The sequence below is a fragment of the Solanum dulcamara genome, chromosome 3 (genome assembly GCF_947179165.1).
Source record: "Solanum dulcamara chromosome 3, daSolDulc1.2, whole genome shotgun sequence".
NCBI classification, from domain to species: domain Eukaryota; kingdom Viridiplantae; phylum Streptophyta; class Magnoliopsida; order Solanales; family Solanaceae; genus Solanum; species Solanum dulcamara.
Genome location: NC_077239.1, coordinates 684261 through 756349, shown reverse-complemented (window position 1 = coordinate 756349; position 72089 = coordinate 684261). Strand labels below are relative to the sequence as shown.

At 33.0% G+C, this 72089-nt stretch overlaps 6 protein-coding genes across 14 annotated transcripts in view; 3 read left to right on the top strand and 3 right to left on the bottom strand.

The window, feature by feature from the left end:
- The window catches only part of LOC129882054 (uncharacterized), a 3528-nt gene extending 1153 nt beyond the window's left edge, over window positions 1-2375 (bottom strand). The window contains exons 1-2 of the mRNA XM_055956187.1: window positions 2162-2375; window positions 112-203 (exon numbers count right to left, since the gene is read on the bottom strand). Coding sequence (XP_055812162.1) covers window positions 112-203; window positions 2162-2336 — 267 coding nt within the window. The 5' untranslated portion in view covers window positions 2337-2375. The remainder of the gene's footprint in view (window positions 1-111; window positions 204-2161) is intronic.
- Window positions 2376-11638: 9263 nt separating this feature from the next.
- On the bottom strand, window positions 11639-12893 carry LOC129881394 (zinc finger protein ZAT5-like). Its single transcript, XM_055955603.1, has one exon. The coding sequence runs from the start codon at window positions 12645-12647 to the stop codon at window positions 11727-11729; it is 921 nt and encodes a 306-aa protein (XP_055811578.1). The 5' UTR covers window positions 12648-12893; the 3' UTR covers window positions 11639-11726.
- Window positions 12894-23580: 10687 nt separating this feature from the next.
- On the top strand, window positions 23581-29603 carry LOC129882053 (E3 ubiquitin-protein ligase RZFP34). Of its 7 annotated transcripts, none has more exons than XM_055956179.1 (13): window positions 23581-23621; window positions 25198-25299; window positions 25399-25486; window positions 25581-25640; window positions 26574-26606; window positions 26697-26774; window positions 26858-26901; window positions 27651-27691; window positions 27936-28018; window positions 28180-28271; window positions 28441-28510; window positions 28854-28895; window positions 28980-29603. In XM_055956179.1, the coding sequence occupies exons 2-13, from the start codon at window positions 25214-25216 to the stop codon at window positions 29127-29129; spliced, it is 867 nt and encodes a 288-aa protein (XP_055812154.1). In that variant the 5' UTR covers window positions 23581-23621; window positions 25198-25213; the 3' UTR covers window positions 29130-29603. The 7 variants fall into 7 exon arrangements, with proteins under 7 accessions (XP_055812154.1, XP_055812157.1, XP_055812156.1 ...); XM_055956182.1 differs by having other exon boundaries at window positions 23603-23621; window positions 25201-25299; XM_055956181.1 differs by lacking the exon at window positions 23581-23621 and adding an exon at window positions 23684-23795.
- Window positions 29604-30473: 870 nt separating this feature from the next.
- On the bottom strand, window positions 30474-33971 carry LOC129881393 (alpha carbonic anhydrase 7-like). The gene is made up of 7 exons (XM_055955602.1): window positions 33863-33971; window positions 33054-33274; window positions 32459-32565; window positions 31790-31895; window positions 31108-31278; window positions 30976-31029; window positions 30474-30548 (listed from the first exon to the last, which is right to left on the bottom strand). The coding sequence occupies exons 1-7, from the start codon at window positions 33969-33971 to the stop codon at window positions 30474-30476; spliced, it is 843 nt and encodes a 280-aa protein (XP_055811577.1).
- Window positions 33972-39915: 5944 nt separating this feature from the next.
- LOC129882052 (peptidyl-prolyl cis-trans isomerase CYP21-4-like) lies at window positions 39916-49545 on the top strand. Of its 2 annotated transcripts, none has more exons than XM_055956177.1 (8): window positions 39916-40018; window positions 40987-41166; window positions 43844-43883; window positions 44643-44699; window positions 45138-45223; window positions 48081-48218; window positions 48317-48467; window positions 49090-49545. In XM_055956177.1, the coding sequence occupies exons 2-8, from the start codon at window positions 41015-41017 to the stop codon at window positions 49174-49176; spliced, it is 711 nt and encodes a 236-aa protein (XP_055812152.1). In that variant the 5' UTR covers window positions 39916-40018; window positions 40987-41014; the 3' UTR covers window positions 49177-49545. The 2 variants fall into 2 exon arrangements, with proteins under 2 accessions (XP_055812152.1, XP_055812153.1); XM_055956178.1 differs by having other exon boundaries at window positions 39926-40018; window positions 40983-41166.
- A 4526-nt stretch (window positions 49546-54071) lies between these two features.
- LOC129882051 (serine/threonine protein phosphatase 2A 57 kDa regulatory subunit B' beta isoform-like) lies at window positions 54072-65037 on the top strand. 2 transcript variants are annotated; one of them, XM_055956175.1, is made up of 3 exons: window positions 54072-54250; window positions 54370-55659; window positions 64431-65037. In XM_055956175.1, the coding sequence occupies exons 2-3, from the start codon at window positions 54487-54489 to the stop codon at window positions 64731-64733; spliced, it is 1476 nt and encodes a 491-aa protein (XP_055812150.1). In that variant the 5' UTR covers window positions 54072-54250; window positions 54370-54486; the 3' UTR covers window positions 64734-65037. The 2 variants fall into 2 exon arrangements, with proteins under 2 accessions (XP_055812150.1, XP_055812149.1); XM_055956174.1 differs by having other exon boundaries at window positions 54072-55659.
- The last annotated feature ends 7052 nt before the right edge of the window (window positions 65038-72089 follow it).

Sequence of the window (72089 nt, the reverse complement as noted above, 5' to 3'; positions counted from 1 at the left end):
ATATTAATATTAGTCAAACCATGATAATGAAATCAACACCAACAGATCCATCGTAATGTAATGTCTGCTATAGGGACTGTTTTCGAATTGAGAATAGTTGAGTGGACCAACCTCCACACACGCCAGATGGCCATACAGACAAGAAATATGAAGAGCAGTGTCCCCATCTTCTAGAGGTTCATCAATGCTTCCATTAAAATTGTCTGCGGCAGTCCATCAAGTAGTTTCATGAGTATAATAAATACATTGATAACAAGGTATATAGGAAAACTTATATTTGATAGGTAAAAATATAAAGAACAACTTGTTTACTTCTCCCAGAAACATGGGTGACGACAAATCGACCATAAATAACAATGTAGCACCGTGATCAAATTGCAGCTCGGTGCATGTCATTTTAGATCCATAGGAAATGGAAATGATGTTCCAACCTTTCATGCATAAAAGTAGTCGCAAGTTGCAACATGTGCATTCAATAGTGTGATTTACCAAAATTTCAGGTACAAGGCACTTCTACCGCTGTTAACACCAGCCTGAGTAACCTAAACCACAAGAAAATGAGAGAAATAGATGATTCTTGGCCCAGTGGAGGATGCTGATGGATCATCATAATAGTGGGAGGCAGTGACACTCCTCTCCTAAGAGGGTGGGTTTTTGGTCAAGAATGAACCCAAAAAGTACAAGACTGGTAAGACTGAGTGAATTGTATCGCCCTCCCTCCCTCCCTCCACCCCTACTTTGTTGTGAAGGTGCTGACTTTGCTGTATTCAAGCTTAATTAAGCTAATGTTCCTCACATCACCCTTGCAACCACAACAGAGTAGGGTACTGTATCCCACCTAGCTGAATGAATTTGACAAGAAGGTGAATCTCCATTTCTCCATCTCTTGCAAACTAATATATGCATTGGCTTTGTTACATTTCAGCTTAAATCATCCGTATTCTGTTCATTTACCCTTCAGATGGATAGGAGGGTTCACAAAACCAACCTTGTCAAAGGGGTTTCAGACAACCAGGTGACTCTCTTCAAGACCAATCTCTAAAGTACAGCCAATGCTAACACTTGTTTCCATGACATTCCTTCATCTCAACCGCCAATCTACATTCCCTCATTCACTTTATTTCTTTCTCTGGACCAATAGGAGCATGCAACTCTAAGCTCCACGTCATACTAGTTAGGTATCAAACCTCATGAGGACTTTAAGTGCATTCAGCACGTGTCCTTATAAATGCCAAGAACATCAATTCATAGATGTAGATCTCGAACCTATGAATGGGGATATTTCCTATTTGAAGGATTTTGTAGGTTCATTGATCAAGGTTTGACGGAAGAACTTTATAAGGGTTAGGATTAAAAAAGCCCAGCTCACATAGTATGAACTAAAAACTATAGAACTAATAACCAACCCATCACTTCGCATTATCTGGATCTAAAGAACCAATCAAGATATGATATATAGATCATATCTTCGTAGCAACTGAAATCTTTTGCATAAACAAAAAAAGAAATCTGATTCAAACTCACACAAATGTTCTCTATCACTACCCCCTCTATCAACATGTGTGTGTAGTTTGTGTGCTTGTGTTGTTCCACTGTGTAAGGCATAGCAACAATCATCAGTATGAGCCAACTTTCTCGTCAGCTCAATGTTTGTTTATTTTTTAAAGAGAGTTCATAGATTCTACTTATTTGGGAGAAAGAACCACCACTTCACTTAAAACTGACCCCCAAATCACATATGCTTACTTATTTGAACATTAAACTAACAGATCCATGTATTTCTTGTTCCACTTGCTCAGACCAAATTATCACATGTCCATTTCTTTTTATGTTAAAATCAGAAGCTATAAGCAAATTCATGTAAATCTTCAGTTATTCAACCATCATCCCTTGCCCCCAAAATGCTCTCTATTCTTCCATAAAACCAAATGCCTTGTTTAACACCTCCTAATAAAATTTCTGGCTCCGCCGCTACACATAGAAACACTTCACACCTACATAAACACTTCATTCACCATAGTTTCACAGCTACACTGCATACCTTTGCATCTGGATTTCAAATCGGAAGAGTACAGTTCCGATTCGAGCTAAACAGGATATAATGAGGTTCATTTACATACTAGAACTCCAATTAACTTAACATAGTAGCAATTATACATACCTAGGGCTTGGCGAAGGGCGTCGACGTCGCCGGACTCGGCGGCGTTGAAAATGTCACGGAGGTGAATAGGTATGTGAGAATCTGGCTCTTCCTCGAACTCCAATTCCTCCTCGAATAAACCGCCTTCGTCTTCTTCTTCACCCATCATGCCATTACGTCCTCTTTGTACCGCCATTTCTGTAACTTTTGAGTTTTTTCCTCTCTTCAATTTGTAGTATATATATATATATATATATATGATTATGGGAAAAAGAAGGAAGGGTTTATAAAAAGGCATTTTAATTTGATCTCAATGGATATTTACGTCTTTTAAATTTGGATGTACATCATAGATGTTTAAATTTATGTAAGATTAAACGAATAGACAAACGTATCGTGTGTGGTATTAATACAAATCTGTTGTTAGGTAGGACACGTGAATCTCATGCGAATTATCACGTAGGATGTGTATATTTGTTTGATTTTATATAAGTTTAAGGGCATATTCAAAATTGGAGAGTGTAAATATCAGTTGAGGTCGAATTAAAGAGCACGTTTTATGTATTATGTCTATTAAAAAAGACATATACATAAAAAAACACTCAAACTTGGCCTCATTTTGGAGAGTTAGGCTTCTCCGATTGAGAAACCTCCGACAATTACTTTTATTGTAGCTAGGAGCCTTCACTCGCATGTAAACACTCACACTTTAAGTATGCATATCTAGACACCTCAACTTATTTCTATTATGTCAGTTAAACTCTTCAACTTACAAAATGATCGTCTAGACACCCTTTAAAATTTATTTGTCGCATTAGCTTTGAATGTTCAAGAGACAAAGTGGGAACGAGTTAGAAAGTTTTGTTGTTAATTCAAATCAAATAAGATGTCTAAATATGCATCTTACTTTCCACCGAAGCTAAATTTAAATATCTGTTATGTATTATGTCTATAAAAATTATACATGCTAACCACATTTCGTATCGATTTTTCAAAAGTAATCAACATTTGAAAATTCATTATAAGAAAAATAGTCAGCTTTTATAAATTCCTTAAAAAGTACTTACTTTTAAATTTTAATGGAAAATCATGAAATATTATAGATTTCGAACTTAAAAAAAGTGAAATTTTTTGAATACTGTCATATTTATGAGTTTCTTGACTCTATATAAATGTAATGACCTGTTAGGTTATTTTTGAGAACAAGTCCTCCTTTTTTCATACGAGATCCTTTCCGTAAAATTTTAATGGGTTATTTGAACTATTCGATAACTTCGGTTAATTAGTTGATGGATAATTTTAAATAATTAATTTAATTAATAGACTAAAGTGTTAACTTATTTAATACCACTTTTCTTATATTTATTAAAATAGGTTGATAGAATTTGTTACTTTCGTACCTAATTAATTAGAAAAAGAAGCAAGAGAGAACGAAAAAACTACCTGCAGCGTGGCCAATAAATTTTTGTATTCTTTAGGTAACCTTTAACTTGAACGTTTATTATTTGGAAAATTTTGTTCTTCAGTTGGCTGTGTTACTTTGGAAATAATTGAAAGAGTTAGTGGTGGAGAATAAGGTAATGATGACAAGTTATAGTTAGTGATTATTTGGACAAGAAAACAATTACTTCCGTTTTCATATTTATATGTTAAAATTTCAATTTGCTTGACAACCTGCAAAAGATTAGTAGAAAAAAATAAAATAATAATTTAATGCTCTTTCTTTCTTTAACGGGTAGGGGGGAAAATAATAATTTTCCTCGTTTACGAAAATTCATGTGTTACATAGTTACGTTGGTTTCGTAATCAGTGGCTTCAATTTTAACTATTATTATATTGTTTTACATTATAAATTAAGTTTTGATATATTAAGATAGGTAACTAATTATTATGTGTATTATGTTATATGAACTTCATCAAATTTGTGACATTGGAGAAAATTGAGACTTAACCCTAGGCTTATAATTTAGAAAATATAAGATTTGATTTATTAATTGGCATCAAGATTTGGAAACTTAATTATAGATTTGTATGAGTTTTTGGGTCTAGGATAGACATGAGTGTTGCTAATTTCAAAATCTTATTATGATTATTTATTTGACTAGATTACGTTGATTTGGAGGCCCAACGAAAAGGGAAGGCAAGTCCCAGAGTGATTGCTTGATTATTTGAGGCAAGTGAATTTTTAAACCTCACTTTAAGCTTGTGATACTTGTATTTCCATGTTATGTGTACTAGGGAGTAATGAGAATTGAACTGAGTTATTGACGGTATGATTGACCTTAAAAATAGAGATGAGGGGTATAAAATGGTGATCTAATGACATGTATTGGTGGAATCAATATGTTGTGATTATGAGTTTATTTTGGACATGTGAAATGACTATGTTGATGTGAGATAGAAAAAATTATTGTTGTTGTCATGTTATTATCGTGAATCATATGAACATGAATTGATTACATTGGTTCCGACATACTGTGCTGAAACTGAAAACGATATGAACCAAAGGGGTCGGGCCACACGCTCCGTGGCAGGTATTATAAAAAAAAAGGGTCGGACCACACGCTCTGTGGCAGGTGACATGGACAAAAATGTCCCCCATGGATTCTGGACTGTAATTCAGTGAATGTGTACCGATAGGACAGACATGCATCATTTCATTGCATTGCATCGCATTTTGTTGATATTTGTGAATTCGTGTTTACCACTTATTGCTTTGTATTTATTGAATTTGACTTGATATGATTCACTTGATAAGACTATCGATGAATATTCGTGGATTGTATTTTTATTATTGTGTAGAGTGTAAGGTTGCGTTGGTTTTATGCAGGTTGTAGTTGAGGAGGTTCGGTTGGGATGACATGAGTAGTTGTATGTATCGAGCTTTGCTTAGTTTTAGTTATCCACTTGCTGAGTACCGTGTTGTTTGGTACTCACCCCTTGCTTCTACACTTGTGTAGGTTATGAGCCCGAACTTGCTTGATCTCCTCGCATTTTCTACCACATCCGCGGCTGTCACTTCGAGTGTTGAGGTAGCTGTTACATCCATCTAGCGGTCACTTCTTACTCTTTTATTATGTTTTAGTTCTATTCTAGAGACAAAGACATTGTGACTGTATTCTCTTTCGTACTTCGATAATGTATTAGTGGCTTGTACACGTGACAACCAGTCTTGGGGGATTTTGAGATTATTTATTTATTTATTTATTGACTAAGTTAAACCTTGTTGTATCTCAAATACTTTCGCATTTACTTTCCGTTGAATTTTAGGCTGACTTGTCTCGGTGGATTGAGATGAGTGCCATCACAGTCGGATTCGAGTCGTGACAATAAATTTTGATTTTATAAAGGTGAAACTCTACGAAGAAAACATTTTTATCAATTTCATTTTTAATTTAAATTTTTAAATAAATTCAAGATCCTTGATTAAGAACCTTTGGTCGAATTTCTTTAGGCTCAAATGAAAGTGTTTAGTTGCTACGTGGAAACTTATGGACCTTACTACAAGAACTACCCAAATGTTCTTTGGGAAACTTACGTAAATATACTATATTAAGAAAATATTTATCATTAATAACAATAATATTCTTTTTCACTGGACACTTATAATATATTTATAATAAAGCTTTAATACAACTTTAATACATATTAGCGAGAATAATTTATAAAACTCATATAATATAAGTTTTATTCATGGATAATATATTTATCATACACTTTAATACACTTATAATACATTATGTCAATTTCTTACCAAATAAATATAATATATTTTAAAATATTATAATACATTTATATTGCATGCATAATTCACTTTTAATGCATGATATATATATATCATAACGGTAAGTCAAAACTTTTTGGTCTCCATGTTCCGGTCCCGGAAGAAGCTTATTTTTCTCTAATATTGTTATGTATTGCTATAGATAGTAATAAATAAAAAGTATTGCTAAAATCGATAATTATTTATTAAAAAATGTTTTTTCTGGTAATTTTTTCTTGTTCTTTTTCAAATGAAGCTTGGGCTGTGTTTCATTAACAACCAAGCCCAAATCAATATCAAAATCAATTAAAAAAAAAGGGCAATTTCAAATATATACAATAAACTAATTAGTTTACAATAAATATAATCATGTTTTATTTACATTATTCATATATGAGCTATATACTACGATACACTCAAAAACTAAATATAGTTTGACTATACATAAAATATACACGGACGATACATACATATACAACGAATGACCAGCTTTTTGATAATTACTTTTGCCGAATGACCATATGGCGTAATTAACCCTAAAAAAGGTATAAACATTACTTCCAACATATTCCGCCCCCCCCCCCCCCCCTAAATAATCAGATTGACATGTAAGTGTCCTACTTAGAATTAAGACTTTGGGAATTGACATGCCAAATTTTGCAAATAACTACATTTGGTTATGGTTTATAGTCAAAGATGTGTCTTTCAAGCTTCAAAAATCGAATCGTAATGAAAAATTTTCCTTACAAAAAACTTTATAATTATATTTTTCAAGTGAAATGTATGTTCAAATATAACTTCAAATTTTAGATATTCATTCTCAACTTAACTTTAAATATTATTACTTTTTTTATAAAAAAAACATACCACTCAATTCATGTCCCTTTAAATTTCACAAAACACACTCCTTGATTTAAAGAAAATGTTCCATAAGACAAAAAGATATATAATAATAAAAGGTAAATATAGTGCCAGTTATAAAGGTTTTATTTATGTAACTTGTTGCATTTATTATAAACTATAAAAAGTCTCATTTTTTTCACATGAAACTAAGTGTTATTTCTGACATTCTTTTGCAAGACTGGACTATTTATGAAAAGAGTTATAAAACAAGCAACTTGTCCAGCCAATAGCACAAGTTATATGTTAGTTCGTAAAATTAATTCATAAAAATATAATTCGTATAAGTGAGCAAATTGTTGACTCGCTCATTAATTTACTATGTATGTTATATATAAATATAATTTAAATATTAAAAAAAATTATAATAAAATAATTAAAACTTAGTAAAAATGAAGGAGTTGGGTTATGGCCCATTTTAAACTCATTTCAGCGCAAATAACATTTAGATGGTTTAATAATTTATTTATTTATTAATCTAATCCATTTTAGTTTGATCAATTTAAATTCTATCCAATCAGCTTATTTGACACCAATACGAGATCACTTTTATAGTTTTACTACCTACAAATTCATACACACCTAATTAGACCAATTATAAATTCTAGCTGTCCCAAAAGAAAAGTAAATTAATCAGAGATTTAATGCATACAAATAACAAGTTGGCCCCTTTCACTTATAATAAAGCCAACATTAAGAGAGACACACAATTAATGAAGACTTTGTACATACATACAAATAACAAGTAGAGACAATGAAAGGGTGTTTTTGAATTAGAAGTATTTAAATGATACTTTTAATAATATGATATAATATTATTCATTTTGAATTAAGTTCACACGATATAAATTTCTTCAAAAATGTAATATCATTTAAAATATCACTACACTTACATTCAATGACGAGTTGGAGATAATTTTATTGAAGGGTATAAAAAATATTAAAAAAAACTACACATATAAAAAAATAAGAAGCATGAGTCAACATATCGTATTTATATATATATAAATTAAAAATTTAACTTAGCTAAATAACATAATTTGACACTCCTTAATAAAAGCAATTCATAGACGGGCAAAAACACTAAACACATGGCCTTCAGACTTACCTCACCCATTATTGATTCTAATATCAACATATCGTATTTTTATATATATATATAAATTAAAAATTTAACTTAGCTAAATAACATAATTTAACACCCCTTAATAAAAGCAATCCATAAATGGGCAAAAGCACTAAACACATGGCCTTCAGACTTATCTCACCCATTATTGATTCTAAGATCAATTGTTGGGCTAAAGACAATTGAAAGATAATATGATGTGCAATATTATCTACTTTATATTAATTTTGTACGATTTTTTTTCAAAATTCATCACATCATGAAAAGGTGCACTATATTTTATATGTCATAATTTATTTATTTTTCAACTACCTAAAAATCACTATACTCTTATATAGAAATAAAGAGCTTAAGTTTTAAACATTAACAATAAAGAAAAAGTAAAGATTAAACAACTAATAATAGTGATTTTTTTGTTGATAAATATTAACTGATTATAAAATGAAACTGATAACTAATACTTTTTTGTTTGTAAATACTTTCTTTGTTTGTCCGTTTAAATAAGAATGTCTTTTTTTCCTTTTTAGCAAGTCTTTAATTTCAACTTCTACGTGGTATATTTAAAATCACAAGATTAAAAAACATTTTAGTACATTTGACATTTTTTTTTAATTTAATATCACAAAATTCAAAAGTCTTCTTTATTTTCTTACACTATGTATCAAGTTAAAATATATACTTAAATAAATTAAAACAAAAAAAGCAGACAACTATCATGATTTAATTTTATTTATAATATAATAAATTCTTATACAATTGGTGTATATAAGTTAAACTCGTCCACGAAACATAATTAATATTCATAGTAAGAAAGTGAGCTCCAATGTAGCAGGAAATCATGGAGAAAAATTTGCAGAAAACATGTGCCATGCATTATGTTTTTCTCCCTTTAATATGTAAAATTGTGTCTCACGCAATTTAAATTAGTTTTCAACAGCTAAGTTCCAGTTCTACATTAATCTGAATGATAGAGTATCATAATGTATAATGTATAAAAGTATTTCACGTTCATATAAAATTAAAAGAAATATCGCATTTTGAGAAGTGTGATATAAACAACCTAATTATTCTAATATAAATATTAGTGATTAATTTTACAGTTCGAACTCGTAATTTTTTAAGTCATACGAAAGCAAATCTACGATCCTTTTCATTTATCTGCATGATAAAATAATGTAATTATCCCTCACGAGCAGCAATTTATAGTATAAAAATATGAAAAATTATCTAAATAGGGAATTTATTTTATCATATTTTTCAAAATTCCCTATCATTTGAAAAAATTACAAAATTTCTTACTCTCTTCTATTCTTGGATACATCGCTTTACCTGATGTATCGAGACGTTGAGTGATGTATCCGGAACTGAGACATGATGTATTGGGACGTTGAGAGATGTATTCGAAATCAAAATACAATGTATCGAAACATTTTTAAGATTTATCTAGATTTCACTAAATTAAAATATTTTTTTTGTAATTTGAAAAAAGGTAAGAGATATATACAGCAAATGAATTCTTTTAATTGCTTGCCATTTACGGTTTCTTCTACCCACCGCCTACAAAAAGATGCCTTACTCATAGTACAAACAAATATTACTAGACCTTAGGGGTATCGAAGGGAAATATTATATGTTATTAATAATAACAATTCGATATGGCATTTAAAAAATATCGAAATAAATAATATTATTATAAAGAGATTTGATTATATGTTTATAGTTATTCAAACTAGCGAAGAATATTGGATTGTTACCTAATTAAACTCATTATAGTATATTTAATTAGTTGTAATATTCCTAACTTGAAGTGCTTAATTACCTTCATGAGTATGATATCTAGTTATTCCTCCGTTATATTTTATGTGACATTTTTTTTAGTTCGTTCTAAAATGACACGGTACTATAATTAGAAATAATTTTACTTTAAATTAAAATTCTTCTTTTACCGTTAATAAAATGATTTACAACCATAAAAATATCTAATGATTATTTTAAACCATAAGTTTCAAAAGTATTTTTTTTAAGTACCGTGTCAAGTTAAAAGATGTCACATAAAAATGAAACAGAGAGAGTATGTTTGGGCTTGGGACTTCCATATTGGAGGTCTCAAGTTCGAAATCTCTTGCCAACAAAAGCAAGAGGTTTGCCTTCTGCAGGATCGAGTTTATTGCACCTGGTTTACCTAGTGCGGGATTATCTCTCCTGTGTGGTTTGCGACTTATTGCATAGGAGCGAGAGTTTTACCATGTACGCACCCAAAAAATAGCGAACGCAAATTTTCTTTGTCATTAAAAAAAAAGCAACTGTCCAATAAATTGCGCATTAAGGAATTTTAGAGTGATACGTACAAGATAGGGTGACATCCAACAAAGGAAATGAATGATCCAGCTATATAATAGTAACTAATATACCTAGTGACCACTTGCCAACTTAAATCTTGTTTTGTCATATGTCATTGAAAAGGACACACATACATATATATGGAAATGAGAAGGTTTTATTAAACTATCAAAAGTTATGGTTGAGTAGTAAGCAGAGGTTATACACAAAGTCGGGATTTGAAAGTTATGAATTCTGAGTTTGTCATTGAATTTCTAGCTCGTGTTAGTTGTTTGATTCACACAATTAAATATTTAATTTAACTATAATATTCAAATTAATAATTTTTTAAATATAAATACAAAGAGTTACGTCTAAACAAAAAGACGTAATTGGATTCGTCCGTATGTAATTCACTACGTCTGCCTCTGATGGTAAGTAAGTATTTCCATATTCTTGATTAGCAGCTTTGGATTCAAACCCTTGAGATGAAGTTGCAATTTGGTAAGGAGTTTTATACCCTAACTAAATGAGGCATTTTAACGCAAATTTAAATTAGTTGTATCCCAAAATAGATATTGAACATTGAATTAAAACATAAAACAAAAGAAAAGTTTTATTAACTAGCTACAACTTTCTTGTGAAGAAAACAAGAGAATAACCTAATCCACCCCACTTTTGGTTGTGAGCAGCTCATGGTTCCTTACTATTCTCAACACCTTTCCTTTACTCAAATCCTCCTTTTCCAACTCCCAAAAACAAATATACTAAAAGAAGAAAAAAATAATAGAACAAGACATTAGACACATCTTGCTTTCTACTAGTTAATGTATATAATTTAAGAAAAGTGTAAAAATATATGTTTATTTTAAATATGTTCCTATTGCTAAGAGTTTAACTACTATACATCGATAATGTAATAATGGCATAAGTGTCCATTACAAATAGGACTAGTTACTTGTAAAATAAAGTAATTAGAAACTTGGTATAACATATTAAAATAATCGTATCGAAAATTCAACTAATTAATTTGATCGTTTGATCAAGTCAATATAATTCATTTTTATACATAAAATCGTTTTACTTCTATTTTTTTGACTTTCACTAAATTCTATGTACCTATTTTTTGTGGGAGTGGGGTGGAGGTGGGGGTTCTACTTTTATAATTAAAACAACACATGAGAAAAGTAAAGAATATGAGGAAAGCCAGATCGGATGGATAAAAAAATCACTTTTCTTGAAACAAAAGGCCAAACACATGGTAGTAAATTAAACCCCTTACTCAAAGAATTCAAAACAAGAAAATTAATCAACAATATAAATTAAATAATCATAAAAGAATTATGTCTATTAATTAAATCGTCAAATATATAATAATATTAAAAATAAATGTTTACAATTAATTCACAATTGTCAATGGTTTAAAATTAAATAAATCAAGATTTAAAAAAAATAAAAATAAAGGGAGTGTTGATGATTTAGTAATGGCAATCAACCAAAGGTGAAGCTGAAAAGACAATGACTTGTTCTTTTGTAGCAAAGGTGAATTTAGAATTTTCCGGCCGGTGATCGTCTTCCGGCGCCGGGAGATTAAGGTCCAATGACAAAAATGTCCTTGTGTTCTTGATTTGTTGATCATGATGAGATTCTTCATGGCTCTGGTTTGATACAATTGCAATACTATTTGGTAATGGTCTATGTCTTCTCATGTGTCCACCTAAGGCTTGACCCGAGGTGAACTCGGCCCCACAAATCGAGCACTCGTGAATCCTATTCTTATTCTTGTTGTTGTTGTTGTTGTTGTTGGTGGTGGTGGTGTTGTTGCTCGGGATTTGGAGTGATAGAGTTGTGACATGATCGTCGTTGTTGTTGTTCAATTTAAGACGAATAGTATTCTCGACTTGTTGATGATCAATTGATTTTGAATTCTTGATTTGATCTTCTAGGGTTTTTGGTTTCTTATGACTTGCTCTGTGTCCGCCAAGTGCTTGAAAAGATGGGAAGGAACGGTTGCACGTCTTGCATTGGTAAACATCCAATGTTGGAGATTGAGACGACAACGACTTTTGGTAATTATGACCTTGTGCTAAAAGAATCAAACAATTCGCCATATCTTCTTCTTCCTGATTCGTAATATTCCTGACGATCTTATCATCAATCCCACCACAATTATTAGAACGTGATGAGGAGTTTGCCACGTGTCCATCCACCAATTCACCACCACTATTAGTGCCTTCCACGGTGCTACACGAGCTAGTAGTAATCCCTAATGCTAGTGGAGAAGGCGGCCTAGGTCTCTTAGTCCGCCTTCTTTTGATCACCATGTTCAAGTTGTGATCTTGATCTTGATCACGATCATCATGAGATTCCATGTTGTAATACTCTTTGATTTTTATCATCCAAAAGATCACTAACTTTTTTCAAAGAAAAGCCAATCTAACAAAGGGAAGTTTTTTTTTTAGATGGAGAAAATGATGTAACAAAGTGAGTGTATATATATAAATATATGTAGTATATAGTTTGGATGGTGTTATTAAGAGGGAGTTTTTAGGTAGAATGACAAAAAAGAAGCCGCCCCCGTGAATAGAAATCTTGAAAATGTTCACTGTTTTCTTGCACTAACAAACTTTGCAAGTTATATATATATATAGATATATAGACAATTGATATTATTTAAATTATTTATATTCATATTTTTTAATTTTATTTGTATAATATAAAGTTTTAATTGTACATATAAGTGAGGAAAAAGAGTAAGATTCGGTTGGCTTTGAAGCAAACCCATTACTTTATGCCAACGATATACCTTGTGGAGGATTGGAGTGCAAGCCTGGCACCACACAATTTCCCTCTTCAATAAATTAAATTAATATATCCACATATAAAAGAAAATGGGAAAAAAATTATAATCATTTCTGCGTACACACTTTCCTCTTCAGATTTAATTTGTAAAATTATAGTGAATATATTGTTATTGTTATCCTAGACAGGGGCGGAGCTACCTTGCAATCAGGGGTTCATCCGAACCCCCTTCGGCGAAAAATTATACTATTTATACATAGTTAAAATATTTTTTATGTGTGCATAGTAGATATCGAATCCCCTTCAGCTAGTTCATGTATCTACTTTTTCAGATTTTGAAACCTTATTAAAAATTCTGGCTTGATCCTAGGTACTAATAATAATTAAAAGTAACAACCTTTTAGTTGTGATTATAATAACTTGCTTGTTTAATTAAGTCAATTAATTGCCAAGTCCATGAGTATGATTAGTTCATTTCTTATGTAGTACTCTTTGGTATCAAATATTAATTTGACAAAATGAATTTGTTATAAAAATACTAGACGTTTTAGAAAAAATAAGAAATTATTTGTTTCTTTGTATAAAGCTATAATTATTGCTCTAATTAATGGAGTGTCAATTAAATAAGACATTTAAGAGAGTGTTTGGACAAAGTGGGAGTGACGCCTATGGTACATAAGATAAGGGAGGTGAGATTTAGAGGGTTCAAACATGCGAGGAGAAGATGCTCAAATGCCTCAGTAATGAGATGTGACAGATTTACTATGTTGGGTCTGAAGAGAGGTAGAGGTAGGCCGAATAAGTACTGTAGAGAAATGATTAATTAGATAAGACATGACATACACCATGCAACTTACTGAAACATGATGCTAGATAGAAGGATATAGAGGTGTGGGGGGATTAGTTTACATAAAAGGTTAGTAGGTACGAGTTAGTCATGTTTTATCTAGTTTCCCATATCAATATGATAATTATCACTCTCCTACCATCTTCTTTTTCTATTTTTTGTTATCTTTTGTTTTATTTTTGCTTCAATTATCATATTATCTGTTGTTGTTACTATTCTTTTTCTCCATCATTTTCGGAATGACTTCTTCGCTATTATATTTCCTTTTTACAGTATTTATTATATGTGTTACTTGACCCGAGGATCAATCAGAAACCACCTCTCTATTTTTAAGATAGAGATAAAGCCGCATACATCATCCTAGCTCTCCAAACCCTACTTGTGAAATATATGGTCGAAGTTTGCTCGAGGACAAAATTATGTGACATTCATGCTCATAAAAAATAACAAACATCTCATATAATTAATCGTGATATACACAAACTGGTCTAAACGTAAACGTAGGTAGTGAGGGAAAGTGGACTTGGTTGGATTAATGGGGTTAGTGATTGTTAATGAATGAAGCAAAATTCCATGTGCAGTTGACCCGACCCACCCACTTAGGTGCTACTACTTTGTACAACTAGGCCCATCACTTTATACTTAATTAATTGGATTATGACCCAAAAATCACGCCGTCCTTTCTGAAAATTCTCCCAATTTATTAATTTTTGTGATGATAATTAACAATCTTATGTTTCATCCAAATGATTAGGTTTGGTAAAGTATGGAATAATTACATGTTCCCCTTTACAACGTGTACATTTGGATCATATAATTAATCAATAGTACTAGGGTAAATTGAACTTTCAATAATTTTATTACATTCGATTTAAATTGAAAATAATTTATCTGCACCTAATATTTATGTCATATCAATAACGTTTGACATATATATGTTGCTACTATCTCCGATCATTTTTATTTGTCTAATTTAAAAATTCATTTTTTTTTATTATTTTATACCTATTTTACCCTTATTATTAAATATTATTTATTTCTAATTCATTTCCTAATAAGATGACTTGTATTAGGGATGATATAGTACATGTGATATATAAAATTAAGTTCATTTAATGAAGTAAGCAAAGTGATTAATGCAAACGATAATGTTTAGACTATAGGATACTAGGTTATTAAAATCGATTATTGCTTTGGAAATGGATAATGTGCATGTTGTCATGGTTTAAGTGTTAATTAATTGCGTGATTATCAACCAATTTATTTTAGTGGCTAGCTAATACTCCATCTGATTCATTTTATTTGTCCTGTTTTTCTATGTGAAATTATCTTTATATACATATTGATTTCAATTTAATACTTTTCTGTTTTTTCCCCATATTAATCTCTCTCAACATTTATTAAGTAATTAGAGAAAAATGAAACCTAATAATTACTTATGTTTTGATTTTTTTAAATAATAAGTATTTTGGATCAATTATACGACAACTAAAATAGGCTGGAGGGAGTACTCCGTTTTTTCCAATTCATGTAACATACTCTTTTTTATCTGCCTAGCTTGAAAAAGAATATCATAAAATTTCTTCTTTCAACTTTAATAAAATAATACATAGTCATATAAACATATGGAACTTATTATAAACAACAAATTTCAAAAGTTTTTCAATTTACATAACTAAAAAAACCCTTCAAATAAATCAAGAATGACGTGAATCAATAATCAATCGACTAGTAACCAATAAAGAAGAAGAGTGACCAATCTAAGAGAAGAATAATAATCATCTAGCATCAAAGAGATGAGTGACACTTTTTATGTGTATGTCCGATTAAATACCGTCACATAAATTAAAATATGGGAAAAAAGTAGTTTTTCCTTATCTCACTTTTGGCCCCTCAAACATTTGTCAACTTGATGCATATATGGCCCATGTCCTTTCTTGTAACTGTTTATTACACTCCAGCAAGTTTTCAAATTTCAATGAGGAATGTTTTGTGTTGTGTCTTTGTTCTCACCTCATATTTTTCTCTTACAATTTCCACAATGAATGCCTTGATACAAGGAACTTATTTTAGAAAGAAAAAAATCCATAGTATTTCCACAATAAATGCCCATTTTTTGCTAGCTGCTTCCAACCATCACAACATTATATTATTAATTCTTCAATTTTGTATGGTATTGACCCCGTGAGCTTGTTCACATTGTCATCTTCAAACTACGAATACAGAAGGAATATTGCGGTAGGACAACCATCATAAAATTTGTTAAATGATGAAGAGTCTTCACATATACTTCTTCTTCTACTATTACTACTACGATCATGTACTATCACTACAATAAAAGAGATATTTAGTCGCAATAATTTTTTCTCTTTTAGTGGCAATTGAGTTTATTACATTGCATCCTGAATCGCTAAAGCTTTTAGCGACATTTACATAAAGTGCTGATTATAAATACTCATATTTAATAATTATCGTGAAATAATTACCGTAATTTTTTTTATTTGTTGTCATGTACATACTACTATTTAAATACTCGTATTTCTAATACATGTATGGTATTTTAATAAGAAAATAAGATACGTACTATATGGAGAAGATTATATATAAATAAATTAAATAAAGTTGGACGGTGATTGTTGTAATTCTGAGTTGTAGTATTTTTTTGAACTATATATGAAGTGAGGAATAAAAATGAATTGAAGAAAGAGAGAGATTCATAACGTATGATGTGCCCATAATTATATTCATAGTATATAATTACATTAATTAGTATATTAAGGTTTGTGAGGGGCACGTAACCCCTCTAATATAATCATTAAGTTATATAGTATAGTATAGTATTTATAATTTTGCTCAAGTAAAGCATTTTTAGTCTTAAAGTTATTGCTTTTATGTGACATCATTTTGTACGTAGCTTTTGAGTTGGTAGAAAGAAAACTATCATGCACGCATCTCATTTGCTTTAATTAAGTTGATTCTTTATTGTGAAGAAGTTTTTCTTTTGAATTATTCTTTTCATCACTCCTATTATTTAGTCGCAAAGTCAGAATTTATTAGGTGAGTGTAATAAGATTTATATTCGTAGATGCAAAAAACAACAACACTATAAATACGATATAATGATATTGTTATGTTGAGAGATTGTTTTTTTTTAAAAAAAAGTTATACGAGTTTAACTTAAAGCGAACAATATCACATTATATTAGAAGTGCATTTGGACTGTTTTAGCCTAACAATTGATCTAATTAAAATAGTCAATGGTTCTACAAGATGAGTATAGGGATGATGCAGTGATCGATGACTTGGGGATCGACTTACTGCCTTTGCCTATTTATGGGTTGGGCCGATCTTTACCTCTGACTTGAAGACACATACACATAAAAGAAGCCAGTGAGTTTTGATGATCATAGTTAAATGCTCGATTGATTGTGTAGATAATACACAATTTATCTCCAGATAAGATCATGAGGTGTCGGATTATATGAAACTTAGTTTGAGAGATAGAATTATTGAATGTACAAATAAAGTTTCATGTTGATAGTTGGAAAAAAAGAGAAGAACCTGCAAGGTAGAGTGATACTGTTAATGGCACGAGTCTTTTTTAAGAAAATTGTACGAGTTCGACTCAAAACAGATAATGTATAAGTGTATGTGAGTGGAATTCTCAATTCATAAGCAATATTCAAGAAATGCAAAGCAAGTAAGCAAGTTGGTGAAGTTACTTTCTGTTATAAGTCAAGATTATTCTATTTTAATAATTATAATTAACTAAAAAAAATCCCAGTATTCTCTCCACTAAAGAAGCACCATGGGGGCTTGAATTATTGAGTGTAGTGTGCATGTTTTAGTATGTTGAGCTCCGCTCTTTTTTATATCATTAATAATATTTGAAGTACCTTAACCATATCCACTTGGGATTTGCTAAAAAAAGAATGTACTAACTCCATTTATGTGTACATTCTTAAAATGAATGTTAGTAGTTGAGACTGAAAAAAATTAAGGACAGATTGATGCACGAAATATTCTGTGTTTATATAAGATTTGAGGAAGGATTGTACTTCAAAGGAGTGTCATGTATATAGACAATCTATCCTGATACAAATATTAGTATTTGTTTTTATGGATCGAAAAAACGTGACCTATAGGTCATAAAAAGACAATTTTACTTTACTCTTATATCAGGATTCTAAAAAATGACTTTCTTTAATTAAAAATGCAAAAAAGTTATCAAAATTGTGGTGAAATTGAATAAAATTTCTCCATTCTTAACCAATGATCTCAACTCGAGCCTCGATAATGAAAACAATCCTAATTCAGTTTTTATAGAGCCTTTTAATGAGCTTTATGGGCGCGAATCTTGATTAGTTAGAAATTTCAAAGCGGATACCGATTGAAAAACAAAAGGTTTGTAAAGATTAAAGAAAAAAGGATATGGGAAATTAGTTGGATAACTTATAACCACTCTATAGTTGTTAAAGATTTTAGAATATTTATTCGACTTATAGTATTTTGACTTACTAGCTTATCGTGAGTAGCTTTAAATTAAGAATATTTAAGTCATATTAGGTATACTAGAAACTATTTCAACATTAATTTTTGTTTGTTTATATTTGACTTGATATATCTTTTAAGAAGTAATAAATAAAAGATTATAGGTAATTTTATTATATCATTCCTAATTATTATAAGTCGGTCGATTCTATTGACCCCCAACTTGGTTAGGTTGAGCCCCACAAGCCTGGAGACCGACACTCATTTCATTAATGACTTCTCATTTTCAAGTGTTTCGATGTCATAAAATAGAAAATCAAGATTTTAAACATTTTTCGCATGTATTAGTCTACTGATTTTCTGAAAGTTAGACAATTGACTCTGTTGGACCCCAAAGTTGGTCATGTCAGGCCTCACAGGTCTAGTGACCAGTACTCGTTACATTTTTCATTAATGACGTCTCATATGAATTGGAAATAACTAGTAATTATTTAGTAATAAGGCTAAAATATGTATAAAATGATAAATTATCTATTTTTAATATAGTGAATAAATTAATAAAAATATACGGAGTAGAAATTAAAGTAAACGATATTAATAGATCTTATGGGAATGTCAACTAATTGTTGTTTATGAAAGTAGTTGAAGCTTAACATCATTGAGATCAATTAATTAAAGAAATAAGAGAGGATATATTTAAACATTTTGGAATAATAGCTGGAATATATATATGGTGCTTTCACATTCCCATATTCTTTAATTTTTAGTGTATAATAATAAAATAAAGGCAAACTATGCCAAGTAAAAATATGTTGCTGTCAATTCTTAGCTAGGTGGAAGTCTAATTTAATTAATGAATTACACTATTATATGTCAAAAACTCAAAAAATGATATTTCACGGCCTTAATTTATGTATCATAGTTTAGTTAGTTATAAAATTAAAGAAATATTTTTTTTAAAGAAATTATGGCCTAAAGTAATCTTAAAGATTTGTGTTGCGGTAAGTATCTTATTAAGGATAAAATGAAAAGTTTATAATTAAATTGAAGAAAAAATTACTTGGGTGAGCATTTTTTAATAAATAATTACTGATTTTAGCGATACTTTTTATTTATTACAATGTATAACAATACATAACAATACTATGATAAATATGTTATGTATTAAAAGTGAATTATGCATGCAATACAAATGTATTATAAGTGTTTTAAAATATTATGCTTATTTGGTAAGAAATTGACACAATGTATTATAAGTGTATTAAAGTATATAATAAATGTATTATCCATGAATAAAACTTGTATTATATGTATTTTATAAATTATTCTTGGTAATATCTATTAAAATTGTATTATAAATATATTATAAGTGTCCAATAGAAAAAAAAATTATTTTTGCTATAAATAATAAATATTTTCTTAATATAACATATTTATGTAAGTTTTCCTAAATTAAATCCAAATATAAGAATATATTTTTCTTTTCTGGGCCAAACACATGAAATTTAAACTCAAATAGGTTTCAAAAGGCACACTTTTATTTATATAGCTAATTATATCTCCAATATTGTTATTCACGTGTGAGTCTCACTCTTTTTCACAAGGTAAGTATGCGAAAATACTCTTTTTAGAATGGTCGGCCGTGAGACTCGGACCCAATAGCTTGTAAGCATACTCCTTTGTGATATTGAAGTTTCTGATCATCTTATTTAGAAGCTTAAATCAAGCCAAGCACACATTTATTTACTTAAATCTATATATCTTCAATAAATATTCCCATTTTTTTTGCTTCATCGATAAGATGACAAGTGGCAAAAATTAGTGGCACAAGTATATTTACAAGTCACTATATTATACTGTATTTTATGGTGCATGTTGGTTTGAAATAGCCATCACTATAAGTTGCAATAACTTTGAATAAATTCAGAGTTCAGACCGGGGCAAAGCTAGGTAGGGTCGAAGGAGTTTATGATCCGAACTTGTCTCTTTTGACGAATAATTACATAATTTTTATATAATTAAAATTATTTTTTATTTATTTATATATATAGTAAAGTTGAATTTATTTTAAAAAAATACGTGTTTATTTCTTTATATTTTAAATCATTTAAGTGAAAATTTTGATTCCGTTATCAAGTGCTGACATATTTGCTTTTTCTCAAGAAAGTGACTAGCTTTTTAAGTTGCTCACTCTATGGTTCTACTAGTACAACAACTACTACTACTAGTAGGAATATGGATCAAGTCCACTCATTATATTCCTACTCTTCTTCTAACCACTTTTTTTTAAGTTGTCTATCAAATGGATAAAAAAAATTGTGTAACTCATTCAGTGTATGATATCTCTTCTGAAGTTCGATCGATTCCAAGATAGAGTTAAAATTAAAATTTATGAATTTTGAATTTATGATCAAATACATAAATCATTTAAAATTAAACGAGTACTTATTGTTTCACAAGAATCTTTAATAAACTAATAGCGTATGTCTAAGCTCATGAAAATGAAAGAAACCAAAATAATTAATAAAAAAGAATATTACAATATTAAAAGTGGTTCTAATTTACAATCAAATGAATGAACGCAACTTTCGAAAGCTCATATGAGAATTGATTTAATTGCCCTAACTATGGCGGAATATTTCGTGTACATGAGTGGATGACTTATTTCATAAGAATTTAAGAAATGCAAATTAATGTATGTCAAGATTATTGTATTTAAATACCACTAAAGTAGCATCATATAGGCTTTAATTATTTATAATGTACATGTTTTTGTGAGTTGAGCTCCACTTTTTCTAGTCATCAATCATTAAAATACCATAACCATATCCACCTGGGGCTGCTAAAAAGAATGTTTTTTTTCTTATGATAAGTTTTCTATATTTAGAATAAATATGAGTGTCTGAAATTTGTATCGAAGTTTAACTAAATTTGAATTATGTACATTATAGGGTCTATATCTGACGACGATGCTTTTAATATATGTTTTTTTATTTTTAGAAATTCAAACTCGAGACATCTGATAAATAATGGAGGGATCCTAGTATGTAACTTAACTATGTTTCTTTCAATTTTTATTTTTTGCAAAAAAGGAAAAATTAGTTAGGGAACTTCATAACTGTCCTCTTGTTTTGGTGAGATTTTAGAATATTTCCTTGCTACAATATTGTATATATTTTGACTTGTTTATCCAAATACCTTTAAATAATAAAAAAGTTATTAGGTACTTATAAAAAAATGATACTGAGAGATCTTATGGGAATGTCAACTGATGGCTTATGAAAGTAGTTGATGTTTAATACTATTCAAAATAACCAAAAAAAAATGAGAATGTGAAAAATCATGTTGAAATTGTCGTCTTTAGAAATAGGTTATGTAGTGTGCGAATTTAAATTTAATCGAGCTTCAATATATTGAATATGAGTGAGTAACCAGATACAATTAAAATGAAATGAAGTTATTTTGACCTATATAAGAAGTGTCTTTAGCTTTAATCTCAGTTACTCTAGCAGAATGCTTGGATAGTCGTTACATGTGGTTTCTGTAAGTTAATAAGGAAAAATACATAACTAGATATACTTCATTATCATGTATACTTTTTATTACTTATACTTTCAAAATATTACGTATTTTATCATTAATTAAGAGTTTCCTATCATATATTGAGGAAGATACACTTAGATACATACATTTTTGCTACCGGATACACTAAAATAGGGAAGGAGGTGGGCAAGATTCGTTGTGTTTCCCAGATACATGTGAGAATGAGCGATATAGGAGAGAGGTGAGAGAGGCGACCGAGATTTGTTATGTATCCTATATACATGAGAATCCACTTGAATACAATGTGGCTAGAACAAATTACACCTAATTTGACTCCATGTATTCCGAGATACATGTATCTGGACGTATCTGAAGTTATGTGGACGCACCAAAATCTCGTAAGATATGTAACTATTGACATGCTTAAGAACACCCTTCTACTTGACAAACTATACTTAGATACACCTCCGATATGCCACATGACATAGCAAATGGTCTCAAACTATTGTAGGAGCATGAAACTCTTAATAAAAAATTGAGAGAAGTGTTGAAAACACTCCTAAACTTGACGGGAATTTAAGGGTGTATTTCACGTATGCTGCAAGATAGGAGGTGTATTTAAGTTCAATTAGCCAAGTAAAGGGTGTTTTTAAGTCTATCAATAGTTCGGAAATAAAATTAATAATTCGCGCTGAATTTAGGGGTGTTTTCAATACTTCTGTCTTAAAAATATAAGAAAAATCATCCTTATTACTTATTAGTATAAATTGGACAAGAGATAGGTGCTTCCTTTCTTTGGGCCCAATTATTTTGAGCTGAAACTGGGCTAATTGTTGGGTTTATTGGGTTGGGCCTCTCATTGATGATGGGCTTGCTGGGTCTGTTTATGATTTACTCTGTCTCCGGTCCTATGAACAATTGGCCCCAAATAAATACTAAAAATGTAAATAATATAAAAAAAAAGAGTAGAGATTACACAAATTCCATATTGTTAAGTGTTAATTACATCATATTCCTATTCTTTTTTAAATTACAAAAACTCATTAAATTTGATGGAATTCGGATACATTAACGTCCTGATACAACACATAAAATGATGTATCCGATCGTACATCGTGTAAAGTGATGTATATGACGTACTGATGTATCCGATCGATACATCATGTAAAATCATGTATCCGACGTTCCGATACATCACGTGGAATGATGTATTCGATCGATACATCGCGTACAATGATGTATCAGATAATAGAAGATAATAAGGATTTTTGTAATTTTTTCAAATGGTAGAAAATTTTAGAGAATAGAGTAAAATAAGTTGTATATTTAAATAATTTTTCTATTAAAAAATGTGTTTTATGAAAAATTATATATGTAAACTTTGTTTGGATGGTTGTTACATATTGTTTCATAATGTATCGTATTGTATTGCTTTAATAAATATAATATTTGAATAGATTGTATCATTATCCATCGTTATATAATGTCACACATCAACTATTTAAAACGATAAATCTATAAAAAAAATAAATCATATGGGGTATAGCATGAAAAAAGATAAATATAATTATTAAATAATAAAAATATAAAATATATATATATATATATATATGTTTTTTTTTTTTTTTTTTTTTGCATTATTGCTTGAACCCTTTTTGTTTCTTGTTCTTATCTGCAAAAATCCTAAAAGGTCAGTTTTTTTATTTTTATTTTTAATTTGTATGTTTTTTTCTTAGTTAAAGGTTTGATTTTTAGTTCAGTTTCAATCTTTTCTTGAAGTCATAGAGAAATGTCTGATTTCTGATTCAGTTTCAATCTTTTCTTGATGTCTGAATCTTTATATCTTTCTTGTTATAGTTAAAAGGTTTGATTTTTAGTTCAGTTTCAGTTTTTTTTTTTTAAATGTCTGAACTTGTATGTCTTCTTGTCATTATTAAAGATATGATTTTTAATTCAGTTTCAATCTTTTTATGTCTGAATTTGTAGTTATTTTGCCATAATTAGGTTGAATTTCAGGGGGGGAGGGGGGGGGGGAGGGGGGGTTCAGTACCCATTGGAAGGGATTTCTTGATTTAGTAGAATTGGGTGAAGAGAATGAAGTTCAGTTTATTTTTTCATAGTTAAAGGTCTTATTTTTAGCTCAGTTTCAGTCTTTTTTGAGTTGGGAATTTGTGTATCTTTTTTTCATAATTAAAGATTTGATTTTTAGATTAGTTTTGATGTCTGGACTTGTGAACTCTTTGTCATAAATTAGTTGAAATTCAAGGATTTTGAGTACCCATTGGAAGAAATTTCTTGATTTAGTAGAATTGGTTGAAGAGAATGGAGAGATAAGACTAGGAATGAAGATATTAGGGACAAGGTGGGAGTGACCTCCGTGGTGGACAAGATGAGGAAGCGAGGCTAAGATGAGTTGGGCATGCGAGGAGGAGATGTGCAAATGTCCTAGTGAAGGGGTGTGAGATGTTGGTTGTGTGGTTAATGAGATGTAGCGGTAGGTCGAAAAAGTATTGGGAGAGGTGATTAGATATGATAGGATACATCTTTAGTTTACCAAGGACACATCCTTAGATAGTAGTATATGGAGGCCACGTACTAAGATAGAACGTTAATAAGTAGTTGAGTGTTGTCCCACTTCCACGTGGGATAGGTTTGGTGGTAGTTTGGTGTGCAGTATCTGTTTCTTCGCTCATACCAGTAGTAGTAGCATTATTCTCGTCGTTTCTTGTCCTACGATTGTTGTTGATTATCTGTTGTCTCATATGCTTTAGTTATCGCAATTTTTTGGATATTGTTATTGCTCCTTGTCTTCTGAATGTTAGGTAATGCTTTCCCTATTATTTGCTATGCCCTCTTTAGTTCTGTATTTTTCTTTGCTTTGATATGTGTCACTTGAGCCGAGGGCCTTTTGGAAACAACCTCTCTACCTCGTGGAGGTAGAGGTAAGGTTTGTGTACACATTACTCTCCCCAGACCCCATCAATGGGATCACACTGGGTATGTTGTTGTTGGGTGAAACAAATGAGAGTTCAATTTCAGTCTTTCCTTGATGCCTGACTTTGTATATCTTTTGCCATAGTTAAAGGCCTGATTTTTAGCTCAGTTTCAATCTTTTCTTGATGTCTGAATTTATATATATATTTAAAGGTATATTTTTTGTGCAGTTTTAAACTTGTGATGTCTGAATTTGTATATATTTTACCATGATTAGTTGAATTTCAGGGATTTTTGAGTACCCATTGGATTTTTTTTTTATCTTGATTCAGTAGAACGGTGAAGAAAATGGAGTGTAGTTTGAAGGAACATATAATCACTCTTTCTTTTGCTGGTGATGAATCTATGATGGAGATGGGTTCCGGGAATTATGGGTATTTTCTCATTTTTCTTTTCTTCGTTTTCATTCTTTGAATAATTCTAGTTTATTTTCATGATTTTTGTTAATCTTTCTTTCTTTTCTTCTTCTTTAGGTGCTCGCATTATAGAAGGAGATGCAAAATTAGAGCACCTTGTTGTGATGAAATATTTGATTGTAGACATTGCCATAATGACTCAAAGGTAGAACCGTTTTTCATAATTAGTTGAATTTTGGGGGGGGGGGGTTTCTTCTTTTTATGTGAGAATTAATCATAGTTTTCCAATTCTTGATCAGAATTCTTTAGATGTTGATCCACTCAAACGACACGATATTCCTCGCCATGATATTGAAAAGGTTAGTTTTCAATGTTTTCCCTCTTCTGCTGCATAAAGATTCTATAGTTATGCATGAGTTCTTATAAGTTATGTTGTTCGTTTTCTTCAAAAATATCACCTGAGTGTGTGCCGGATCCTCCAAAAGCTATTCCAAGCAACACATCATAAAATTGGTAGTCCTCTTTCCTTAGATAAGGAAGAAGAATACAAAAGGCAGGTGATTTAGGCCTTATTTTATGTGTAATTCTTGATGAAGCTATTCTAGTTTGATTGTGTGAATAGGTAGAACATTTTTCTTTAAGGGAGATCTGTGTAGTCACATGAGTTTTGTCATATCTGTAGGGAAAATATAGAGAACGCCAAGTGCTTTTTATGATAGATTTGTTTTATATGATGCTGGACCTGAGATGAACTTAAACTGTGCGACATGGAGAATGAAAATTCATATATTCGATCCAAGCTTGCTTGAGGTTAAGGAGTAGTTGTTAAATGGAGCTAGCCGTTTCATTTATGACCTCATGTTTATCAAATCGTGAAGAACTTAAGAACCATTTTCTAGTTACTTTGTTGAATAGATCTTCTTTACGTAATATCTCTTCTTTCGTATAAACTTATGCTTTGTCTCTGTTACAAATTGAAGTTTCTCTCAGTCATTTTCATTTGCAACTGAGACATATTTGACTGACAGATTGATAATATAATGTGTGAATGATCATGTTGTGATCGTAGTACCAGGATTTTGGCTAAGGGTGTTCAAGATTTGATATATATATGTATAAAAAGTAATTTTTGACCTATATACACAATATAAACAAAACAATTTTCCGACAAAGGTGTTCAACTTACCATCCTTCGGTCTATGTGGGTTCACATTGTACTTGATTAAGATTCTTGTTTGCCATACCTTTTGATATTGACTGATTTAAGTATGCTCTCTCTATATGTTTTTCAGGTCATTTGCTCATTGTGTAATACTGAACAGGATGTGAGTTCCCTCAATTGTTGACAACTCGATTCAAGTCTTTATTAATGTTGAGTTGATGTTATATTTGCTTGGTCCTTGATGGTGCTTTAGGTTCAACAAAAATGCATCCAATGCGGGATTTGCATGGGGAAGTACTTTTGCTCAAAATGCAACTTCTTCGACGATGATGTAAAATTCTTTATATAATTTGTCTACGATGTTATTTGCTCGATGTTTATACTATGCTTTAACAAGATGATTTCTATTGTTAGGTCTCGAAGAATCAATACCACTGTGATAGATGTGGAATCTGCAGGTTAACATCTTTCTCATACTGTACATCATTATCGGTTCTTTAATGCATTTTGCTAAATTACACCATATTTATGTAAACACAAAGTCATCGACATCTGAGACATAGGCTGGTCTGTAGTTACAAAATGGGCTGAAGACAACCTTCCTTACGGAGGTACTTTGTATTAAGTGCACGCTAAATAATGTCCCGTTAACGAGTTACAGATGTAATTAGGGTTACTTGTGGTTGATTATAGATGATATGGATTTACTTGTGGTTGATTATAGATGATATGGATTACAAATTATTCACTCTGGTGTAGTATTCTTGTGTCTCTTTTCTTTTTATACTTGCACTACAGTCATAAAAAAGATATAAGCTATGTTGCTTGGACTCTTCAAAAATGTTGTTGCACCCGTGTCAACAACAAGAAGATACCTAGTGTAATCGCATAAGTGTGGTCTGGGGAGGCTGTTCACGATAGACCCTCGGCTCAAGGAAAGCAAAAACATAACTTTTATGGAAACATAAGCAATAACAACTACAAGATAGTAATAAAAGCCGAGGCATACGAGAAAACAAGTAGTAATAGAAAACTAAGAATGAGAAATATGGAAATAATAAAAATACTGAAAATAATACTAGTACTATTACCATTTCAGTTAACTTACATCAGTTGCACCATCTGCACATGCCATTTTATATTTTTGGTGCGGTAACGTTGTGGCTAATATATTAATCATTTTCCTGATCAAAATATTTGAAAACAGAACGGGTGGCGAGGAGAACTTCTTTCACTGTGACACATGCGGTGAGTGAGATGCTCAACGTCCTTGAATTAGAACTTAAATCAGCAATAAAAGCTCTTATTAGCAATGTTGCTCAGACTCTCTAAAATTGTTGGTGGTGCGTGTTGGATCCTCCAGTAGTAGTGCAGTTTTATAGTTTTGGGGTATCTTGACCATCGGTGCAGTAACATTTTGGAGAGTTTGAGCTGCATAACTTTATTAGGTTGTATTTAGTTTGTTAGTTATGGAACATCCTACCTTTTGCAGGATGTTGCTATACAAATTTGATGAAAGAATCACATATTTGTATAGAAAGAGCGATGCACCACAATTGCCCTGTTTGCTTTGAGGTAAGGGCAGAATTCCGACGATAACCATGAAACGGACCCAGGGTACTATATAGTAGTAGATGTTGAACCCCCTAATTTCTTCGTATGTTTACCTTTTTATATTTTGAACGTCGTCAGGTAAATTCCTAACTCCGCCTTTTGATTCTTGCAACTTCATGCAGTATATTTTCAATACAACAAAAAATATCACAGTCTTGCCTTGCGGTCACACAATGCATCTGGAATGTGTCTTGCAGATGGAACAATACTTCCAGTATGTTTTTGACGTGTTATGATTTTCTATGAACAATCAATTCCTTAATGATCCCATAACAAAACACCCCTCCAGTTTTGGTCGATGTTGCTCGAACTCTTCAGAAACATATCCGAGCAACATAGATTTTGGTTGCATTGTGTTCAGTTCCAACAATTTGTGCATGCAGTTATTCTTGTCCTGTTTGCTCAAGATCATACTGTGACATGTCTCGAGTGTGGGAGCAACTGGACCGGGAGGTACATACTACATACTCCTTCCGTTTCAATTTGTTTGTCAGGTTTTGACTTGACATGGAGCTTAAGAAAATAAAGAGGACTTTTGAATCTTGTGATCTTAAACTAAAGATATGTAGAACGTACCAAAATGTCTTTAATCTTGTCGTTTTAAACATGTCATGTGGAAAGTTAGAAGCTAAAGAGTTGCTAAGAAATGGAAAGAAACATTCTTTTTTAAACATACTAAAAAGGAAAGTTAAACAAACAAATTGAAACGGAGGGAGTAGTTACTAAGCTGATTCACAGGTTTTTCCCCCGACTCTTCTCTTTAAACTGACTAGCTTCATCTATTTTCTAATTCTAGGTTGCCTCAACAGCTATGCCTGAAATATATCAGAACAAGATGGTAAGAAACCAGTTTGTCGATCCATTTGAAATTTCGTACAAGATCTGATCGCCTTTTATCTAATGTTTGAGCTTCTTTTTTTAGGTTTGGATTCTTTGCAACGACTGTGCGGAAACATCTGAGGTTAACTTCCATATAGTAGCACATAAATGTCCGAGTTGCAAATCCTATAATACAAGGCAGACAAGAGGAGGGACCAGTTCATGCTCTAATATTACCGAAATGGTCAGATGAGGTTATTAATCGCGACATTTGATCAGATTTTTTCTTCAAATTTGGCAAGCTTTTAAACGATGAAATCAATGCCCACGAGTCACAACTGCAACAATTGGTATGATATGATTATAACTTCATTGTTTTCGACATGTTTTCCATGGGAATCATCGATGAGGAATTTACAGGTCATTACTTGCAACAGGGAGTTGTCGAACATTCTTCACTTAATTCTTTCACGTAACCTCTTTCTGAACTACTATATGTAGAAACGGATTCAGAATTTTAAGTTTATGAGTTCTGAACTCACAACCCTTTACTTTCCTAGATTCACGATAGATTAGTTATATGTATTGTGTGGATTCTTCTCAACACAAATATAAGGTTTGGAACAAAACTACTGAGATCTGCTGAACCCGTTTCATGTACTGTAGATCCGCCCCTATCTTCATCCAAATTTGTTTCTCAATTTGATTGGTACGTCTGTTATGTCGATATCCGAGGGAAAATACAAGAAAATAGTCCAAAATGAACTTTGATTAGCAGTATTTGTGTAAAAATTGTGCATAAAAAATAGCAATTTAATATGCTTTTGATGACTACATTTGTTGCTATCACTTGGAAAATGAAGACAAATGAGATAGCCCAGCTTAAGACAACAATATAGATGTTCTTTTGCTCTATTTGTTGTTTGATCAAACTAGTATTCGAAACTCACCGACCTGACTAATCTGGATTGGCAGTCCACTTAAGGGAATGCTCTCTCTACTAGGGTCTAGGAGTTTTTTCATTCTCGACGAACACTCTGCTGCATAGCGGGGTGGATAGCTAGGACTACTAAAAGGGAGGCTCAATCAGAGACCTCGGTTTAAGAGGATCATATCTATTCCAACACATTCTTCTAGAAGAACAAATTGAAAGCGTAATTTCTTTCCTTAGGCAGAGGTCTTGGTTTCGATCCCTATGAATAGAAAAATCCTTGATATGAAGGACCTAGGCAACATGAATCTGGCTTAGTCGGTACAACTCTTTCCTTTGTCCCCCCCCCCCCCCTCAAGATTATGATCTCTAATGTTATTTCTATTCTTCCATCAATATTCTCATAAAATTTCAGTACAGATCTACATCCTTTCAAAATTTTCTATAACAGAAAAAAGTAGTCCTGGAAAGAGTAATATAGCAATAGATTAAAATTAACCATCAAAGGTTATATATTACAGGGTGATAAGTACTTCTTAATTCATAATATGAAGTTTCGCATTTTAGTTCTAAATATAGAGGCGATTTGACAGAAAATGTTTTACTCCTAATGAGACATCCCAAAACTAGTCGAGTCTCAAAGCAGATATCGGACATTGACATGCTCTAGTGCTTGGAGAGTAAAAGTTGGATTTTTCTCTTGTTATGTGGTTGCAGTGGTCTTGCATTTCTTTCAGCATGCTGAAAACAACATTCAAATAATAATAAATATAGTTTTACATAAATTATATAATTCCAAACCAAACTAAAAGCAATACAAGCTAGAACATTTTTATTCAATACAAAACATTCGAAAAACTACTCTAAAAATGTTACTTCCTCTATATTTCATTTTATATATATCTTAATTTGATCTGACACGAAAATTGTAAAAGTAAATAAAAACAAACCTTAAATGTTTTGTTTTATGTTAAAGATAGATATAATCTACCAAAATGTATTTGAATTTTTATGGTTTTAAATATGTTGTGTGAGATATTAAAATTAACATAATTTTAAATATATATATATATATATATATATATATAATTTTTTTTATCCTTTTAAAGAAAAAGTATGACGGATAAATTAAAACTGAGCAAATAATAAAAAGTAGAGGGGAACTTACATCATGGACAGCGTTTCTAAGCAACTTCACTTGAAATCTTGAAACACTTTGTACCTAAAATAAATAAGGTTAATTAATTAATTCTAATAATCTCATATATATATATATTAAAATTTGGAATATTATTTTTACCTTCTTGTTGACTATCCAAGTGACACCTTCTGTGCAGGGAGGGATAGTGAGTGAACCCTTATAATAGTAACTTTTTCCATAATTATTACTAGTGATATACTTTGGATTAATCATGCCTAAACTCCTCTCTTCACCTTCTTGATCTAGCATGGATAATATTTGTCTCCTCAACTATAATCAATAATCACAAAAAAATCAAAAATCAAATGCATCAAAACAATATAAGAGTGAGTATAAAGGAGTATATACAGAAAGGAAGTATTGGAGCAACAATAAATACGACTAAAAAATCACTGAAAAAATGTTTAGTCGCTATTTTCATTGATATTTGATTGAATCGGTGAGAGAAGAAAAACTAGTAATATTTTGATCATAACCACTATTTCAATGAGTATTTATTTTCCGCTATGCATTTTTCTATTAGTAATAAAAAATTATTACTTGTATAATATTTGCTTAATTAAGACTAATTTAAATCGAGAACATGATTAATGATGATTCATATAACCAACTTAATTTATTTGAAATTGAGATGCAGTCGTTACTATATTAGCAAAAACTTAAACTCTCATCTCTTTTCTATTCTCACAGAGTATTTTATATATATATATTTTTAGTTCTAACTAAATTAAATTTGCGTCCATAAATTCATTTATTGATAAAATAAATAAATAATACTTACTATAAAAAGAAATGGATCTGGTCTGCCAAATTTGTAAAGGACAGCATTTACAACGATCTTATTATTCACCTTGTCTTGGTGAACCATATGCAATTCCAAGGCATACCTATATTTCAAATCATACCAAAATATAATTAAAGTAGACAAAAAGGTCAAAATAATAATCATAATAATAATAATAATAAAATTTATATCTAAAAATAATAAATAATTTATCATTATTTTTAATAGATAACTTATAATCACACAAATATTTATCACATATTCTATAGCATAAATTTCAAAAAATTCTCATAATTTCATAAACTTTGCGTTTGATCATCCAATACGTCGAAACTCATTGCTCATGAATAAAGAAAAACGGCTTCAACATAAATAAATAAAAACTAAAACCTAGAGCTAATATAAAGAACCACTTTAAGTAAGGATTTTATTTATTTATTTAGAGACGAAAGAACTTTTTTGCTATCAAAATATTCATTACTTGCTCGTAATCGGAAATAGAATAATAAATCAAGGGAAATTTTGGAAGTTATTTGTCTTGTGCAGGAGATGGAATTTTTACAAAGCGCGTGCATTCGAATAGCTCTAAAATAATAATTAATTTAAGATAATTATTTTTAAAAATAATGACAGATAATTTAACGGGGAGTAAAATATTATTGGTACCTTCTACCATTAATAGTATGTTCAGATGGTGAATGCCAGTGAATTTGTTGAAGAGGATACTGTGTGCCATTCATCAAAATTGATCCAGCATCCCCATGCCAATGCACCTTCATAAATATAAAAAATAATCATGTTAATAGTGATATAACTAGTGGCGAATTCAGAACTTGAACCATATCGTTTTAAATTTGAGATTTATCATAACATTTTTTTTAATTTGATAGATTTTATTCAGTAATAAAATATACGAAAAAAGTATAATAACATAAACTTTATCCCTACTTTGAAGAGGTAGAGAAGTTGTTTCTGAAAGACTCTCGAGTCAAATATAGCAAATGATTTACCAGAAAAGTAATACAACAGTGAAAAACATGTTAAGTAATAAGCAAAATAATACAAATCATTTAAAGAAAAGAAGTAGTAACAATAACGAAATAATGTGATAACTGATTTGCAACTAATTGGCTAATAACATTGAATCTTTTCATGATATCACTTGTATTTTGTAAAAGAAGAAAGAAATAAGACAATAAAATCAATTAAAGCAATTAGAATATTCTAAAAATGGTGAATATCTTTAATTTTTTACACTTACTGATATATCATGTCCTCTATTCCTTATAGTAGAATTAGTAGGCTTGTAGTATTTCATGTGACCCAACTTTCTCATATTTTTAACTCTACAACTTGCAATATTAATTGGAGATTGCATCTTCCCATTCTTGCAAGTTTCCCATTCTTTATGTAGCTCACCCCATTTACTTGGTCCTTTCTTACTCCCTTCCTTATAATCAAACTCCACCTCATCATCAACTTCTACACATCACAAAACATCAAAAATGTCAAGATACATCAAGTGATAGAAATTAGAAAGAAAAAAAAAAGGGAGTAAGAAGAAACACTTTGAATATGGAGAGGTGAATCAGGATCTAGAGTCAGTGAGTTTGGTAAAATAACCTCATTAGCCACTTTCTTGCATGTTTTTGAAAAATAGAAATAGTCTTTAAGAGTTTTCAAATTTCACTATTGAAATTAAAGGACAATATCATAGAGTTTCACACTCGTGGAAATTGAAACTCCATAACGCTGATGATATCTTTCAATTACAAAGGGGGTTAAAAAGTGACTATTTTCGTCTTTGACCCCATAGCTTGAAACAAAAACAACATATTCTGTTGAACCCACAAAACTCCTTTTATATCTGTCTCTGAAAATAGAAAGAAGCGGATATAACGTATATGATATGGGTTCATCTGAACTCAATAGCTTTAGTTTGATTTCGTATATGAATTGAGAAATCTACTAAACATGTACATATTAAAAACTATAAAAGTGCGTGGTAGCATAATTGGATTATGAATTCGATGGCAAACACAAATCGTTAGAACGAATGACATTACTTACCACCACCTTCACCTTCTTGATTACTAATGGATGTTGCATTCAAAAATAGAGACAAATAGAGGAGTGATACAAAAATAATCAAAATTGAGTTGTAGCTTTGTTTTTTCATTTTGAGGAAGATGATGACTAGAAGATTTGTTTGAACTGATTAGTGAAAAAAAATAACAACACATATTTAAAGGAATCTTAGTAACCACTTCCATAATAATAGGAAAAAATGTAGATATTGACTTGATCCATTATTATTAACAAACATTCCAAAAAGAAAAAGAAGAAAATCTTTTATAAATGTTTTACTAAATTAAAAAAATAAGGATCTTCATAAAAAAATTCCTAATATGTTGGAAATATTATTTTACCTTTGATGTAAAATTAAATCTAGACAATATCCCCTAGTTGTGCTTATGGTATTAATTAGTTTATTGAACTGATTGGTGGCAATGATGTAAATAAGATTAGTCTACGTGTTCTTCTTAAATAGGAATATATTCCAAATTGATATTATTTCTTTTAATATCCTCTAAATAAGATGAAAAAAGAAGAAGAAAAAGATTAAAAAGATGAACTTTGGATTTTCCTTTTGGGACAACTTTTTAGTAAATGGTCCATCCTTTTTTTTTCCTTACAATTTATAGATCTTTCCGATCTAAATATCTTTATTGAAAAAAATTAAAAATCTTATAAGAAATATTAAGTTAAAGATCTAAAAATTTAATTAGTTACTAAATCATTAGACAATGGTGTAATATTTTATTTCTATAGTCGAATAATATATATATATATATATATATATATATAAATATTAAATCTGAGGCTAACTTTATCCGATTATACATGGGACAACATATACCATGGACGATTGAAAACTTTTAAAAGGAAAAATCCCAAAGTACTCAAATATTCAAGTTAATGTATGTTGAAATAGTCCATGTCATTTTGATACAAAAATTAGAGGATATTTGAGAAGAAATAAAAGACGGGAAAATTATTGCCTCTATATGCATTTTTTGAGCAATCAAAGAAAATTAATACTAAATTTTATAATTATAGTTTCCCTAAGACAAAAGTGAAATTTGTCAGTGAAAGAAAAAAGTATAATTTTCTTATATATCAATAAAAGTAAGACTGTCTACTTGTTAACAATAACAATATTTTACAACTTTAAATTAAACTATCAACTTTTTATATTACTAAATAAAATTTTTACAAGAAGATTAAGGTAATAAATCGCAAACAAATGACTAATGTTATGTCAATTTGAACTAAATCTTCCAATATATATAATAATTTTATCAAATTAAATATTTTATGTCTTATAAAAAATGATTATTTGAATAATAGATTTGATCGAACTCACAAAACTCGTCTTAGATCTATCCTTGAGAGTAGAAAAAGACCAATATAAAGTAAATGATATGGATTTATTTGAACTTTAATTTTGATTCTGTATATGTATATGAACTGAGAAATCTATTAAATATGTACATATTAAAAACTATACAAACAGTATTATGATTGAGTTGTGAGTTCGATAACGAATACAAAATGAGACCTAATCGAATTCTAAATATGCTTTAACAATGGAGTACAAATGGCATTACTTACCATCTTTTTGATAACAAATGGATGTTGCATTCTAGAATAGAGCCAAGTAGAGGAGTGATCCAAAAATAACCAAAAATGAATAGTAGCTTTATTTTTTCATTTTGAGACATAGGATGACTAGAAGAACTGTTTGAAGTGGTTAGTGAGTAAAAAAAACATATTTAAAGAGATTTTAGTAACTACTTCCATAATAATAGGAAAAATGTTGCTTTTGACTGATCCATCATTATTAATAAACTTTTTTTTAAAAAAGAAAAGAAAGTCTTTATACATGTTTTACTAGATAAAAAAAAATTGCGATATTTATAAACAAATTCCTAATATATTGAAATTATTATTTTATCTTTGATGTAAAATTAAATCTAGCCAATATTCCCTAATTGTGCTTGTGGTCTTAATTAGTTTATTGAACTGATTTGCTGGCAATGATTAAGATTAGTCTGCCACATGTTTTTCTGTTGGAATATATTTCAAATTGAGTTTTTTTTTTAATATTTAAAAGAAATCACATTTGAAGACACTAGAATAAAGTGAACTTTGCATTTTTCTTTTTATATATTTTGTTCCAGATTGCCCATGTTTTGATCATGACGATAATGATAATGACATTTTCTGTAAAAAAATTAATAATATATTCTTTTATCTAAAGTTTGATTTTAAATGGATTTTTTTGATTAGGTTTTTAATGAGATAGCTTTTATTATGTATCACAAGAGATATATACTCTTCCATAAATTTTTTGTTTATAAATTTTAATGAGACACCTTATTTATGGACATCCCAGAAGTGTTATGAATTCATTAACCTTATGGATATCCAACAATTCATTCATGAACCATTTTGAATTGTACATGAACATATTTATTATACCCCATAATATTTAACCTTTAATGAAATTGTATACTGTATATATATAGTGTATGTTTCTAATTCTACAAGAGATATCAATAAGATATTAAGTTACACTTGAATAGACTTAAATAAGATGAATTTTGCATTCTCCTCTCTATATATATTTAGTTTGTATTCTTGTTTTATATTCCCCATAATTTATAACAAATGTCCAATATTGGGTAGAAAAATTGAGATTAATTTGTCAATTTTTGAGTTTCCATCAATATTATTTAGGGATGAAAAAAATCTTTTTATAAGATCTTGAACAATTTTTATTTTAGAGTTAATTTTAAGATTCGAGTTAGACTCAACGTCCATGTTTTATCATAGTATCACATAAATTTTTCATTTGTTATCACTTTTTGGAATAACTTTTTAGTTAATGGTCCATCCTTTTTTTCTCTTACAATTTATTGACCTTTTAGACAATGATCTAAATATTCCTATTGAACAAACAGAAAGTCTTTGAGAAATATTAAGTCTTGGTCTGAAATTTCAAAAGTTATTGCATCATTAAATAATTGTGTAATAGTTTGTTTCTATAGTTAAGCAATATATGAATAAATATTAAACCCAAAGTTAACATTATCCAACTAAATATGGAACAACATGTACAATGTTTTTGGAAATTTGAAATATTTGCCAAAAAGTTTAAAGTGTTTTTAAATAACTTTTTAGGTTTTCTACTTCATAATTATTTTTTGAATTACTTGTAAAATGAGATTTGATATTGTATTTTCCCTTAGTTTGATACTCCGACAACAAGAACAACGACATATTCAGTGAAATTTCACTAGGCGAGATTTTTCGTATTACTACCACGTGGAGGTAGAGATGTTTCTGAAAGACCCTAAGCTCAAGAACAACAAACACAAGTAAAAGAGGAAGAAAACAATGAAGAAAGTGTAGCAGTTAATACGAAAAATAATGTAGAACCTACAAGAAAAAAATAATACTAGTAGCAAAATAGTGTGATAGTCGAACACGATACACAACATATGCCGATAGGTAACAAGAAAAGGCAAGACAACACTCTACTCCTACTAACCTTCTACCCTAATACGCGACCTTCAATTCTTTCTATCTAGAGTCATGTCCTATGTAATATGAAATTGTGTTATGTCCTGTCTAATTACTTTTTTCTAATACTTTTTAGCCTACCTCTACCCTTATGTGTATCCCCTACAACAAGTCTCTCACATCTCCTCACTGCGGCATTTGCGCATCTCTTCTTTATATGTCCAAACCATCTCAATTTTGTTTCCCTCATCTTGTCCGTCACAGAGGCCACTCCCACTTTCTCCTAGACAACCTTATTCCTAATCTTATTTATCCTAGTATGTCTATCTTAATATTTTTATCTCCACAACATACATCTTCTGAATATATGAGTTCTTCACTGGTCAACACTCAATCTCATATAATAAGGATGGTCTAACCACCACTCTAAAGAATTTACCTTTAAGTTTACGCGGTACATTATGATCACACAAGACTTTTAACGGCAACCCTCTATTTCATTCATGCCTCCCCAATGTGTGACATCATCAACAATGTTTCCATTTTCCTGAATTACAAACTCAAGATAATTAAAACTTTCTCTCTTAGAGATAGTCTATGTGGAAAGCCTCACTTCTACGTCTGTTTCATCCAATGCAACAATAAATTTACACTCCAAATATTCTATTTTGGTCCTCCTCTTCCTTAACCCTTTGAGCTTCAGAGTTTGTCTCCAAACCTCCAACCTAGCATTAACTCTGTCCTCTATCTCATCAATCATTATTATGTCGTTCAAAAATAATGTACCACATGAAACCTTTTCCTGAACAGACTGTGTCAATTCATCCATGACCTATGCATTTTAAAAAAAGCCTTAGAACTAATTCCTGGTGCAACCCCATCTAAACTAGGAAACGCCTCGAGTTTCCCCGGGACTTTGTCATAAGACTTTTTAAGGTCAATGAACATCATATTTATGTTCCTCTTTACAATAATAACAATAACATACCCAGTGAAATCCTACAAGTGAAGTTTGGAGAGGGTAGAATGTACGCAAACCTTATCACTACCTCATGAAGGTAGAAAGATTATTTCCAAAAAATTATCGGCTCAAGTGCAATAAATTTTGATATAAAGAAGAAGAAGACAATGAAGACAATCAAAATAAGAAATAGTGCAACAATAGCCAAAACAATAATAAAATCACGTGATAGTTGAAATACCATAAACAACATACTAGGAATAGTGTTTGTCACTCTTTCTTTTCATATATCTCTCCACCAATCACTACACAAGATGGATGACTTCGACAGTCGATCATCTTGGTATGAATCCTGATTGATTTTAAAAAATAGTCATCCCTCTTCTTACCATCATCTCTACCACTCTTTCTTAGGCCTTCATCATGTGACTTAGAAATCTGATACCTCTATAATTGTTATAATTTTGGATATCACCCTTATTCTTGTATAGTGGAATCATTGTACTCCACTTTTATTTGTCGGATATTTTTGATGTCTTAAAAATAACATTAAACAATCTAGTTAACCACTATATACCTGACTTGTATGTGCTTTTCCAAAATTCTATCGGAATCTCATCAAGACCGGTCTCTCTTCCATTGTTCATCCTACTAATAGCACATTTAACCTCTTCAACCCTAAAACACCTACAATACCAGAAAGTTTCGATGCCTTTCAGAGTGTGCCAAATCACCCAACACAATGTCTTTGTCCCTTCGTTGTTTAAGAGTTTGTGAAAGTATGCTTGCCATCTTTGCTTAATGGAGGCCTCTTCCACAACACATTGTCTTCCTCATCCTTGATGCACTTCACTTGATCCAAGTCGCGAGCCTTTCTCTTTCTCACTTTTACGAGCCAATACAATTTTTTATCCCTAGTTTTATTCCCTAACTCGACATATAGACGTTTGAAGGATTTCGTCTTAGCCGTAGTAACTGTCAGCTTAACTTTTGTCTTCGTCGTGTTATAGACTTTCTTAAGCATCCATTTCTCTTCCTCATCCACACACTCCATCAATTTTGTATATGCAACTTTCTTTGCTGTCACTTTGCCTTGAACTTCTGTATTCCACCATCAATCTCATCGATGACCACTAAAGATACCCCTTAATACCCCTAACATTTTTACAGCCGTTTTCATAATGCAACTAGCTGTCTTATCTCACATGTCGTAAATTTGATCAAGTACAAATATATTTATCAATTACTAGTAAAATACTTTTAAAATAATAGATCAAACACAAAGTAATTTGTCTCTTTTTCTAATTTTTTATTTGATAAGAATACTTATTACAGTAATCAATTTTTAAAAATTTGATGAAATATGTTCTTAATTATAGTAGCTCTTGGAAATTAAAAAAAACCATATGCTACCTCGAGAAATGTATCTTGCACTCAGTAAATTTGAATTTAATTGAATTTTAACGTGGATATTGAATAAGCTAGAAGTCAAAATAAAAAAGTGCTGATAATTTTTTTTAGGCATTTGTTTTGTATAGTTAATTTAAGTCAATTTACTAAAGTAAAGCTTTGAAAATTAAACAAAATTTAAGTGTATATTCTTCTCTTCTGTCTCCGCCGTGTAGACAACGAAACGACAGTGAAGAACAAAGAACCTCAATTCAATTCTTCCACAGGTCACTCAAAAATTTTATTCTATTTTTCATATTTATGTTGATTTTTCTGTTCAAATATCAAATCGTAGTTGTAGCTACGGTTTATTTTTCGCATAATTAGGTACAAAATGTTAAAATAAATTTCTCTATTTTGCTAAATTTAAGTAGAATCTGTTTTTTTTTCATGTGTTAATATGAAAAGAAAAAGATTCAGATCGTTCACAGAGTGTTTTAAGCAAACCCCATGTTTATGGAAAGAGCTAGTTTTTTTTTTTTTAATTTATGTTAGACTGTGTTGATGAATTTAGCGTGAAACTTCAATTTAGGAAATATCAAATTCAAATATTTTTTTTTTTGTTTTTTTATGTAATTATCAAGTTGATTGCAAATATAGAAATGTGATTTTTCTGCATCAAGTGTTATTAGTCGTGGTGTTACTCTTGTAGTTTCTTGTCCTTACAGTTTGGTTACGATCTGTTTTTCTTTTTTGTACTTAGATTATCCTAATATCTTGTTATGAGTACTGTCGAGGATAATTTGTCTATAGTATTTTGCAATTACTTCTTCATTTCCGCTATTCCTTTCTCTGTACTGCTTTGGATTATTTTTTTCCTTGAGCTGAGGGTCTGTCGGAAACAGCGGAGGGGTAAGGTCTGCTTACACCACTTTTATCCTCCCGAGACCCCATTTTGTGGGATGACACTGGGTATGTTGTTGATGGATTTTTCTGCATCTGAATTTGGGATTATGAATGGCTGCTGACTCTATAAATTTGTGATGACGAATCAGAATTTTAAAGAATTAAATAGGGAAAGAAGTTTTATTTTGGTCCATTAAGTTGATTTTAGCTATGCTCTCTGGAATATATCTTAGATTCAAATTGTATTTTCTATTTGGTTGTTCTCAAAATGTTTATACTGGTTTGGTTGGTTTAGCTTTGGTAAAATGGATTTTAATTTTGTCTTGTTTTTTTTTTTTTGAGAAGTCAGATATTTATACTTGCAAGGCCTAGGACGCATGGGGAAGATAAAACCACAAGCTCTTTTGCTGCAAAGCAAAAAGAAGAAGGGGCCAAGTGGAATTAGTGTCCCTACGATTATGCTATATGGGTTAATTGTTTCTGTAATGGTGTTTTTCGTGTTTGCTACTTATAGACACTGGTCTCGAAGGTTTGTCAAAATCCTTTCTTTGTATGTACTATTATTGTTGTAGCTATCTCAGATGCTTGTTATAGTTGCTTGTAGGGTCTAAATTTCGTGATATTTGAGCTGTTCATTGATCTGTCCAGCTTATTTTTGGTTTAGATGAACACAAGCTGAAAAAGAGATAAACCTGTGTGGGTACAACTATTCTTTTTGTTCTTGTAACTGTGAAATCCCCGAGAATCAATGGCATACAGTTCGAAACCGATGGATTATAGGTACAATTATAAGAAAGTAGTAAAGCATATTTAGGGAGAAAAAGCAAATTTCTTTACTTCTTAACCCATATGATGTAAACATAACTCCAACATACATTACACCTAAATGACTCAAAAGATATTTATGAATGATGGGGTGAGTTGTGCATTCAAGGATCTGAAGATCATGGCAGAGCAAGGTTCAATTCCAACTGAGTCAAATAAAAAGTTAATTCCCATATGTCTAAGTCTTGGTTGATAGAGTTAGCTGAACATGTACTATTGGGAGGATGCAGGTTTCTGGTGCGATAGTCAAGATGCGCACAAGTTGATTCGGCTACCGCTGTTATAAAAATAGAAAGAATACTATAACAACAACTATGCCTCAATCCCTAGCTAGTTGGGGTTGTTTGAGTGAATCCTCAATATTATAAATGTATTGTTTAGGTCCCTAATATTTCAATACTCTGTACTTAAGAAGTATTTAAAACTAGGGGTCCAAATTTTCACCAATGCACACATTATTTTCTCAACATAAAATAGAAATAATAATAAAGTTGCAATCTTTTTTTAAATAAACCAAACTCCTTTTGGATTAGGGCTTCCATGTTTTCCTCTTGCATACAGAAATGAATTTATTGTTTATAAGATCATATGCAAGATGACGGAAGTTATTTAGATCATCTTTGTATCTTGACAGACAAACTAGTTTTGAATGGATTGGATAACTGTCCATTTAAAATAGATCAAATATGGATATTATCTCTATTATTCACTAAATAATAGATATCTAGATGGATAATATGGATATCCATATTATCAATACCCATTTGTTTGCTTGTTACTCCCTCTGTTTTAATTTGATTGTCTGGTTTTTACTTGGCACGGAGTTTAAGAAAGTGAAGAAGACTTTTGAATGTTGTGGTCTTAAACTAAAGATAGGTATAATGTACCAAAATGTCCTTTAATCTTGTTTTCTTAAACATGCCATGTGGAAAGTTGAAAGTTGCCCAAAAAAAAGTCATTCTTTTTTTAAACGGACTAAAAAAGAAAGTTAGACAAACAAATTGAAATGGAGGGAGTATTTTTATGAGTTCTAGTTTTCTTGGGAGTCTAAGCTTATTTTGGATTTTAGCTTGTGTCTTCCGTGTTAAATATGGGGGGTTCGGATATTTTATCCGCTTTTGTGTAATCCATTTTCAACCTACCCATATCCGATCCTAACCGTCTGTTTGCAGCGCCTAGTTTTGACCATGATTTTCTGTTAGTGATCACATTGATATTGTTTTTCATCATTAATGGATGAATCGTTGTATCTTTTCTGACAACTCTTGCTTATATTGAATGGCGAAAAATGAAAAATGGATTGTGAAAAGTCCCATGTCATGGACAGATCTAAATATGCTCTACTAAAACTCATTATGATATTGAATTATTTGAATCTACTCTTTTTGGTGTTATGATGTATGAAATTTATGGTCGTTATTTGATTGCTGATTGATGTTCTCTTTTTCTTTTGTTATTCTTCATTTTTTGGCAGATTGAATAAAAAGTTTGTATATGTAAACATGTGATTCCATATCATGTACCCTTAAATTCTAAATTTTCGCTTTATCAAAAGATAATATAAATTAATAAAATAAAAAAGAAGAAGAAAAATTTGAAACTTCCAGGTGTTGTCATCCATATTGAGTCTGACATTGAACTTTAGTTGTGTCTATGTTATTTAGCATGAGCTTAACTACAGTGTAGTGGAGAACATAAATCATCGGTTGGAAGTGTACAGGTTTTGCACTTGTTTTGGGTACTGATAGCAAGGAATTGGGGGGGGGGGGGGGGGGGGGGGTTCTTGGTAACTGGAAAAAGAGGATGTGAACCTTACACCCAAGGGAATATTCAAAATTTTGTGTATTTGATTCATTAAGGGCAGAACTTTAGTAATTCATTTTCTTGAAGAAGTGATTGTTTTTCAGCTTTTGACTGCAAGCTAAAATTTATATCTCCAAGGCATTCTCCCGTTTTTACATCCCCATCCCCACCCCACAAGATATTAACAATTGTTACCTTAACTTGGTGCTTCTTAAATGTAGTTCTTAATGGTTCATGGTTTCGTATAATATTCAGAAAAAAAAACGGTTCTATATTATAAAATCTCCATTTGTACCTTCTTAATAAAAGCCTCATTAGTAAGTCAAAAGTAATTCTTCACGTGGAAATCTCCATAAAATGCACATTTTCTGAGCATATGCTATTATCACTCTAAGTCTTTCGCACTTGTGTCGTGAACAATCCATACATCTAACTTTTTAACTAATTTATTGGGATACTGCAAGCTATCGATCATTTTAAAGTACATTATAACAATAACAACTTAGCCTCAATCCTAAGCAAGTTGGGTCCATCTATATGGATGTTCACTGACCTTACACTTGATAATTTTCTTCTAGGTCAATGATTCAGACACAGGATGACTTGTCAACCACTGAGGTATGAATAATTGCCAAATTCAATGCTTGCTTGATAATAAATTGTTTTGTCCATTGAGGAAGATATGGGATTGATTTGTAGCTTGTGATGGTCTGAGATGAGATACTTGTCGCCGAATAAATTGCATTTGTCACACTTTCAATGAATGGAATTCTCTTCGAGTAGACCTTGTTGGTGTGAGAATTTCATAATTCAAGACTGGTAGGAGGGATTGGTCTTCTTCCCCATAGGGATTGTGGACCTGTAACCCCCCCCCCCCCCCCCCTTATATAAACTTTTGGGACTTTCATCTTTCCGAGGCACAATCCACAGCCCTGAAGCGAGGCTCAAAGTGTGTTCAGCGCTTCGCGTCGCTTAATGTGTGTTTTAGTGTCATCATCAAGGTTATAAGGCATACTTTTCCTTGCCAATGAGCCTCTTCTGAAGAGGCGACACTGAACAATTGATATTTCACTTTATCATAAATTTTTTTCAATTTCTTTGTTGATATATTTGTCATTCATGCTTATAATTATTAGTCTTAGACTAAACATATATATTTTCTCTCATTGTGCCTTTTTTCATTAAAGCCCACACTTTATTTGCGCTTAAAGCCCCAACGAATGTTAGAGCTTTTCTGCGCTTTTTGCTTTTGATACACTGCAATCCACACTACGAGATCATCCGGATTTGAACAAGAATAGGTGATCAGATGCAGATGAAATTCTTGGTTCTATTCTTTTTGTGTGCTTAGTGCATATTTCTGTTTGCATGATGCAGGGTGAAAATACGTTTATTGAGCATAAGAGATCTGATGTCGATGGCCCTGCTTATGCTGTGAGTACAGAAATTTTCTTCTTCTGTGTTTTATATGGAAGTGGTCGCATGAGTGATTTCAATCTCTGTTTTGTGTTAAAAAAAAACATCAAATATTTTAATACTGGTTCTTATAGAATATCAGAACTTTGTATACAGAAGTAATGCAAGGGATCTGCTTCAATATTTCTTTTCTAGTTTCCTTCTTCCTACTTCGACCTGCATATTATGATTAACTTCAAGTATTAATGAGTCATTTTCTTAAGAGAAAAATGTCCTTTTTGAGACTTCTGTAAATGGAGGCAAATGACGGTTTACTACTGTTTTGTTTATATTTACAAGTTCTATTCTTTTGTTTATTTTGGGTACGATTGGATATTCGCTACCCCATTTGGTTGTTTGGCTCTCTGGTTGATTCTTTTCCCTTTCTTAACTCTTTTAAAGTTTAAACTTTGACAGCTCATAACCACCTCAAAAGGATTGATTACAGTGGAACTTTACAAGGATGGTTCTCCTGACATTGTTGACGAATTTGTTGATTTCTGGTGCGTACTTCGTTTATCTTTGGTTTATGTCTATGACGATGTTCCATAGAATGATGTACTGGATTTGTATTCGCGTTACCTTAAGTTTTTCTTCACTCTGCTGTGTTCGATACTTTGTGTGTGGGGAGGGGATAGGGGGTTGTCTAGGAGCATGCATGTATGTTGGTTTTGTTATTCATGCCGATGAATGATATAGAGCTTATTTCTTGATCAACTTCTCACTGTTCATATGAACTCTACGTCTTCAAACTTTGATCTCCAGATGAGGGGCTTCTCAAAGAGTTCTCTTCTTAAGAAGGCATTCATCTTCTTTTTTATCCAGAAGAGAACCTTTATGGCAATGAATGGTAATTTCAGTGTCACAGTGATCAATAAATGAATACTAAAACATCACATCATGTAGACGTAGAACCAGAATCTAGGCAAATGTGCTGGTGGATATGTGTCATGCTAATTTGCTAGTGTTCACAAGGTATATGCTGTGCAGTTGACACTTTGAGACTAGTTAGCACTGATACATGTTGCTTTATCTAGTGTTATAGTACTCCCTCCGTCCATTTTTACTTGTCCGGTATTAAGTTGGCACACCCCTTGAGAAACAATAAATCGAATGACAATTTTACTACATCACCCTTTGAATATAATAAATTCAATACTTTGGAAGTGCTAGTGGATGGGACCTCTATTAAGCAAAAGTGACAAGCTTACTTCCACAAACCCTTAAATGAAAAAGGGGACATAGACATTGTTCTGGGTGATTTGGTGCACTCTCATAGTCTTCAGAATTTTGGGTACTGCAGGTGCTTTAGGGTTGAAGAGGTTAGACGTGCTATTAGTAGGATGTGCAGGGGGAGAGCGATCAGTCCCGATGAAATTTCGATGGATTTTTTGGAAGAACACTGAGAAGGCAGTTATGGAGTGGTTGACTAGGTTGTTTAATGTTATTTTAAAGATAGCTAAGATGCCCGACGAATGGAGGTGGAGTACAATGGTTCCATTGTACAAGAACAAGGGTGATCCAAAATTGTAATAATTACAGGGATATCAAATTTCTTAGCCACACTATGAAGCTCTGGGAGAGAGTGGTGAAGATGAGGGTGAGGGGATGAGTGTCCATCTCAGAGAACCAGTTCGGATTCATGCTGGGGCGATCGACTACTGAAGCAATCCATCTGATGCGGAGACTGGTGGAAAAATATAGGGAAAGAAAAAGGAATCTTTAAATGGTGTTCATTGATCTTGAAAAGACCTATAACAAAGTTCTGAAGGATGTTCTCTGGAGGTGCTTGAAGGCTAAAGGGGTCCCGATGGTGCATATTAGGGTGATAAATGACATATATGATGGTGCCAAGACTCGGGTTAGAGCGGTGGGAGGAGACTCTTGTTGAGATGGGACTTCATCAGGAGTCTGTGCTGATCCTATTTCATTTTGCCTTGGTGATGGATAAGCTGACACAGTCTATTCAGGAGGAGTTTCCATGGTGTATGCTTTTTGCGGATGACATAGTACTGATTGATGAGACTCAAGATAGAGTTAATGATAGATTGGAGGTTTGGAGACAAACTCTGGAGTCCAAAGGGTTCAAATTGAGTAGGACCAAAACAGAATGCTTAGAGTGCAAATTCAATGTTGTGATGGATGAAGAGGGCATGAAAATGAGGCTTGCCACTTATCCTATTCCCAAGAGAGAAAACTTTAAATATCTTAGGTCCGTCATCTAGAGTAGTGGGGACATCGACGATGATGTCTCGTATCGCATTGGGGCGGCATGGATGAAATAGAGTCTTGCTTCTGGAGTGCTATGTGATAAGAATGTACCACTTAAACTTAAAAGGTAAGTTCTACCGAATGGTGGTTAGACCGTCATTGTTATATGGGGTATAGTGCTGGCCAGTCAAAAATTCACATGTTCAGAAGATGCATGTTGCAGAAATGAGGCTGTTGGGATGAATGTGTGGACACTAAAAGTGACAAGATTAGGAATGAGGTTACTCGGGAGAAGGTGAGAGTGGTCTCTGTGGCAGACAAGATGAGAGAAGCGAGATTGAGATGGTTTGGGCATGTGCAGAGGAGGTGTGTCAACACCCTAGTAAGGAGGTGCGAATGGATGGATTTAGGCGTTATGTAGAGGGGTAGGGTTAGACCTAAAAAGTATTGAGGGAAGATGATTAGACAGGATATGGCGCAAATTCATATCACTGAGGACATGACCTTAGATAGAAATGTGTGGAAGTCGCGTATTAGGGTAGAAGGCTAGTAGGGTTAGGACGGTTTAAGGTTGGTCATAGGACTAGTCGTGCCATTATAGTTGTGTTGTTGTTGTTGTTGATGTTGCTTTTCAATTATCACATTTATTTTTCTACTGTTATTGTTTGTGTCTTGTAGAATTTACGTTGCTCTTCGTTTTCGCCGTTATGCTATATCTATTGTTTTTCCTCTTACTTGGGGCCGATACATTTGAGCCGAGCGTCTTTCGGAAACAACCTCTCTATCTCCATGAGGTAGTGGTAAGGTATGCGTACACTTTACCCTCTCCAAACCCCACTTGTGGGATTTCATTGGGTATGTTGTTGTTGTTGTTGGAAATGCATGGGAAATGACTGTAGTTAATAATAAGGGTAAATTAGTAACTCAGTGATAAATTGTTTCCTGATTTTTTAAACTGGACAAGTAAATGTGAACATCTATTATTAGTCTAGTGGACAAGTAAAAATAGACGGGGGGAGTAGTTGCATGAAATTCTTAATGCATCTGAGGCTCTGAGCACCAAGTTCTCTGCATTTGTGGTTGTACTGTAAATGTTGCTTTTATTCAACTGTTTGTCATATGCATAAACTCTGTAAAATGCCTTTGCAGTCAGAAGGGCCACTTCAAAGGGATGCGATTTAATCGTGTAATAAAGCACTTTGTAATCCATGGTAGTAAAGTTGATAAATCTGAAGGTACAGAAGATTGGACTTCGAGGGGAAAGCATTACAGTCGACTAGACACAAGGTTTGGTTCATCTTATTTGCTGTTTCTTTGGTCTAATCAATAGTCTTGATATCCAATTGTTTTCATTGATCACTGAGTTACGGTTCTCTATATTCCAGCCTGAAGCACGAAGCATTTATGCTTGGTACTTCAAAAACAAAACATGAAAGCGGAGGATTTGATCTGTTTATAACAACTGCACCAATTCCAGATCTGAATGACAAGATCAATGTATTTGGGCGTGTAATAAAGGGAGAGGATATCGTGCAGGTATGAGTTACCTTCTCCTTTTTCCTATCAGTTGTTGCATAGAAGACGATGCAGTTAAGCATTTGATATTTCACTGCCTTTCCGTATCTTTTTTTTTTCGGTTTCCCATCTTGTTTCCGATACCTGTATGCAGCCCAACTAATCCGGATTCGCATCGGGTGGGGCTCGTTCCAGGGTAGCATTCCCTACCAAGGATTTTCCCATAACCACGGCTCAAAATCGAGACCTCTGGTTAAGGGAGGAGTAACTCCATCCATTGCACCACATCCTATGGTGGTTGCCTTTCCCTATCATTTGGCATTTAGTAGTAATCCAAATCCGGAACGGTGTGGATGCGGTAGATGCATCCCCTGAGGAACTGCACAGCATTATTTTTCATCATCCAGCTAGATCAAGAAAAGAATAACCAAATGAAATCCATAAGAGTAACACAGCTATAAGTAAACCATCTATGCAATGTAAAAATGGAGCTAAGAATGGGGGTAAAAACGAAGAACAAAACAGTAAATATGCAAATTCGAGTTTGATTGCTTATTTCATTTACAAATTTTGTAATGAAATCTCTTTCTTCTATCGTTCTTTTGAGCTCCTTTAATGTACATGGTTTATTATGGCCACTCAGGAAATTGAAGAGGTAGATACAGATGACCATTATCGACCCAAAACTCCTGTTCAGATTAACGAATTGACTCTGAAATACAGCACTTGAAGGTTGCACTGTCCATAACATGAAGTTCTTTTTATCCTCATTGAATGACGTCTGCAGCACAAACGTTCACTTGCGATCTGGATTGGACACCATCATTTACTGATCTTAAATCCACGGTATTGACATGACGCGGCTTGCCATCGATGCTTCTGGTGTAAAAATTTGGATATGATATTCCATCTGTATAATTTTTTATTTTATTTTTGGTTTCTTCCCAAATTTTCCCCTTAGGCTAATGTTCAGATGTTATTTTATAACATAATATGTTTAGAGAAAAAAACTATCTTGAGTATTCTGGTTTGCCTTCTAATATTTTTGGTTTACTAAATTAACTCTATTAATTTGTTTTTAGTTTCGTATTCTTCGTTATCATCCGGCTAGCTTGTGCACACCTAAGTCCTCTTCTGGGTTTAGTTGGAGGTAAAACTTTTTTTTTAATTTTATCGTCGCCGTGGTATTTTGATCAGCTTGCCTACATTTCGACTAAATTCACATGTGTTATTTCTACTAATACAAGTACTAGATAACTTTGTGTACCCAGACTTGACCTCCTACTAGCAAATGTATTGGTTCACTTTGCTTATTAAGCTTAGGTTGATGTGAGAAATTCACTCGATGTTTTTGCATTGACCATTTGAATCTTGGTCTCTATGATTTTCATCCAAATTTATTGATGGTTAGGCAACACCTTTGAATGCACGATAATATTAGATACTTGACCTACAAGTAAAGCTTATCATTGGAAAGTCAAGTCTTGCATTACTCATAAAAAAAAATCTTTAATATATACATACGTATGACCTTGTAGCATTAGTGCTTCGCGCTCTTCCTGTTGCATCCAATTCCATTTCGAAATAGGCGGGTAATACTAAAATAATAAGTGAAGTATTCATCATCTTACCAATCGGCTCAAACACCTGACCACTCATATGTAAGAGTCGGCAACAACTCCCTAATTTGGAAGGAATTGATCGTCAATGTCTTTGGATCTCTCCACTAGCTGCCTTCGTCAACTCGAACAACAGACTAGTTCCTCTGTTCAAGAAAAAGCGAGGACTAATTCCTTTTAGCTGCTGTCCCAAACTAAGTGGATTAACATCTTGATCGATAGATTGATTGGATCGAATCTATTGTCATTTGACTTATGTTCAGCATGTAGTATTCAAGCCGAATGACTTCATATAATTAGGCTGATACTCTCATTCTTTTTTAATCTATATATACAATATCAATTTTTATATGTATTAGAAATTTAGAATATAAAAAAATCTTATAACCCAAAAAATACTTTTCAAAGGGATAAGAACATTTACCAGAAAAAACCAAAGATTGTCCTAATTCCACAATGACTAGTAAAGGATATAAAGACATACATTCATTATCTAAAAAATCTTACAAAGAAAAACTTCCTAAAATGGGACAATTGAAAATTTGAATTGACTGCATCAATTAATTAATAAAGTTTAATGACTAAACTTGACTACTAATATAGGCGAACACGTTAGAATCTATACTGTTGAAAGATAATAGATATCCAATAAAATATTTAAGACACACACAAATCGATTCATCTAAAAATAATTAAAATTATTAATTTTAGAGGGTTAAATAAGTTAGATGCATCAGTTCTTGCACTCTAAAATTTACCACTCTTTAAAAAAAGACCATAAATATCTTGAAACCATATTCTAAAAGAATTTCAAAACTAATTCATATAAAATTTGCATATATAAAAGGGTAAAGGGTAAATATGATTACCAAAGTAAACTTTTTTGCCCTCTTTGACGTCATATCACTTAATATTTGTCATGTATTTGTTGGGCTAGTAGTTCATTTGGTGTAGTTCCACTCTAAACCACAAAGTAGGTTGCTATCTACTTCTCTTTTCTTGTTGCTTTTGTCACAACTCACGAGTGCTCTATCTTCTTTATATTGTTAACAATTATCTAGTATATGAAATTACTACTCTGACTAATTTAGATTTTTCTCAAATAAGTTTATTATTTTATATGAGTTTCTCGACTCTTCGATCTCAAATTTAAGATCTCCAAATAGGAATCTCATCCATCTCACCACACCTCTTAGTGATTATTACAATTTCTTTTTGAATTTCCACGCTATATTTGATATCCCATTATGGAGTCGGATTAATTTAAATCCGTATTGCGTAGAGCCCATTAAAGGAGGGAAATGCTCCATACAAATTATTTTTTAAATTTATATAAGGACTCAAACTTGAAACCTCTAATTAATAGTTGAGGAGTTTCTTCCATCTTACCATACACACCTCTGAATGGTGCCCCGTTTTGGAACCTTGTAATGACCCGTTTGGTCATTTTGAGAATGAGTCATCTCTCTTTCATAAAATACTCTCTCCAAAAAAAAAAAATTAAATTATAAATTTGGACTATTCGATAACTATGGTTAATTAGTTGAGGGGTAACTTTAAATAATTAATTTGATTGATGGGCTAAACTGTTAATTTATTTAAATACCATTATGACTTAGCCTATATATTAAAATAGGCTAGTGAAAGTTTGTCATTTTTAATACTTAATTAAGTAGAAAAGAAAAGAAAGAAGGGAAGAAACCTACCTATTGCGGCGAAGACAGTGCAAAGAACAACCGCGTTCTTTAGGTAAGATTTTGTAGTTGGTTTTTTTTTTTATGTATCCACGTAGTGATTTTTACGTGAATAAGTAATATATATGTATAATATTCAGTGAAGGAGAATGAAGAATTGTGGGGTGGATTGAGAAAAGTTTTCATGAGATAATTGGTGGAATTGGTATTTGGATAATATAATATATCAACTCAATAGGCTTGGTTGAAAAGTTAGATAGAAGTGATGTAGTTATTAAGTAGCAATCATATTAATGCCCAATTATTGATAAGATATGGGTTAGTTCATGCAAATTGCCCTCTTGCAACGTTATTAAGTTCACTTTCATTTTAACTTATGCCGTTAATTATCATAATATGTTTCATATTTTAATATATTGAGATACGTAATCAAATATTAGGTTTATTGTATTAAACGAATATCATTAGATTTATGTTATTGACAGAAATTAAGGCTTAATCTAGGTATGAAATTTAAGAAATACGGGAGTTGACATGTTAAGTGACATCAAGATTAGGAACATGTTTATAGATTTGGATAGGTTTTGAGTCTAGGCTAGACATATAATAATATGGGTGCTGTTAGTTTCGAAATCTTATTGTGGTTATTTATTATATTAGATTATACTTATTTGGAGGCCCAACGAAAAGGGAAGGCTCAAGTCCCGGAGTAATTGCTTGATTATTTGAGGCAAGTGAATTTCTAAACCTCAGTTTAAGTTTATAGATGCTTGTATTTCTGTGTTATGTGTACTAGGGAATAATGAGAATTAGACTGGATTATTGACTATATGATTGACCTTAAAAAAAATAGAGATGAGGGGTAGAAAATGGTGATCTAATGACATGTATTTGTGGAATTGATATGTTATGATTGTGGATTTATTTTGGACATGTGAAATGACTATGTTGATGTGAGATAGGAAAAATTATGGTTGTTGTCATATTATTATCGTGAATTATATGAACATGAATTGATTGCATTGGTTCTGACATATTGTGTTGAGATTGAAAATGATATGAAACAAAAGGGGTCGGGCCACACGCTCCGTGGCAGGTATTATGAAACAAAGGGGTCGGGCCACACGCTCCGTGGCAGGTATTATGAAATAAAGGGGTCGGGCCACACGCTCCGTGGCAGAATATATATATTGAAGGGACGGGCCACACGCTCCGTGGCAGGTTACATGGACAGAAATGTCCCCCATGGGTTCCGGACTGTGATTCAGCGGATGTGTACCAATAGGACAGACATGCATCATTTCATTGCATTGCATCGCATTTTGTTGATATTTGTAAATTTGTGTTTATCCCCATATTGCTCTGTGTGTGCTGAACTTGACTTGGTATGATTCATTGACGAGACTATTAATGAGTATTTGTGGACTGTATTACTGTTATTATTGTACAAGTGTAGAGTTGGACTGATTTTATGCAGGTTGTAGTTAAGGAGGTTCGGTTGGGAGGACAGGAGTACTTGTATCTATTAAGCTTTGCTTAGTTTTAGTTATCCACTTGCTGAGTACCGTGTTGTTTGGTACTCACCCCTTGCTTCCACACTTGTGTAGGTTGTGAGCCCGGACCTGTTTGATCTTCTAGCATTTTCTACTACATCCGAGGCTATCATTCCGAGTGTCGAGGTAGCTGTTACATCTATCTAGCGGACACCTCTTGCTCTTTTCTTATGTTTTAGTCCTATTCTAGAGACAAAGACATTGTAACTGTATTTATTTTCGTACTTCGATAATAAATTAGTGGCTTGTACACGTGACAACCAATCTTGGGGGATGTTGAGCTTCTTTTATGTGTTTTCGCTTAAGTTAAATTTTGATCCTTTTCTCTTTCTTCCGCATCTACTTTTCGTTGGGTATTAGACTGACTCATCTCGGTGGATTGAGATGAGTGCCATCACACCCGGATTCGGATCGTGACAAACCTTGACTAATTCAAATTTGCGCCAACACTCGTTAAAGAAAAAAACTTCCTACCAATATTTTTCTATTTTAGCAGCTCTTTTCTAGAATTTGCTAACACGAGATACTTTATGCATCAAATTATCTTCTATACTCAAGCTCGATATCTCTGATTAATTCCAAACACAATCCTTGATGGTGATTATTCTAGTTATTATTACCAATTTTAGAATCAATAAAACTTTTGATTGGATTTATTGAAAAAAAAGAAAGTAATTAAATGAAAGAAAGAAAAAATAATTTCTATTAACAGTCCCTCTATTTTAAATTATCTCCACTTTCATCACTTTCTCTCTCTTCTTTCCCTCCTCCCCCTCTCTCTCTCTCTCTACTGCTATTTTCCACTTTCCAATATCTCTTAATTCTCTCTATTTACATATCTCTCCCTCCATTTTCTCCGATTGATCGCCGGAAAATCACTTTCCGTTCTATCACCGTCCTCCCTGCCGGCCATCATGGATCATCCCTCCTATCCACCGGTTCAGTTTCTCCTATCTCTTTGATTCATTCAATAGATCCGCATTTGAAAATTGACACATTGCGAGAAATCAAGTGTTCGTAATTATTGCTGATCTCAATTTTTTTGTTCTTTTTACAGAAGGAGGAGAATATGTTTTTGGTTTTAATGTTTGATATATGCTAATAAACGTAAGAATTTAGGGTTAGTTTTTTTTTTTTTGATTTTGTATTGATTGGAGGAGAGAAAAAGAGAAGAATGTTGAATAAAATTATTAAGCGAGGGCACAAAAAGGTGCCGAAATCGGATCCTTCGGATTTCGGAGTTGCTCCGTCGGGTAATCGGAGTTCCGGGTCGGTTTCAACATCCAATGTGGTGGTGAACCATGCTTCTAGAGGTGCCGGTGCCGGAATGATGAACAATTTGACGCAGCAGCAGACAGTGATGTCAGCAGCAGTTCCGGCGCCGGGAACAATTGAGGCACTTCCAATGTTGAAGGATGTGCCAATGGCTGAACGGCAGAGTTTGTTCTTAAGGAAACTTCAGGTTTGTTGCTATCAATTTGATTTCAATGATACTATGAAAATGGTTAGGGAAAAAGAGATCAAACGACAAACACTAGTGGAACTTGTGGATTGTATTCAATCTAATGCTATGAAAATCAGTGAAATTAATCAAGACGAAATGTTGAAAATGATATCTGTTAATATATTCCGGTGCTTGCCTCCGGCGTCTCATGAGAATACTGGGTCGGAAAATGTGGAACCTGAAGAGGAAGAACAGTATCTCGAGCCATCTTGGCCGCATTTACAATTGGTATATGAGTTGTTATTGAGGTATATAGTTTCAACAGATACTGATACAAAGGTGGCTAAAAGGTTTATTGATCATTCGTTTGTGTTGAAGTTATTGGATTCGTTTGAGTCTGAGGACCCAAGGGAGAGAGAGTATTTGAAAACTATTCTTCACCGGATATATGGGAAGTTTATGGTGCATAGGCCATTTATCAGGAAGGCAATTAATAATATCTTTTATAGGTTTATATATGAGACAGAGAGGCACAGTGGAATAGGTGAACTTTTGGAGATCTTAGGGAGTATTATAAATGGTTTCGCGTTGCCAATGAAAGAGGAACATAAGCTTTTTCTTGTTCGAGCTCTCATACCGCTCCACAAGCCAAAACCAATTGCGATGTATCATCAGCAATTGTTGTATTGTATTGTCCAGTTTGTGGAGAAGGATTACAAGTTGTCTGATACAGTTATAAGGGGTTTGTTGAAATACTGGCCTGTCACTAATTGCCAAAAGGAAGTTCTCTTTCTTGGGGAACTCGAAGAAGTTCTCGAAGCCACACAAGCTGCTGAATTTCAGCGCTGCATGGTTCCTCTTTTTCGACAGATTGCTCGTTGCCTTAACAGCCCGCATTTCCAGGTTAGGAGAAACTTCAAAGCCATTAATTGCTACCATTTACCTGATTCCGTGGTTGTTAATTTAGTGAATGCATTTATTAACTCTTTATATATATATATATATATATTTTAATTGGTTGGTGAATGTGCAGATGATTGGAACTATTTGTTGAATCATTTTTTTTTTTTGATGATGGTAACTTTTTCCTCTATATAACCACAAGTATACTACATCAATGTCGTCCCCCTTTCAAAATATATTACAACCTAACAGACTATATTTGTGCTTTTTGTCACAAATAGTCTAAAATGTCAAAAAGATCTTCTGCCTGTACTAATACTTGTTGTTTACACCAAAAATACTAAAGAGCTAAACAATTCATCTTAAAAGTCTGTAATTAGTTCTTCTTGCTCTCAAAACACCTTTGATTCCTTTCTTTCCACACTGTCCACCATATGCAAGCTGGGACAATATTCCATATCTCTTCCTTTACTGTAGTGTTGCCCACGTTTATCCAGCAACTTAGAAGTTGTGCTATGTTTCTTGGTTTCACCCAAGTGATCTTTCTAAGACTGCTGAATATTCTCCATAGTTGATCTGTCCATTTGCTATGCAAAAAGAGATGGTTGACTGTCTCTGGCTGTTCCTCACTGTTGAATCATGCTTTTGTCTGGATTTTCTAATTTTGTATACCGCTTGTGTATGAATATAAAAAAAGGATTACCGAGTACATTTGCATTTAAACTATATTAACTTTGGAAAAATAGAAAATTTCTTGACTGTATTTTCTGTCTGTGGTTGGTAAGATACCAGAAGGTGTTTCCTTTCCCTTTTTTCTGATTTTCTCTTTTAGGTGCAATGTTAGCGGAGGCGAAAGATGCAAAAAGCAATGAGGTCTGTTCCAGCTTTAAACGCAAAGCGCAAATAAAGTGTGGGCTTTAATAAAGAAAGGCATAAATGAAAAAAATATTAAAATAATAAAAATGAAACTTAAGAACAATAATTATGTCCATAAATAACAATTAAATGGACAAATGAATTTAAAAAGTACAATTAAGTGAAAAAATAAATTATATGGACCGACAAACAAATTCAAATAGTTCAATCAAGTGAAGTTTTTGTTGTTTAGTGTCAACTCTTTAGAACAATGCCTATTTGCAATGAATTGTACACCTTAGCACTTTTGATTAAGCGAGGCAAAGTGCTCAGTATGTTTTTAACCTAGCTTTAGGGATTAAGTGCAGACGTCCATCCCCCTTCACTATGCTGGGTCGAACCAGCTTCACAAGTGACTAACCAATGAAAATTTGCTACTTTAGCCTATATTTGGAGAAGAACTACATATCAGTTATCATGGCCAGAAATAGGAAGAAGTTATGTAGCAGGAACTTGTGTCCACGACCTTCTCATTGAATCATGTTCCATAGATAGCCCTTGAAACCTCTCAAATCCTGAAGCAATAAAGTCTTCCCCTTCAAGTCCTTAATCAGTATAGTTTCTTCTGAAAATCACCTTCTGTCCTTGATTTAGTCTACTCTGTTCTATTTTCACTCATGTATTTTATTTTATTGCTTTGCGATTTATTCATCAAACCAAGGTAGATCTCCTATTTAGAGGCTCCATCACCTTGTAGATTATCATAGCCTTATAAGTTGGCACATATAATTTCTATGCCTATCTCAAATTGACTATCCTGGTGTGCCTTTTGGGCTGTCCAGACGGTTTATCTTACTCCCATAAATAGGAATTTCTCACCACAGTAGTCATACAAGTAGTACGGGTATGAGTGAGATCTGTTAAACCTGCAATTTGGCTACTTAATTTAAATTTCAAACATAAAAGTTTGGGGAAGAAGGAGGTTGAGGAAAATGAAGTTATAAAAGAGTATTTTTTTTATAAAGATTTTGTTGGTAAATGAGATGATAGTTTTTCTGCTAATTTGTTGCTGCTTTGGCACAGAAAGTAGTAGTCTAGTCGAAACTAAGTAGTCTATCTTCTACCCATATATTGAATTGTTTAACTTAGTAAGAGAGGATAAAGAAATTAATCTCGTCAGTTTGGGGGTGACTGTTGGCTTGCAAAAGAAGGGGAGACTGTGTCACAATGGGTTAATGCAATATGAGTTTGGGTTAAGCTAGTTTTGATGATCCTAAGTTTGGCCAATGTTGGGAGCATAGTTACCCATCAATCCAATATCTTTCACTTTTCAATTTTATAGTTTCATAAGGTGATATTAGCACAAATATTATAAAAATTTGATGTAATCTCAATCGTGTGAGACTCCTTCTAGATTTTACTCGTTATCTCAAGTTGTTTAGACATCTTGATACACTTGTTCCCACTATACAACAACACACCCAGTGTAATCCCACTAGCGGGATCTGGGAGGATAGAATGTATGCGACCTTACCCTTACCTTATTCCCACTAGGGAAATAAAAAAAGGGCGAAACACTTTATTCTCTTAGAGATTGCCCCTTTGTTTACTTTCGTCCTTCCCGAACGCCTAGTTGGGGAGATCATACGGAAAGAGGAAGTTATTTATGAAAATCATCCTAATCGAGGTCCTTTTTTAAAAAAAACCATGGTGTCCAGGTCAGCTTGCCGCACCTTGATTAATTCTATGATATACCTTCTACCTCCTACCAAAATAGGTACCGGATAACTCTATCCACTAAGGCTTGGACAAATGGAAAGAAATCATCTAGTGTTTTTGCCTCCATTAGGATTTGAACGTGAGAGCCTCACAAATTTCAACCCACTTCACCGACCACTAAGCCCTGGGTGCTCCTAATTGAGGTCTCATCCCGCACTTGAATTGATAACTCAGAACCTGCTTGAAGCCCCAAGTTTCTATGTTTGTAAATCTTGCTTCTCTTATTTGGTTTAGCTTAAGGGTCGGTGTAGGTGTTTGCCTTCTTTTTTTGGGAAAGTATAGCTTTCACATGGTTTCCATTCATCATAGACTTAAGCCTGTGACTTGCTATAAGCTGCTATAATTCATATCTTTTGTATAATTGCAATTGTAGCAAAGATTCCATGCGTAGTTGCCTTTTTTTTTTGGGCTTTTGGTTGGAATCTATGGGGGAGATTGTTTGCAATCATCTGAAGAATTATGGAGTATGTCTCACATGACTCATCCAGCAGCTTGAGTGAGTGCCTTTTTGCATTAGATTCGCCTTAAGGCTCTAAAGAAGTGTGCTAGGTTCTCTATTGCATGCTGTATTGGTGTATATTCAGTGCTATGGTCTTCCATTCTAGATTATGCTTGCAGTCCTGGTATGGACAATAATTTTCTTTTTTGGCAAAAAGATTGCTTCTGACACCATTTATTGATCTTCCATCTTCGGGGGGAGTGGCGTGCATTCCTTGTCCAGAGTATTTTTTTGCTCTTTATCATCTTACTAGTTTCTGGGTCAGGTGCTCACACTTGTAGCTCCAACAGCTATTATAAAATTCTATATCTAATGATAATAAACTTCAACATAATACATAATTTAAAAACATTTATTTGACTTGTACATTCAAGATATTAGATTATAAATATTAGGAGTTCTTATTTAGTTCAATAAGAAAATAACATCAAAAGTAATATTTAGCAGGAAAAATAATTATGTAAAAAATTATTGCATGTCCTTTGAAATTAAAATATGTTATGAATATTGGCAAGAAGTTACCGCTTAGTCATTAAAATATGTTATCAACGTATTACTTTATTGAAGATGGTAATTAATTTATTTTTATTTAATTTTATGAGGTATAGATTATAAATATGTTATCTTGTCATGTTTCACCTAGTAATTTTCAAAGATGAGGCTCTTAGTATACATTTTCCTTTTGTTGTTTTGTCTTAATTATAATCCTACTCCCTCCATTTTCTTTTTATAAAATTTGAAAAAGAACTTGAACTATTTAAATTTAAATTTCATATTACTTTCAAATTTATATTGTTATCAATCACTAAATCTCTAATGGAAAAATAAAAGTTATAAAGATGAACATCATTAACTTAAGTATGAGCTATATATATGTAAACATATGTATTTTTGTGTTTCCCACATACACCTGGTGTTCGGTATCAACGCTGGAGCCCGATTAAATTTGAATTCGCGTCGGAAAGTCTCACATTGGGGGTAAAGCGGTTAGCCGATACAAAGGAGACTCCATACCCAGCAGGGTTCAAACCCGAGACATCTGAATAAGAATGAAGGAGTACTTACTACTCCACCACAATTCTTATCGATTAACATATGTATGCATAGATATGTAATGAAAACACCAAATAAGAAAAGAAAAAAAAGAGTATCATTGTATTGTATAATCAATATGGATAGAGATATATGATTGCGACACATCTCTGTTCTTTGAAATGTCAAAAAATTAAGAGGAGAAGCTTATGAATAAACCCAACCCATCTCCCGTGAGTCAACTTATCCTTGGAGAAACTTGGCCATATAATGTATACACGTTGTCATGCAGCCCGTAGAGACCAACCCAACTTCTTTAAACTTTAACTAAATAAATTGGAAAGTTTAGACTTTGTGTTTACATCAGTAACTGTCGACGTTATGACCTCTTTTTACTGACATCTCCGTCCTTTTCTAGTAGCAGTTAAAGTTAACAGATTAAGGGTATAAAAGTCGTTCAATATTTGAAGGATAGTTTGGTCAATCAGCATTTAGATTTGTGTTTTTATAATAACTAGTCATCGGTACGTGCATTGGACGTGTATGTCGAGTCATGTAGTATACAAGTTTATAAAATAATATTCATGTTATTAGAATAAAATTTTGAGTAAAAAAGTATGCACGAAAGGAGATAATACAAATTTCTGTAAATGATTAATGTGGATCGTCGAATGGTAACTTATTTGTCTAGGTTAAAATAATTGGTTATTGTTTGAAATTATAAAAATGAACAATGAAAGTTTAATTAGAGATACATATTCTTTTTATTTATCTTAATTTATAAAATACAACCATGTGCATGGAAAAGGAAAAAGGAGAAGAAGTGCTTACAAAAATAGAGAACAAACAAACACTATCGGGAAGAAGATGTCAGAAAGTAACATCAATTTAATCATTTAATGTTGTCCTTTTGCAGTCTTGGTTGCTGGAGCTAACGCACGTGAGTCATGGGTCGTTTAATCATGATGTTGAGAATTGAGAAATAAATACCTCTTCAAATATTATCTTCAATAATTGGAATACTAATAGATTATTGTATGTAAGTGTTCATGTTGTATCGCTTACTAGCAACTTCTTAAAACATTCAAAAGCATGATTCATCATTCCTCTTATATAATGTTCATCTATAAGCATATGTGCATTTGGCTTAACCCCTCTACTGATCATATCATTTAGAACTACATCAGATTCAGAGAGCCTACCATTCTTGCACACATAATTGATTAGAAAACATACATTAGGCTTCAATCTATAATTATCTTCTATTTTCTGAGAATCTCAAAACATCTCTCTATCCTTCAATTAAGATGTTATATGTCTGCATATTAGAGGAAATCAAGCAATTCATCAATAGTTGAATAAGCCTTCACCATATTGCCTTCCTTGCAATAGCCACTCGATGGTTGTACACAAAACGTATGTAGGGGAGTAATCCTATTTTTCATCAACCTCTTCAAAGTCTGTGCAACAATAGTCATCTTCCTTTCTTGCACAAGCCATTCAACTAAACACTATTTATGTACTCATTCATTTGGACCTCTCTCTTAACCACCTATTTACAGTTTACAGAATGTAATGAAAAATTAACATCATCACGTCAGGAATGCCCATCAAAATCTATATGATAATTTAACACATCAAATACAGATTCATAACCCTTCATTTCCTCCATTATACAATTAGCTTCCTTGATCTTCCCCAACTTACAAAGTGCACTATGTAAGGTGTTAGGCTTCAGACATTCTCATTCCTCATTGTTCCTCTCAATTTAAAATCCTCTTCCATGTTCCTCATTTTACAATAACCATTCATAGTAACATTATAAGTCACCTTACTCGACCACTCTTCTTTTAAGTATATCATCAAATAGCTTCATGCTTTCACAACTCTCCTCTATTTACACAATTCACCTATCATTATATTGTAAACAAATTTATGGAATTATTATGATTGTTGGGGGTTGTTTGTAGGCTCTGTATTTTCTTATGAGTAGATATTTAGAAGAATATTTCAGTCTCTTAACTTTTTAGTATGATAAACTTGTGCTAACTATTGGAACACAAATTAATAAAGTCCGCCGTATTTTGTCAAGATACTTAAGTAGAATCAAGAGGAAGCATAGAATCATATATGCGAAAGTAAAAATTATTGAATTTTGTATGGTGAACTCACTGATCTTGTAACATTCTCAAGAAAATGACTACTTATGAATAACAATTGTTTACAAATTAAGTACTCCTCTAAGGGTACTCTAGTCATTCAATAATTTTAAAGATTCTTTAAAGCACATACATTGGTGTCACTGGAATGACATAGTTCTTAATATGTTGCCTTCTAAAGTTGGCCCAAATTTGTGGTAGAATATATGAATCCTAAATTGGCGTCGTCCCTAAAACAACAACACATAGACGTACAACGTAAACATACAAAAGAGCATTCACCAAAAAATCTGTTGTTCCCAAACATGGACAATCATCATATCAGAAGTGTATCAAGAACCAATTACAAAAGTGAAAATAAAAGGAACAGGACATAGAAACGTGTCTTGAGAATTTTACTTTAATTGTTTCTCGAACAGAAGGGGAAAGTATGCAAGCAATATAAAAAGGAAGATGGAAAATCTACCCATTTGAGACACCAAAGAAAGTATTTACGCGCAGGGAACTTTTCAAAAGGAGCACATCTCTTCATATTGATAAGAACTTCTCCGAAATGGCACATCTGCTCGTATAAGCCTGAATTTAGCGTGGCAGTTTGTTTAAGTAGGGTAATTAGTTTTTACGAAGAGTATATAATTAATTTAACTTCTTAATTTAGTTAGATTTAAAGAAAAGGATATCTCATAATTTAACTTTAAGTTGGGGTTTCCTGCTTTTAATATATTGTGGATAACTTGAGGCAATGAGGGCTTCTTGTTCTGTCCTATGGATTTTTTTCTCTTTAAATAGATTGCTACTCCACGTCTAGTTTATGTGACCCTATTTTCGTTTGAGTCTGTTAAGAAGAGGATGATCTCTTTCTAAATTTGGAAACAATGTAATTTGAACTTCCCGTTTTAGCCTCAATGATAAGCTTTTTATAACCACACAATTGTTGTGGCATGGTTATGACCACAAGTTTCATGTCTTATATCTATACAAATATTATGGCATGTTTAAAACAAGTTTCACTAATTTTTCTTTTCCCCCCTTAAACTCCGTGCACATTTTAACGTGGTCAAATAAAATGAAAAAGGAGGGAGTAATTTATTTCCAATTAAGAAATGTATTTGTATGGAAGGCTATATTCTGGAAAATGGCGTAGCAGCAGCTTCACTGGTTATATTTATATTATTTGATAAATTTCTGTTCTACTAACACCTTATTGTGTTTTCCGTAGCCTTTTAGTAGTGCTCTCCAACTGTAACTCTTCTCATACTGGAAAGTTTGGCACTTGCCATGCTAGTGAATACTTTTCTAAATAATTATTAAGTTCACTTTAAAGTGTATCAAAAAAGATAGAGATAAGAGTAATAGCCATAGGATTGGAGCAACTGTTATGTAAGCCTCAAGGAGATGTGAATATAGTTAAACTAGAATTTTAAGGCCTTATTATCAGCAGAGATGAATGGTAATGCCTCTTAACACTTGCTTCTTTTTTTTTTAAGTGTGTACATGAATCTCCTATCTGAATACTGCTTTGCTTCTATGTTGCTCGGACTCTTTAAAAAAGTCTACGGGTGCGTGTCGGATTCTCCAAAAATACACTATTTTTGGAGAATCCGACAGGGTGCAGCATCGAAAGTGAAGAGTCCGGTCAACTTAGTTTTGCTGAGTTTTCTTTATTCTAATTGCCTCCGGGGGAGAGAACGAAATGTAAAACCTCTGTGGGCAGTTAGAGCTTGTATAGCCTAGTCACATCTTGGAACTTATTCAATCCCTATCTCAAAGTTTAGTATCTCGTCTTTCCCTTGGAAGTTGGAACTGCTAATATCAGGTTTGACTTTGCCTTTCTTCATTTAATATTGGGGAATCAGCTGGCTTTTCTCTTTGTTTAGTACACACTTCTAGAGCTTGTGTACCTGAAAAATTTGCATTTCTAGCCCTCAGTGGCTGAGACCACGATAAAAGTCACTAGTGATGTCCTAAATAAATGAGAAGCTGGGTAGGTTAGCCCTCAAAACTAGATGCAAACAGACTCTGTCCCTACTATCTCACCTCCTAGTCCTCGTTTTCTTTCGAGGATAGACATTTTGGGTATGTCATTTTTGGTTTAGTGTTATTCATTGGCCATGTTGCTTATTCATGGTACTCCACCGTTCCATTTTATGTGGCACTATTTTCTTATAAGTCAGGGCCAAAAAAGAATGACAAATTTTCGTATTTGGAGACAATTTAACTTTAGACATCTCATTTTATCCTTAATGGCATGTTTAAAATGGAGGGAGTAAATTGTTGTGGAATAATGAAAATGTCTGATGTTATTTTCTATAAGAACATTAGAAAGAAGTTTTAATGTCCCCAGGTTATTTCAGTACTTTTTAATCTCATCTAAGGAGGATCCAGGACTATGAGAAGGCAAATTGAATCTCTTTGAGGTGTCTTTGAAGTAAATTTGTATTTTTCAGGTTGCAGAACGAGCCTTATTTTTATGGAATAATGAGCACGTTGTGAGTCTGATTGCCCAGAATCGAAATGTTATTTTACCAATAATTTTTGAGGCTCTGGAAAAGAATATAAGGAGTCATTGGAATCAGGCTGTACATGGGCTCACTGTAAATGTCCGCAAAATGTTCCTTGAAATGGATGCCGATTTGTTTGAGGATTGTCAGAAACAGTATGCCGAGAAAGCAGCTCGGGCCTCTGAACTGGAAAAGCAGCGAGAGTTAAGATGGCAGAGATTAGCAGCTGCTGCCGGACAAGGAGGGTAAAGAACACGTTGATCGTTATTTCTGATCTGTTAAATGCAGGATTAGACACGCCAACTCACACTGTATGCATGTATCAACCATGCTCTTCTGTTATAGTGGTATTCATTTTTCTCCTTTTGTTTTTGTTCTTTTGTTTCCAATGTGCCGGATCATTGAAGATGATGACAGGCATTGCAGCAGGGTGTAATTCGAGTATGTATTTTGACAATCACTAGTTGTGTGCTGCAGCTCAAGAATGGTTTGTGGAAGTATCTTGTGTAATTTGTTCTATAATTTTCGTCGGGAGAAACTTTTATTCTTGCAAAGCACGCGATTACGTTATTTATACAGTTAATTTACACTTATCAGGAGCGAGAGCGCAAAAGCCAAAGAATAGAGGACTTCTCCAGGCTTTTTATTCTGGGCATTTTTCTTTTGTTCCTTCTATTGAAAGAAGTATTTTGGTTTTTGTTTCTCTTTCATACTGTATAGCTAGTATGGTTAAGTTGAATTTGATAAGTTCGATTCACTTGGCAGTTCTTGAAAGTGTTATATAAGAGAACCTCCTTTGTGATCTTCAGAGGATGTAGATATATATGGTTGACGAATTCTATTAGAAATAGTTTCTCTAATTGCATACGGTAGGGGGTAACATTTGCGTACACACGATCCTTCTTAGATTCCACTTATGGGATTACATTGGATATGTTGTTATATATCATTGATAAGGTACTATATGAGTATCCAAGCTCTCAAACTTGGTCGTACGATATTGCTAAACTTGTGTTTTTGTTAACATTTGTCTAGGTCTGGTCATTGCGACCCCGTGTTAGTTTGGTCAACGTCAATTTTTTGTGTTGGAAGTTCTAAATTGGGGCAAACACTCTCTAATAAAAGCGACTTCATACTTAGAGTGCAAATTCGAGACCTTTGTTAAGAATGAATAAGAACTTACTACTTTACTATAACTTTCATTGGTCACTAATATTGTAGTGGCTTATATTTTGTATCAAGAGTTGTGGTCAACTTCCATGAATTGATGATTGCTTGAATGTGAACTAGTGAACCATACTCACAACCTCGTATCTATGAATTAGTTCACTAAGTCATTATGAATTGTTTCACAAATTTTGGGGCCAAACGGAGTTGGTTTTAGAAAAAAATTGATTGAAATTATAGGTACTTATGGAGGGTCCCATAATGATTTCGAAAAAAAATTAATTGAAAGCGTGTTCACCAAAATATTCATGGACTAACACACTAAAAATGAGAATCACCTAATTTCGTTTGTGCGGTCCCTAAATGTTATGAATGTGCCGTGGATCGTGCCGATGCTATACGTACTAATCCCTCGAGTATTTACGAAGGGTCCCAAAATGGTTTTGGGAAAAAATTGATCGAGCCAGTTCACTAAAATATTCATGGACTAACACACACAAAAAATAAAAAAATCGTCTAATTCCGCTTGTGCGGCCCCTAAATGCTATGAATGCATCGTGGATTGTGCCAAGGCTACACGAACTAATCCCCCGGATACTTACATAGGGTACATAATGGTTTTGAAAAAAATTGAACAAAAATCAGTTTACCAAAATATTTATAGGCTTAACACACACGAAAAATGAGAAAATCGTCGAATTTTACTTGTGCAGCCCCTAAATGCAATGAAGGTTTCATGGATTGTACCGAAACTGCACGTACTGATCTCTCGGATACTTACGAAGGGACTCGTAATGGTTTCTGAAAAGAAATTGACCGAAAGCTAGTTCACTAAATATTAATGGGCTAATACATATGAAAAATGAGAAAATTGTCTAATTTCGCTTGTGCGGCTCCTAAACGCATTGAGTGCAATGTGGATTATGCTGAGGCTATACGTAATGATCCCTCGAGCACATATGGAGGGTCCCATAATGGTTTCAAAAAAAATTGACTGAAAGCTAGTTCATCAAATTATGCATAGACTAATACACACGAAAAGTGAGAAAATCATCAAATTCCGCTTATCCAGCACCTAAATGCTATGAATACATCGTGGATCGTGCCAAGGCTACACATACTGATCTCTCGGGTACTTAAGGAGGTACCACAATGGTTTCTGAATTTTTTTGACCGAAAGCTAGTTCACTAAAATATTCATAGGCTAACAAATGCGAAAAATGAGAAAATTGCTAAATTTCGCTTGTGAGGCCCCTAAATGCTAGTAATGACCCGTGGATCGTGTTGAGGCTACACGTACTGATCCTCCGGGTACCTATGGAGGGTTACATACTGATTTTCGAAAAAAATCCACCAAACTGCCAGTTCACCAAAATATTAATGGGCTAACACACAAGAACAAATGGCAAAATCGCCTAATTCCGTATGTGCGGCCCCTAAATGCTATGAACGCGCCTTGGATTGTGCCGAGATGATCTTGAGACGCCATCCAAGTGCGAATACCTTCGTTTAAGAGAATATTTTAGGTGTAGAAAGTCTCAAATTCAGGATCTTTTGCTGCGCGAATGATAAAGTTCGGAATCGTAGAAGGAAGACAAGACTCTATCCCTTGCCTGGCCAGTGAAGAAGGCATCTCGAAAGATGAAAGTAGATTGGGGTTAGACCGAATAGTGCGTGGTTTGAGAAAGAAAGTTGAGACATTCAGAAAGAGAATTATGGCATTTCGAAGATTATAATATGGACCTATTGATTCAATCTTTATGCTTGGGACGGAACTCTTATTCCGAGTGAAAGGGAGAGCAGTGGCCCGCTCCAAGGAGACACTTGATTTTGAATTTGACCAATTGAGATATCAGGAAACAATATTCTTAATTTTTTCATTCGAAGTGAATTCTTAAATAATTAACATCTCTTTTTTTATTGACCTCCTCTCCTTATAGTCAAGTGGCTTTTAGCTGCTCTTCTCGCGGCTCCCTTAGGAGAGTCAGAACGGGGAACCAATGTCACCATCTTAACTAGAAGTCTTGGATATTTGAATAGACAAAGAGAGATGCTCTTCCTGCGAAGCTGAGAGCGGGATCCAAAATTTTAGGAAGCGACTGGAAGGGAAGCAATTGGTCTAGACTACTGATCGTCGCACGTACTGATACCTCGAGTACCTACGGAGGGTCCCATAAGGTTTTCGAGAAAAATCTATCTGAAGTCAATTCACCAAAATATTCGTGGGCTAAATGTTATTAACATTCTGTGGATCGTGCCGAGGCCGCATGTACTGATTCCATGGGTATCTACGAAGGTTCCCATAATTATTTTCAAAAAAAATCCACAGAAAGGCTGTTCACCAAAATATTCACTGGCTAACACACATAAAAAAATGGAAAAATTGCCTAACTTCAATTGTGCGGTCCCTAAATGTTATGAACGCATCGTGGATCATGCCGATGCCGCACGTACTAAGACCCCAGATACCTACGGATGGTGACATAACGGTTCCTGAGAAAAATCCACCAGAATTCAATTTACCAAAATATTCCTTGGCTAACACATAAAAAAATAGAAAAAATGCCTAATTTCGCTTGTGCGGCTCCTAGATGCTATGAACGCGTCGTGGATCATGCTGAGGCCGCACGTACTGATACCCCGAGTACTACAGAGGGTCCTATAATGGTTTTCAAGAAAAATCCATCGAAAGTCAGTTCACTTTAATATCTATGAACTAACACACATGAAAAAAATGGCAAAATCGCCTAATTCAGTGTGTGCGACTCCTAAATGTTATGAACACGATGTGGATCATGTCGGGGCTGCACGTACTAATACCGCGGGTACCTACAGAGTGTTCCATAACGGATTCGAGAACAATCCATCAAAATCCAATTCATCACAATATTAATGGGCTAATACACACGAAAAAAATGAAAAAATTGCGTAATTCAGCTTTTGTTGTTCCTCAATGCTATGAATGCATCGTGGATGCTAGTTCACCAAAATATTCATGGGCGAAGACACATGAAAAAATCTACCGGACCGCTAGTTCACCAAAATATTCATGGGCGAAGACACATGAAAAAATCGCAAAATCACATAATTCTGATTTTGTGGCCCCTAAATGCTATGAACGCACTGAGGATTGTGTCAAGGTCGCATGTAATGATCCACCGGGTGTCTACGGAGGGTCCTATAATGATATACTAGAGAAATCTACTGAACCTCCAATTCACCAAAATATTCATGAGCTAACACACTCAAAAAAATCGCAAATTGGCCTAATTTCGCTTGTGCGGTCCCTAAATTCTATAAACACGGGGAGGATCATTCCGAGGCCGCATGTACTGATTCTCCAGGTACCTACGGAATGTCTTATAATGGTTTCTACGAAAACTCCACTAGAAGCTAGTTCAGCAAAATAATAATGGGCTAACACACACGGAAAAATGGCAAAATCTCCGAATTCCGGTTATACGGCCCCCAAATGTTATGAAGGCATCATGGATCGGTCCAAAGCCACACTTACTGATCCCCTAGGTACCTATGATGGGTCCTACAATAGTCTCCTAAAAAACTCCATCGAAAGCATTTCACCAAAATATTATACGCTAACACACACGAAAAATGGGCAAAATTATCTAATTCTGCTTGTGCAGCCCCTAAATTCTATGAACACGTCGTGGATTGTGCCAAGGCTACATATACTGATCTCCAGGGTACCTACAGAGGGTCACATAATGTTTTTCCAAGAAAAATCCACTGGACCTCTAGTTCACCAAAATATTAATGGGCTAATACATACGGAAAAAAAAAATCACCTAATTCCACTTGTGTGTCCCCTAAATTTTATAAATGCATCATGGATCATGTTGAGGCTGCAAGTACTGATCCTCTAGGTACCTACGGAGGGTCCCTTAACGATTTTCAAAAAAAATCCATCGGAAGCCAGTTAACTAAAATATTGATTGGGCTAAAATACAAGAAAAATGGCAAAATCGTTTAATTCTGCTTGTGTGTCCCTACATGCTATGAACACTCCATAGATCATGACGAGGCCACATGTTCTAATACTTCGGGTACCTACGGAGGGTCCCATAATGAATTTCAAGAAAAATCCATCGAAAATCAATTCACCAAAATATTATTTGACTAATACACACAAAAAATGGCAAGATTGACTAATTCAGCTTTTGCGGCCCCTAAATTCTATTAACATGCCATAGATCGTGCTGAGGCCGCACGTACTGATCGCACAGGTACCTATAAAGGGTCCTATAATACAACAACAACAACAACCTAGTGAAATCCACAATGTGGAGTCTGAAAGGGTCCTATAATGATTTTCGAAATAAATCAATAGGACCGCCAGTGCACCAAAATATTCATTGGCTAACACACACAAAAAAATAGCAAAATTCCCTAATTCTACTTGTGCACCCCCTAAATGATATGAATACACCGTGGATCATGTCGAGGCTGACGTACTGATACCCTTGGTACCTACGGAGGGTCCCATAATGATTTTTGAAAAAATCTACTAGAAGCCAATTCACCAAAATATTCATGGCTAACACACACGAGAAAAATTGTAAAATCATTTAATTCCGCTTGTGCGACCCCTAAATGCTATAAATGCGTCGTGGATCGTGTCGAGGCCACATATACTGAACAGTTGGATATTTACGAAGGTTTCTATAATGGTTTTCGAGGAAAATATATCGGATCGCCAGTTCACCAAAATATTAATGGACTCACACACACGAAAAAATAGCAGAATTGCCTAATTCCGCTTGTACGTCCCTAAATGCTATGAATGCGTTGTGGATCGTACTGAGGACGCATGCACTAATCTTCAGATTCCTACAGAGGTTCCCATAATGATTTTTGAGAAAAATCTATCGGAAGCCAGTTCACAAAAATATTCATTGGCTAACACACACGAAACAAATAAAAAAGTCACCTAATTCCGCTTGTGCGACCCTTAAATGTTATTATGCGTGGTGGATCAAATCGAAGCTGTACCCGCTGATCCCCAGGATACCTACGGAGGGTCCCATAATGGTTTCCAAAAAAATCCTTCGAAAGCAAGTTCAACGAAAAATTCATGGGCTAACACACACAAAAAAATAAAAAATGACTTAATTTTGATTTTTCGGCCCCAAAATGCTATGAACACGCCGAACATAATGACTAGGCTGCACGTATTGATTCCTAGGGTACATATAAAGGGTCCAATAATAAATTTTGAGAAAAAAATCAATCTGAAGCCTTTTAACCGAAATAATCGTGGGATAACACACATGAAAAATGGCAAAATCCCCTTATTTCGCTTGTGCGGTCCCTAAATGCTATAAACACGCTATGGATCGTGACGAGACCGCACGTACTGATTCACTGGATACTTACGGAGGATCCCATAACTGTTTTCAAGAAAAATCCATCGGAAGTAGTTCACCAAAATATTAATAGGCTAACACACACAAAGAACGGTAAAATCGTCCCATTCCGCTTGTGTGACTCCTAAATATTATGAACGCATCGTGGAACGTGTTGAGGTTGTACATATTGATCCATCGTGTACCTACGAAGGGTTCCATAATAGTTTTGAAGAAATATCCACCGAACCGCTAGTTCACCTTAATATATACACGAAAAAATGATAAAATCACTTAATTTCGCTTATGCGGCCCTAAATGATATGAACGCACCATGGATCATGCCAAGGCCGCACACACTGATCCACCGGGTACCTACAAAGGGTTCCATAATGGGTTTTGAGAAAACTCCGTAGGTTACCAATTCACCAAAATAATCGTGGGCTAAACACACGAAAAAATAGGAAAATTGCGTAATTTTGCTTGTGCAGTCTTTAAATTCTATGATGCATCATAGATCATGTTGAGGCCGTACGTACTGATCTTTTAGGTACCTACGAAGGGTCTCATAATAAATTTTGAGAAAAATCCATCAAAAATAAATTCACCAAAATATTCATGGCTAAAACACATGAAAAAATGACAAAATCATTTAATTTTGCTTGTGCAGACCCTAAATACTATGAATGCATCGTGAATCATGTCGAGGACACACATACTGATACCTCGAGTACATACAGAGGGTCTCATAATGGTATCCTAGAAAATATCCACCGGGCTTCCACTTCACCAAAATATTCATTGGCTAATACACACAAAAAAATGGCAAAATCGTCTAATCAGCTTGTACGGTCCCTAAATGTTATGAACACATCGTGGAATATGTCAAGATCGCACATACAGATCCCTAGGGTACTACAGAGGATCCAATGATGGTTTCCGAGAAAAGACCACCAGACTGTCAGTTCACCAAAATATTCATTGCTAACACCCACAAAAAAGGCAAAATTGCCTAATTCCACTTCTACGGTCCTAAATGCTATGAAAGCGTTATGGATCGTGTTGAGGCCGCACA

Excerpts from the sequence above, each read along its gene's own strand:
- LOC129881394 (XM_055955603.1), bottom strand. The coding sequence starts at position 12,647 with ATGATAAAAATCAAAGAGTATTACAACATGGAATCTCATGATGATCGT.
- LOC129882053 (XM_055956179.1), top strand. The coding sequence starts at position 25,214 with ATGGAGTGTAGTTTGAAGGAACATATAATCACTCTTTCTTTTGCTGGT. Across the intron at positions 27,692-27,935 it reads CTTTCACTGTGACACATGCG|GATGTTGCTATACAAATTTG; the intron begins GTGAGTGAGATG and ends TACCTTTTGCAG. Across the intron at positions 28,272-28,440 it reads CAGATGGAACAATACTTCCA|TTATTCTTGTCCTGTTTGCT; the intron begins GTATGTTTTTGA and ends TTGTGCATGCAG.
- LOC129881393 (XM_055955602.1), bottom strand. The coding sequence starts at position 33,971 with ATGAAAAAACAAAGCTACAACTCAATTTTGATTATTTTTGTATCACTC. Across the intron at positions 31,896-32,458 it reads CATACTATTAATGGTAGAAG|GTATGCCTTGGAATTGCATA; the intron begins GTACCAATAATA and ends TTTGAAATATAG. Across the intron at positions 31,279-31,789 it reads CAGATCCATTTCTTTTTATA|TTGAGGAGACAAATATTATC; the intron begins GTAAGTATTATT and ends TATTGATTATAG.
- LOC129882052 (XM_055956177.1), top strand. The coding sequence starts at position 41,015 with ATGGGGAAGATAAAACCACAAGCTCTTTTGCTGCAAAGCAAAAAGAAG. Across the intron at positions 43,884-44,642 it reads ATGACTTGTCAACCACTGAG|GGTGAAAATACGTTTATTGA; the intron begins GTATGAATAATT and ends TGCATGATGCAG. Across the intron at positions 45,224-48,080 it reads GACGAATTTGTTGATTTCTG|TCAGAAGGGCCACTTCAAAG; the intron begins GTGCGTACTTCG and ends ATGCCTTTGCAG.
- LOC129882051 (XM_055956175.1), top strand. The coding sequence starts at position 54,487 with ATGTTGAATAAAATTATTAAGCGAGGGCACAAAAAGGTGCCGAAATCG. Across the intron at positions 55,660-64,430 it reads TTAACAGCCCGCATTTCCAG|GTTGCAGAACGAGCCTTATT; the intron begins GTTAGGAGAAAC and ends TGTATTTTTCAG.